The sequence below is a fragment of the Macaca nemestrina genome, chromosome 13, assembly GCF_043159975.1.
Source record: "Macaca nemestrina isolate mMacNem1 chromosome 13, mMacNem.hap1, whole genome shotgun sequence".
NCBI classification, from domain to species: domain Eukaryota; kingdom Metazoa; phylum Chordata; class Mammalia; order Primates; family Cercopithecidae; genus Macaca; species Macaca nemestrina.
In genome coordinates, this window is record NC_092137.1 from 69,160,799 (window position 1) to 69,232,887 (window position 72,089).

At 40.7% G+C, this 72,089-nt stretch overlaps 3 protein-coding genes across 3 annotated transcripts in view; 2 read left to right on the forward strand and 1 right to left on the reverse strand.

The window, feature by feature from the left end:
• Window positions 1-16,838: 16,838 nt before the first annotated feature.
• LOC105465438 (gastrokine-3-like) lies at window positions 16,839-40,848 on the forward strand. Its single transcript, XM_071076110.1, is given in 8 exon segments — window positions 16,839-16,850; window positions 18,107-18,160; window positions 18,342-18,476; window positions 20,137-20,244; window positions 21,255-21,396; window positions 32,188-32,454; window positions 39,321-39,342; window positions 40,710-40,848. Coding segments are annotated over 8 exon segments (879 nt in total).
• Window positions 40,849-42,026: 1,178 nt separating this feature from the next.
• Window positions 42,027-49,602, reverse strand: LOC105465198 (gastrokine 2). The gene is made up of 6 exons (XM_011713473.3): window positions 49,439-49,602; window positions 47,291-47,344; window positions 46,713-46,850; window positions 43,990-44,100; window positions 43,153-43,309; window positions 42,027-42,297 (listed from the first exon to the last, which is right to left on the reverse strand). The coding sequence occupies exons 1-6, from the start codon at window positions 49,493-49,495 to the stop codon at window positions 42,215-42,217; spliced, it is 600 nt and encodes a 199-aa protein (XP_011711775.1). The 5' UTR covers window positions 49,496-49,602; the 3' UTR covers window positions 42,027-42,214.
• A 21,622-nt stretch (window positions 49,603-71,224) lies between these two features.
• LOC105465197 (gastrokine-1) overlaps window positions 71,225-72,089 on the forward strand; it is a 6,468-nt gene continuing 5,603 nt past the window's right edge. The window contains exon 1 of the mRNA XM_011713472.2: window positions 71,225-71,278. Coding sequence (XP_011711774.1) covers window positions 71,225-71,278 — 54 coding nt within the window. The remainder of the gene's footprint in view (window positions 71,279-72,089) is intronic.

A 72,089-nucleotide genomic window follows, 5' to 3' on the forward strand; every position in this document is an offset into this window, starting at 1 on the left:
ATAATCTGATTAAAAACAGGCAAAATATCTGAATAGACATTTCTTAAAAGAGGACTTACAAATGGCCAACAGGTATATGAAAAAATGCTTAACATCACTAATCATCAGAAAAATACAAATCAAAACCACATGAGATATAATCTCACTCCAGTTAAAATGTCTTTTATAAAAAATAAATAAATAAAGATTCTGACAAGGATGCCAAGAAATGGTAATACTTATACACTGTTGGTGGGAATGTAAATTAATACAGTATAGAAACAGTATGGCTGTTCCTCAAGAAACTAAAATGAGAGCTCCCATATGATCCAACAGTCCCACTGTTGGGTACATATTGAAAAGAAATGAAATCAGTATACTGAAGAGATATCTGCACTCCCATGTTTATTGTAGCACTATTCACAATAGTCAAGGTATGGAGTTAATCTAAGGGTGCATCAGTGGATGAATGGATCAAGAAAATGTAGCACATATACCCAATGGAATATTATTCCACCATAAAAAGGAATGAAATCCTGTTATTTGTAACAAAATGAATGGAACAGGAGGACATCATGTTAGTAAAATAAGCCAGACATAGACAGAAATATCACATGTTCTCACTCATAGTTAGGATCTAAAAAAAAAAATTGATCTTGTGGAAGTAGGGAGTAGAATGATGGTTACCAGAGGCTGGGAAGGGTAGTGGACAGGTGAAGATAAAAAGGGGGCCAGTAATAGAACAAAAATGCAGTCAAATAGTAGAAATAAGATCTAGTGTTCAATAGCATATTAAGGTACAGTTAACAATAATTTATTGTATATTTTGAAATAACTAGAGGAATGGATTTGGAATGTTCCCAATATAGGGAAATAATAAATTCTTGAGGTAATGGATATCCCAGTTACCCTGATTCAAACATTACACATTGCATATATGTGTCAAAATATCACATCTTCCTCATAAATATATACAAATATTATATATTCATAAAAATTAAAAATATTCAGGAATAATGGATGTCAAGATGCCAATTTATACTCAAATGAGTAAGGAAAATAAAGCTCTTCTACTTGCAACTTTTGTATAACTTTGTAACTGTGTCAAAATAAAAATAAATGATACATAATTGTTATGGAACTGGTGCCCATTTGTTTACAAAATGTACAATATATTCTACTTTATGTATTATTTTTTCCAATACATTGTTCCTAGCAAATGAGACCATTAAAAAGGAATGTTATTATTATTATTTTTTAAGAGTGTCTTGCTCTGTCGCCCAGGCTGGAGTGCAGTGGTGTAATCTTGGCTCACTGCAACCTCTGCCTGCCACATTCAAGTGATTCTCACGCCTCAGCCTCCCGAGTGGCTGCACCACCACGTCCAGATAATTTTTGTATTTTTAGTAGAGACAGGGCTTCACCATGCTGGCCAGGCTGGTCTCAAATTCCTGGTCTCAAGCAATTAGACCACCTCAGCCTCCCAAAGTTCTGGGATTACAGGCGTGAGCCACTGCACCCAGCCGGAATGTTACTTTATTTGATCAAAATTGCATTTTTACTTTGAACAATAAAAGCCTCTACTTAGTGATTATTCCAGCACTTATCTTTCTTAACTAAGTAATGAGAAGTAATGACATTAATTTTACCAGCAGGCTGTTTAGTTTCTGAAATTAAATACCCTAACAGAAGCTAACTACCTCTGCTGCTCAGTTTTTGATTTAATTCAGTGAGCAAATTGGAGTAGACTTCTTGGTCAGGTGACATCATTGATATGAGAACAAGTTGGGACTGTTACTGGCCCCCCTGAGAATGTTTTTCTCTATGGCAGTTGACGTTGAAAACCTGCGGGGTGCGTGTGCGTGTGTGTGTGTGCAGGGTGGTTGTAGAGGAGAAAGGGGTGGTATGGGGGCCCAGCAAAGGCAGGCATTTACTAATGCATTCTAGCTTTCACCTTCTCAAAAAAAATTTTTTTTGAATGAGATCTGAATTCCCAAATGCAAGATACAGAGCAGCTGTCAAACTTAAGTTCTGAGTTTTCTAATGTAATATTTTAATTTCATAATACTAACTTTGATTTTAAATAAAATCTAATATTTTAATTTCATAATACTAACTTTAACTCTAATTCCATAATTCTAACAACTGTTAGAATGACTCCCTATTGAATCAGAATTTGAGTAAGCTGCAAAATTTATGAGTCTAAGTTTCCTCACACTTAAACTAATAACCATAATAATGAGAATTAAATGAGATGACAAAAGAAGCTAGCATGGGGTTAGATTCATAGGAAACAGTCAATAAATTGTGACTCATGATTATTTGGTTTGAAAGGAGGCACAGAAACAATAGCTATGTGGCCTTCAATAAACTACATAGCCTCTCTGATTCTCTTTTTTAATGCACAACTCATATTTAATATTCTATCCAAGGTCATTTTCCTCTCCTGATGGAGGAGGCTAACCTGATGGCCTTACTAGCTTGGGGTTGAGGGTGCGACGGAATGGTCTATCTCATCATCGCCTTCCCCTCTGTTGTCCTGGGATAGTTGCTCATAAGGAGGGCGGTGTTAGACATGAGGGAGGCAGGTGACTCAGATGTATGCCTTAAGTGAATAGACCTGGAAAACAGGGTATGGACCAGACACTGAATCAAGCCAGACAGAGGCAAAGGGAGTATTTGAGATGAAAGGTGTCAAGTACGTAGTGCGCAGGGCCTTGGAGTGATTCCTACACTAAGAAAGTAGCTGTGGAAACTTTACCCATCCCAATCCCAGCTCCTGCAGGTGGGGCTGGCAGGGGACTTAGAGAAGCAACCATGGTGCTTCTCAAGCAACCAGACATCATGGGTGGCTGCTGAGGGGAGGCCCAGAGCTTTCCCCAGCTGAAGTAGGCTTTGATAAACTCTAGAGTGCTTCTAAGGAGCAGGTAATTGTACCTCTGGAGGTCCAGGACCTCTTCAGTCATACAACTAAGTCCCTATTTTGGATCACTGAGGTGGTTTCCTGAGGGATGGTGTGGAGAATCAGATGAGGGGTGACCTCTGAGCTTCAGCGCATCACAAGCAGCGGCCTTCTAACCTCAGATCTGAGGTCTTCTTCCTCAAGGCACAATTTATGCAGAGCTGCTTACTGAAGGGGGGGAATAAACATCCCCCCAGCTACTCCACACCACCATACTGGTATAGGTGAATCCAGGCTCTGTGTGTTTAAAAGGAGAAGAATTCACAAAAGACAAAAGAGTGTGTACATGTATGTAGAATGGGTGAAGGAAGCTTGTCCCCTGCTCATGCGTGAGCACGTGTGTGTGTGTGTATGCAAACCTCTGATCTGTGAGCAGCCACTTCTCCCTCCCCTCTGAAGGCCTCCCTGAGTCACAGCCCTTCCTTCCCAAAGAATTGCCCCTATTTGCCTTATAAGGCAACACTGAGGCTTCTAATTTCTCTTCTTCAAGCTATCGGAAGTAAAATAGCAGGTGCCAAGAGGCGTGGCCCAGGGTCACATTGCCACAGTGACTCAGCAACAGTCATTTTGGAAAGCAAGCCCCAGTGTGGCTGCTCATTCTTCAGCAGGCTTTCCGAGATAGGCACCGGAGAGGCTGCCCTGTGCTGCCTGCCGCTGCCGGGAGCTGCCTGGTGATTGTCCCCAACTTGCTTGCCTGCTCTGACCGTGCCCTGGAGTCAACAGACAATAATTCCCAGCCCCTTGGAGAAATTTCAGGAGGCTCCTTGTGGGTGTCCCAGTAGGAGCCAGGAGTGGTGAGGTGGGCATGCCCTTGACATCTCTTCCATCGACCCACTAAAATGTTCCCAGAAGGCCCAGCCTGCTTCTGAAGGCCCATCAGCTAGCTCAACCCCAGGCATCTCATTCCGGAAACAATAACCTTGTTTGTCCCCATTTTCCCACCTCTGACTAATGAAAATTTTTACCCTAGCGAAGGGGATGGGCTGGAGGGGAAAACTGGGGTCCTGGATACCAGTCAGAGGTGAGATGGAGATGATATTGTGAGGAGAGGAAAGATAGATGTGAGATATACCATGAAGGACAATGGCCCGGCTTGGTGACTACCTACACAGAGCTGAGAGGCACGTGGAGGCTAAGGCTAGGATTCTGAACATGGGGATGATGGTCTTGCACCCATTTTCCAGCCATTGCTTTAGATTTCATTTCCACTTGTTTTTTATTCTTTTTGGATAGTGTAGAAAAGAGTAACCTTGATACAAGAGGACATGGGCTCTGTGTCCTCCTTGTAGACAGGTTCTCTCTCTTCTGAGGGCTTTACTTTGTCATCTATAAAAGAAAGAGGCTGGGCACAGTGGCTCATTCCTATAATCCCAACACTCTGGGAGGCTGAGACGGGTGGATCACTTGAGGTCAGGATTTCGAGACCAGCCTGGCCAATATGGTAAAACCCCATCTCTATCAAAAACTACAAAAATTAGCCAGGCATGGTAGTGCACCCCTGTAATCCCAGCTACTCGGGAGGCTGAGGTGGGAGAATTGCTTGAACCCAGAAGGCAGAGGTTGCAGTGAGCCAAGATTGCACCACTGCACTCCAGCCTGGGCGACAGAGCAAGACTTCATCTCATAAACAAACAAACAAACAAACAAATAAATAAATAAATAAATAATAAAATGGGGAACGATTGCGCTTCATTTATCCAAAGAAAATGAAAATGAAATGTCTGTAAGCTAGGCCAAATAAGTGTAGATAATTGCAGCCTCATTCTGTCTAGCAAACTCACCCTTGTATCTCGTGCCAGGTCTCAAGAAACACCAAAAAGGGCCTGAGGTTCACCTTCCTTGCTCCTACACCCACCTTGTGGCTGCTTTGGGAATGGCGTGCTACAGTTAAGGGACGGTAAGCAGAAACAAAGAGAAAGAAAAGGCTTGGCAAATTTACAAATAGAAAATGATTTGTTGGTTATCCCCCAATTTAGTTAATAAGTCTAATGCATTGCCAGTCAAAAGCCCTTGATAAGATGGTTCTAAAATTCATATGGAAAAATAAATGAGCAAGAATAAACAAGACAAATTTGAAAAATAAGAAAAAGGGAGAGAAAAATAATATTCAAAAGCTACAGTTATAGGCCTGGTGTGGTGGCTCACGCCTGTAATCTCAGCACTTTGGGAGGCCAAGGTGGGAGGATTGTTTGAGCTCAGGAATTTGAGACCAAGCTGAGCAACATAGTGAGACTGCGTGTCTATTTTTAAAAAGAAAAGAAAAAAGAAAATGATTAATGTGACAGGTGGCATTTTCCAAAGACAGCCACAGTGGTGTCTCCAATCCCACTTGCTCTTGGCAAAATGACGTTTCTATGTTTCATTAGCATTCAAATGTCAGAGTCAGCATTCAAAGCCAGGCAGTTAATGACATCAAACTCAAGCCCATGACTACTCACCAGCATTGTTCTGAGTAATCAATGCCTTCAATAATCCTACTAGGTAAAACTTCTGGTAGACCCATCGGAAAGAAGAGGAGGCTCATACAAGAATTGCAAATTGCACTAGACAGGAAAGGAAGAAATAAAGAACAGAAGACAGGGATTTTATGAAAAAATATTTGATCTCATCAGTAATCAAGGAAATAAAATTGAAACAAAGATGAGATGTGATGTCATAACTACTAAATTACAAAACTGAAAAATAAAAGAAATTGTTATTACAAAATTTACATACTCATATACTACAAGAAGTTAAATTTAATACTTTAGAAAGCAATGTGGCAGTGATGATATACATGTATTATATTGTGTTTAAAAAGTTGGACTTAGATTTACTTCTAAGAGTTAATCTTAAGGAAATAATTCAAAACAATAACATTGTTTTCACACAAAGATGTTCTTTGCAAAGTTATGTGTATAATTAGAAAAAGTAACCCTATTTTCTATCAGAATGTGAATGAGTAATAGAAATACATAATAAAAGAAATAAGGATATACTTTCACTTATAGAAACTATGTTAATAGATAAATTTGCATAGGAAAATAACAGGAGACATTATGCAAAAATAATCATAGCATGTGAGAGCACTAAAGTCAACTCAATTTTCAAGATGCTTAATAATTTTGCCATTCTGTTTAAAATTTATTTTTAGAAGAACAAAACTGTTTTGATGATGCTCCTGTGCAGGCCAGTCTCTTTCTAGATCACAATTTATATCTTAAAGAGTCAAAACCAGGAAATCCCACCCTGTCATCTGGCACAAAACAGGTTTCTTCCTGCCCTGTTGGGATATGGTAGCAGCCAGCAATCAACTACCCAGGGCCATCCAGAAGTTCACCAGCACTGCCCCTGTGCCTTCCACGGGGAGGAGTCAGGCCTGGAGCGTCCGCGGTGCCTGCCGTGGGTGTCTGACATTCTTCGTCATCGAGGCCTGTCTGCTGGCAGCTGAGGTCCTTGACAGTTGGTTAATCTGCAGTGGAATTTAAAGCCAAAGTCGGTAGTTGAATTATTCTGTTATCCAGATTGAGGATTAACACCTCTATTGAGTTGATGTGGAAAATGGCTCAGAAAGTCCCCTTGACAAGCTCTCTCTTTATCAAAAAACCACTCCAATCTCACCTACTTTGCAATTTGCAGTAAGTGCTGGTATTAAACAAAATTATAATAGGTAGATTCAGAGCCTGCCCACTCTTCCCAGCACCCAGAGATGAGGAAGCAATAACTCAACCTTGGCCCCCTCCGAATCCCCTAGGGTGAATCTGACTAGGTCTTCACAGAACCCAAACCACCTTTCACGACCTTCCTCCCCTGGAGAAAACAGGTCCCCACGCTTCTCTCTTACTGGGCTCCAACCCATCCTCCACATGAGAGCTAGAAAGGGTTCTACAAAAATCCTCTGGTGACCTCCCATTGCACAGGTGATAGAAAACACTGCTGCCGCACCCTACAGGGCTCTGCCTAGCCTGGCCCAAGGCTTTTCCAGCAGAGTACTTGAACTTGTCCCACCCTCCACCAGGGACATTCTCTTCCCCTTCTCCTAAAGTCACCAATTCATCCTGGTTTGCCTGGCACTTTCCTTTTAGCGTTGAAAGTCCTACATCCTGGGAAACCTCTCATTGCCCAGCAAACCAAAGCAGTGGATCAAGCTACTTTTTATTCCCCAACCCACACTCCTAAGGTCTTATCTTAAAATCCACTTGCCAGAGGGCCTGGCTCCTCCCATCTCCCCCACACCCACCATATCTAAAGTGGGTCCTGATTGCTATTCTCTCTCATGACACTCTTCTTTTGCTTGAGGCACCTTTTAATTATTTGCTCCTTCATTCACAATTATTGAATTTCTCTTAGGTGCTCTGCATGGTGTTATGGGCTAGGGCTAAAGCAGGAAGCTGAGTAGACAAAGCCCCTATCTTCATGAGCTTACATCCCAGTGAAAGGCAAGAGTATAAGCAAAGGAATCCGTAGGTAAAACACATAGTATGTTAGGTTACATTCGGTGTGCGAGAGAAAAACAAAGCAGGGAACAGGGATAGAGATGTCAGGGTTAAGGATGCCATTTGCAGTTTTCGATAGGGCCCCCCCCGGGAGGCCTAATTGAAGTTACATTTTTATAAAGACCTAAAAGAACAGTAGAGAAGAAGGAAAAGAATTCCTGAGGGGAACTATTCTGATGGGTTGAACAGAACATGCAAAAGCCCCAGGTAAAGAATAGCAAAGAAGCCAGGATAACAGGAGCTGAGGGTGCAGAGGAGAAGTAGCAGGTGGTGAAGGCAGAGGAAGTGGAGGCCTGACTCTGTGGGTGTGGGACCTGGTAGGCCATGTGGCTCATGTGGCTTTTCTGCTGAGTGAGATGGGAAGCTAAGCTGGGTTTGAATCAGGGGAGTGACATGATCTGCCTTACAGTTTAAAAAGGGCACTCTGGCAAACACCTGTTAAGAGACTTTCAAAATATTCTGGGTAAGAGATGGGGGTGGATTAAATAAGGGTAGAAGCAGTAGAGTTGATGAGAAGTTATTTAATCCTGTATATATTTTGAAGGTAGGGCTGGGGAGATCTCCTGATACCGTGGATATGGGTGGTGTGTTAGTCTGTTCTCACACTGCTAATAAAGACATACCCGAGACGGGTAATTTATAAAGGAAAGAGGTTTAACCGACTCACAGTTCCACATGGCTGGGGAGGCCTCACAATCATGGCAGAAGAAGAAAGAGCAAAGGCATGCCTTACATGGTGGCAGGCAAGAGGGCTTGTGCAGGGGAACTCCCATTTATAAAACCACCAGACCTCGTGAGACTTATTCATTATCACAAGAAAAGTATGGGGGAAACCGCCCCCAGGATTCAATAATCTCCACCTGGCCCCACCGTTATTACAGTTCAAGGTGAGATTTGGGTGGGGACACAGCCAAATCAGGTGGGAAACAGAGTGGAGATGGTTCCAACATCATAGTGCTTCCATTCCCTGAGATAAGAAAGACCTGCTGCCTGTGATGCAGCAGGTTTGTGGGGGGTGGAACAATTGGAGATCACTTTTGAACAGGCTGATTTATAGATCATTAGACATCAAGGAGAACGTTAGACATATGAGTCTAGAGCTCAAGAAAGAGACCTGGGCTGGAAATGTATATTGGAAGTTGTCAGCATAGAGATTATATTTAAAACCATGACACTGAATGCAATCACGAAATGAGCTAAATAGAGACAGAAGAGAGGAAAGGCCCAGGAGCTAAGGTTGAGGACACTTCTTAACTTGGGATTGGGAAGATGCAAAGCAGAAGGAGTGGTCAGAAGGATAGAGCAAAGCCACACACGTGTGGTGTTCTGGAGGCCCATTGAAGGGTTGGAGGGTACTCAGCTATGTCAAAGACTGCTGGTTGGTCAAGGAAGAGTGGGGCTAAGAATTGACCATTGCATTTAGTATTGTGGAGGTCATTAGATGTATTTAAGGCAGTTTCAGTGCACTGTTCGAGCTTAAGCCTGATTGGAGTAGGTTCAAGGGAAATCAGGAGGAGACAGTATGAACCACTCTTTCAAGGGATTCTGCTGCTAATGGAAGAATAGAAAGGAGGGTAGTACTTAGGGTGGGAAGTGCAGAAAGGAGAGGAATTTTTTTCTGTTTTATTTCTATCATTATTGTCATTTTATTTTGTTTGAATGTGGAAGGCAAAACGCATACATTTTTTGCTCACAGGAATGATCTGGAAAAGAAGCAAAAAAATAGGCAATGCAGGGAAGAGAAATTGATGATGATAGAAATGCGTGAGTGAGTCAGAAGCAATAAGGTCTAGGATCAATGCAGAGGTGGAAACTGGGCTAGGAACGCAGACAGCCAGTCCTAAGAAATAAGAGAGAAGCTAGAGTTTATACACACAGATGCTGGAAGGTGGGTAGACATAGTGGTAGGAGGATATGGAAGTTGTTTTCAGATAGCTTCCATATTCTCAATGAAATAAGGAACAAGTTTTATCAATCAGTGACCAATTTGGAAAACATGAAACATTCTCAAACAGAGAGAATTTTAATGGAAGGAATTGGGTGCAAAAGGCTGGAAGTACTGAAGAAGACAATGGGAGAGAGGGGACCTGTAAGGCGACCAGCGACTTGCAGGCTAAACTGCTGCCAATGCTGAGCAGGAGCTACCTCCTCTGTAGGTGCTGGAAATGCTGGTGTGGCTGGAAGCTGCAGTTGCCTGCAGGCAGCTGCCATTGTCAAATCCAGAATAAGAATGATTTCTCTCCTCCTCCTGCTTTCTAATCTGTGTCAGGGTCTCCTTGGCAGATGCTAACTGGAAAGCAGCTGACAACAGTTTGGAAAATAGAGTTTTGAGACTTCTGCCCCCTGCAATACAAGGAATATGTTGAAAAGTCAGGAATCAAGCTAAACACCACAAACCACACAAGACTGTCATCTGAGAATGAGGATGGGGGAGGGATATCGGAAGTTTGGGGAGAGACGAAAAACATGCAATAGTTGTCTGGTAGAATAACAGTGTGATTGGACTTGAAAAATACAGTATAATTTCCTATGAGTTTTAAGTTCACCCTAGAGGTAAGTGAATGTGAATTTAAAGCTAGACCACTCAGCATAGCCACCAAGTAGGCAACGATGTGGTTTAATTAAGAGAGTTCACTGAAGCAAGAATGGGACAAGGGAGTGGAGGGTATGTTCAAGAGAGTGATTATAACACAGGAAGGTAATTGGCCACAGAATTTAAGCTGCATATGGAAGGAAGTAAAGACATGGAGCAGGAGTAGATAACAGACATGTTTATGTACTAAGTTCTTACTTCCTCCACAAACTAAGAATTCCTTGACATGAAGGATCAAATCTATGTAGCTCACCATTGTGTTCCTAACACCTAGAATTCCACTTAGCTCACAGTAAGAACTCAATAAACATTTGTTGGGTAAATGATCAATTGAATAAATGGATGCCATACTCCTTAGTAGGCTGTCAGCAGCATCAGGTCAGGGACCAGGTCTAACGTGTTCATTTCTGTCTCCTCAATACTATTATAGTGTCTGGCACATTGTACATACTTTGATATATTTGTTAAAATGAAATGAATCCATTGGAAAGGCAAAAAAGCAAACCCAGCAAACAAAAGAAGATAATATCATAAAAGATACAGGGTAGGCTGTGTATGACTTGTAGACTCTAGCCAAAGAGAGAGAGAACAAATGAAGGCCTGGTGGTGATCAGTATAATCCAGTAAAATGCCAAGTTCAACTTGAGTCTGAGAAGATGTTACACTTCCCAATCTGTCTCAGCGAAGGAATGTAAAGAAATGTGGCAGCACCAGAACAGGCAGGGGTCATTCTTGGCACAGGCAAAGACTGTTATTGATGCCAGGGGCAAAATGAATGAAGCCTGACTCAAAGTCCAGGCTCGGGGTTTGAAATTGAGAGTTGAAAGGCCAAAAAAAAAAAGAAAAACAAAACAAAACAAAATCCAATCCTCTCTCCTACCAACTCCCCCAATCCTAAACTTAGGATACAAGCAAAGCAGTTGTATTGCCAACTGGGCTGTCCTCCAGGAGAGGGAAAGCCAGGCCGCCCTGGGGAGCCCAAACGTGCTGACAGGCAAAGGGGAGTGGGTGGGAGCCATGGCAAGTGCTCACTTACTCAGCCTGGGAGGGTTTAGCCCTGGACAAAATCATGAAGTTGGCAATGTTGGTTCACGAACTCTCAGAAGCTTGGCTTCTGGATCCCAGGCAAGTCTTAAATCTGCTTTCCTTAATGTGAGGTTAAGTCCTCTAATGCTTCCCCATGTCTGTTTCAAAACAGCTTACAGTTGGAATAGATGACAAGTCTCTGCTATGATAAACATCTCATCTCCCCTCGTTGACAGAAGTCTCTTTAGGGGAAAAGACTTTGTTTCATTCAACTTTGAGAACTCCACAACCCCCAGGACCTATTCTGTAGAAGATGCTCAAGGAATGTTTGTTCAAAAAGTGAGTTAATTAATGAGTTAATGACTGGGACACTTCAATGTATTATTTCTCCTATGGACCAAATTTATGCCTTCATAGCATAAATTTGGAATAAGTTTTAAATAACTTATTTCTTCATTAGGAAAATGCAAATCCAAACCACAATGGGGTACAATCTTACCCCCACTAGGATGGATATAATCAAAAAAATAAGTTTTGATGAGGATGGTTTGATGATTCCTCAAAAAGCTAAACATAAAATTACCATAGGACCCAGAAATCCCACTCTCCTGACTGTGTGCATACCCAAAAGAATTTGGGTATACACAAATTTGAAAGCAAGTACCCAAATACATACATATACACACATGTTCATAGCAGCACTATTCACAATAGCCAAAAAGTAGAAGCAATCCAAATGTTCATCGACAGATCGATGGGTAAACAAACTATGACATATGCATACAAAGCAATAGTGTTCAGTGATAAAGTGGAATGAAGCACTGATATTGCCATGTGAATGAACCTTGAAAACACACTATGTTAAGTAAAAAATCCAGACACAAAAGGATATATATTGTATGATTCCACTTGATAAAATACACAGAATAGGTAAATCCATGCAGACAGAAAGCAGATTGGTGTGTGCCAAAGTCTGAGGGAAGGAAGAATGAAAGTAACTGCTTAATGATTATCAAGTTTCCTTTCGGGGTGATGAAAATGTTCCAGAGCTAGATAGACATGATGGTTGCACAACTTTTTGACTGTGCTAAACGCCAATGAATTGTCACCTCAAAATAGTTAATTTATTTTATATGAATTTAACCTGTTTTTAAAAAATTAGCATAATAAATTATAAATAAATAAATTCTCTTATGGCATAATAAATTATCCAAAACATGAACACAATTAACATGTATTACATTTCCCAGTTTTTGAGAGTCAGGAATCCAGGAGGGCTTAGCTGGGTGGTTCCAGCTAGACTAGCTCATTGGGTTTTAGTCAAGATGGTGCCCTGGGCTGCAGTCCTCTGAAGGCTTGACAGGGGCTGGCAGATCTGCTTCCAAGATGGCTCCTCACATTGCTCTTAGCAGAAGGTTTCAGTTTCTTGCTACATAGACCTCTCCATGAGCCTACTCGAGCATCTTAAAACATGGCAGCTGGTTCCTCCAAAGCGAACGATCCATGAATGTACAAGGCAGAAGTCACAAATGTCTTTTATGAACTAACCTAGAAAGTTCCATACCATTATCTCCACAATATCCCATTGGTTGCACAGGTCAACTCTATTCAGAGTGAGTGGGACCTATACAAGGATATGAATTCCTGAAAGCAAGTATCCTTGGACACCATCCGGAAAGCTAGTGACCACACCCCATTCTCCCTTACATAAGAGATAATAATGAATTAATTCATCATCCACTCAGCCTAAATTTGACCACCAAAAGTGGAGTACAGGAGGCAGCCTTAGGAACACATGATAGAAAGCAAGGGAAACATTGCATGTGAATAGTATCTGTTGGGGGAATGAGTAGATCATGACTGAGTATGTGCAGAAGTTGCTTCATGCACATGTGTTATAATGAGAACATATATCTTGCAACAATTTCCTGGAAACCCAAAGTTTCTTTGAGGCAAGAATCTCCTAAGTAGTGGGAGTACTGATCTCTGATAACAAGACATCTAACTCATAATAGCATATTGGGGATGTTATAAGGGAACTAAGGAAGGGGATCTTGTCCCCTCTTCCTGTCTCCCAGTTTTCTTTCACGGGTTATTACATGCTAGCAGATAGCTTCCTCAACCCCTCCTAGGCATGTCCTACTGCCCAAGCTGAGGGCCACTTCCTTCCCTTCTCTGAAATGGCAGCTTTGCCAAGGTTACAACCCTTAGCTCCCAGAATGTACTCCAATAAGACAATAGGCACGGCTGTGTCATCTCATGAGTCAGAGCTTCCAAGATCCTGCCCCAATCAGATTGCTGATCAACACATTCCTGAAAGTTAGGCAGATCACTGAAATGTTACCAAAGTCTTGACTTGGGTGCGACACTATTCGGATGCCTTCATGGAAGCAAGGGAGCCAAAGGCTGGCTGCTTTTCATTTGGAGAGAAAAAAAAAAAGTGATCAGGCTGTTTGAAGTTTTCAACTGAATAAAAACATTAGAAATAAGAGAATTCAGCTTTGTAAAAGACTGTGTCAGCTGCCTAACAAGATGGGGTGGGCTGGGAACCCTGGCTGCCAATTTACCTGGAATGAACCTCAGAAAGAAGTGGGGTAAATCAAGCCGTTAAGATTGGGTGCACATAGAGAGAAAAATAAGTAGCTCAGGATAGATACAAGACGCCGCAAGATAATGGGTGCCAAAATACTGTGCCTACTCAGAGGTTCCTGCTTTAGAGAAAGTATTAAGGACAAAAGAAAAGGCACAGAAACATCCAGGGAAACTGAGCCAGAAGGAGAAGAGCTAACAGTGGGGTCAGGGCAGTTGGTGTCCTGGAAGGCAGGAGTCCTGGGTTCCTGGATGTATATTGAAATGCAGGAGGCAAAGAAGGTGAGAGAGGAAGAACCGCAGGGTAGAAGAGGGAGAGGGTTGAAAAGAGCCATAGAAAACAAATGAATATAATCATAATTGAATATAGAGATGGAAAATAAGTAGCACATGCATGAAGAAGGCCAGGCGTCCTCATGTGTATCAGACTGAATGGAAAGAGCTAATGAAAAACAATCAAACCAAACCAAACAAGAATATGAGAAGGAGAGTTTGTATGTGGGCCATGATGATGTGATTGGGTTACTGACTTACATTTTTCATTTGCTTAGAGATTAGGGAAGAAATACAAGTATATGGGCCAGGCACAGTGGCTCACGCCTGTAATCCCAGCACTTTGGGAGGCCGAGGTGGGTGGATCACCTGAGGTCAGGAGTTCGCGACCAGCCTGGCAAACATGGCGAAACCCTGTCTCTACTAAAAATACAAAATTAGCCAGGTGTGGTCCCGTCCCTGTAATCCCAGCTACTCAGGAGGCTGAGGCAGGAGAATCGCTTGAACCCGGGAGGTGGAGGTTGCAGTAAGCCGAGATTCTCTCTAGCCTAGACAACAGACCGAGACTCCATCTCAAAAACAAACAAACAAACAAACAAATACAAGTATATGAAAATACAAGTATATAGTTTTGCATGGGCAACGTTTACTAATTAAAAAAATAATTCCTTGGTTGTGATGCCCATGGAGTTCTGCAAAGGTGGAAAGACTAGGGAAATAGCAGTACTATTACAGGGATAAATATAGAAGCCTGCCTTTCAGGATGAAATTAGTAAGTCTGAAATAAGGATGAGGAAGTTTCTGGTTCACAGCAGGCAATAAGTACATTAAGGAGAAGATCAAAGCATGTTTAGCAAACACAGAACAGAACCAGGGATCCAGCAAGAGTCTTTTTCTTGTCAAAGGTTCCAGGATGCAAGATAAATGGCAAACAATTTTGTAGACACCTGACTTTCATTTTCCTTTTTCTTCACCTCCTACCCTCAAATCCAAGAACAAAAATATTAATGATGTCTCTCTGCCAGCCTTACAATTGACCCATACTGGAGTTTATAAAGAGGATCATTTTTCCCTGTACATGCTATGCTGTTCAGGTTTTAATTGTCTTCCTCATTCATATTGTCATACTTGATTCCATTATTTGCCATTAAATTCAACAGATATTTACTGTGCACTGACTATGTACCAGACACTGCCAAGTACTCCAGGAGATTCAGAGATGAATAGTATGCCATCAGTGCAATCTGTTCATTTATTCACTTAACATAGATATTTTTAAAAACCTACTCTGTGTGGTCAGGTGCAGTGGCTCACGCCTGTAATCCCAGCACTTTGGGAGGCTGCGGCGGGCAGATCATGAGGTCAGGAGTTTGAAACCAACCTGGCCAACATGGTGAAACCCTGTCTCTGCTAAAGATACAAAAAATTAGCTGGGTGTGGTGGCGCGTGCCTGTAATCCCAGCTACTCAAGAGGCTGAGGCAGGAGAATTGCTTGAGCCCGGGAGGCGAAGGTTGCAGTGAGCCAACATCAGGCCACTGCACTCCAGCCTGGGTGACAGAGTGAGACTCCACCTCAAAAAACAAAACAAAACCTACTCTGTGTCAGGTACTGTTTTAAATATTAGACACTAGAACTACAGCAGAGAACAAAACAAAGTCTCTAACCTCACAAAATTGATAATCAAGTGACATAAATGTCCAATTTAACATCCTGACCAGACCAACCGTACAAATAGATATAACACAATAAAACATATAAACAGCCAAAGTAAGGTACAGGCATGGAACTGTGATGATTCCAACTTCTTTAATAACTTCATTAATAATTCAATAACTATTGAGTTTGTGGTCTGTGCATGGTGTTTTTGAATTACTGAGAGCAATAGAGATATGAGTATGATATTATCTGAGCCCTGGGTGACGTATAGCCCCCAAAATGCAATTACTTGACGTTCCTGTGGCCAATTTTTATTAAGCACTGTAAGGACTGAGCTGTCTGTTTTTCCTCCCTGGGTCATTCCAGTGCCCAGACTTGCCCATACGGAGCATATGTTCTCAGAGGAAGTGTCTGTTTAGTTCTGGTCTTCTGGAATTTGATCCAGGTAGCTGGGCCACCACCAGTCAGAGCTTGAGCAAAAAAAAAAACCAAAAAACAGATAATGTATGAAAAGGCCTGAATTGATTCTTGACTTATTATATAAAGGCAATATTTTCCTATGTCTCAGGACTTCCAGGGCTGGTCAAAATGTTCTTTATGGAAAAACATGCCCTGAAATAAGAGGTCAGAGGAGAGAAACAAACCATGTAGCAGGAGCAAAATATCAGGACATCCGGAAAGTCCACCAGGGTGGATGTTTGAAGAAGTGAAATTAGGTCAGCTTGGTGGGTAGACAGAGGGCAGCGCAGGACCCACCACATGATTTTTGGTTTGGATGAAGAGCGAGACCAGATTGCTTTTCAATCAGTCTAATTGTGCAGTGCAGGCTGTCTATTTTGGTTTCATGAGGTTTGTCTCAATCACCCACACTGTTAGTAAAAACACTTTTAGGGAATTGAGAAGTAGAAACAGTGAGCTCATTGATTTTTTTATCAGAACCATTTTGTGAGATCAATGTTTGCAATGTTCACCTTAGTTGCTAAGGTCATGGGCATACCAGCCCACAAAGACTTGCTCATATGACATGTTTACCTTGGAACCAATGTTTACCTGGGTATCAGGGTAAAGAGAAATACTCAGATGTAGTTAAAGAAAAGCAATAACTGTGATTACATAAACTTGCCTTTTTTCCTCCCTAAATGGTATCCAGATCACAGGAAACTACCCAGAACCCCTTATCATGGCAATAGTTGAAAGGCATAGGACTATACAAACCAGATTTAGAAAATAAATGGGACATGGAAAATTCTCCTATGCATGCTGTTGCGTGGGGCATGAGACACCATGAAACACCTTGTAAGTATATTTTCTAATTTCAAATGTAGGTGATTATGTTCTCAGAACCAAAATAGCCATGGAAAAGTTCTTTTTTCCCCATGGACTCTTCAAATTAAACTCAAGTAGAATTTAGAATTTTCAAATATTAATTCGAAAAAACATAGCCTCTCTGTTTTGGAACGTCTGAACAAAGAGTCTCTCCCAAAGGAGGTAATAACTAAGATCTTAAAGGTCCAGAACCCTTGGGGGTTACGTAGATATTCATATTTTAGGGTCTTCTTTTCCTAGACTTGTCTTATTTACAAATTTCCAGTGAAGGAAAGTTTCAGACATATTTAATATATACCAACCCTAATAGTTTCATAACATAGTGTTGCTATTTGCAGCTCATATATTTCCTCTATTAGCCTTGCAGTATCATGATGATTATTCATAGAGTAGCTGTTTTCTTTTCTTTTGTATATGTATCTCGCCTTTGTTTGCTTTCGTTACATGTGGGATGTTGTGTGGGATATTGTGGGATGGGGGAGAAGGGGAGTTCCGGAGCCTTCAGTAGACCAGATGAGGCTGAGGATGGAATGTAGGGAAACATTCATTGTGCACTTTCTCACCTTGTCCTGTTTCTGCTCCCACCAATTCTCTCTGACTTACTCTCTGATGATTAAAATTCCCTCAACAAGCAAGGTAGGCCACACTGAGAAGAAATTATTAACTGCAAATATCCAATAATTAGTCACATTTAATTAGCATAATCTATTTCAAAATAAAGTGCAAATAAGTGGTTCATGGTCTTTTAATCTCAGGCAAAGTGGAGAATCTAGAGGAAAGGAAATCAGGAAGATATCAGTTTCCAGAGAGGGCAGAGAGGGAGTCTCAAATGCTTGGAAAGAGAGGGGAAGGTGCAGAAAAAGAAGACTGAGAAACTGAGGTCTCATCACTTATTTTACGATTTGGCCTGAGATGGTCCTTCCCCAGGTGCACATCAAGTGGCTGGGCAGGCTGCCTAATATTTAGCCCAGTGATTAGCAATGCATGTAGAGTGAAGCAAAAGGTATCCCTGACTGAACTATATAAAGCTTTGTCTCCTGAGTAGCCAGCATATCAACCATACTGAGTGACAGTCTCCTGATACACTGGGTCCCCCACGCCATGAAAGATGATGGGAGTTAGAGATCATTTAAAGAAGGCTCCAGCCCCAGCAGGGCTTGGGGCTCTGGACTCTGAGTTCACCCGAAGCTAAGGCAAAAATGCCTTGATATTTGTTTCCATTTCAGTTTGCATCTTCTATCCTTGTGGTCTTCTTCCTAGCCCCATCCCTGGCCATGATAGTGAGTAAGGATGGAGAGAGTTCAACCTGTCTAGTCCTCCTTTAGCAGAAGCATTTTAAAAAGTGATAATTAAGGGCAACCTTCTCAAATTTCCTGTGGGTACCTCTAAAACCTGCAAGGCATGGGCAAAGTAGGAACTCTGAACTTTCAACTTTTCTCATTGTTGCTTGGTTTTCTCCAGAACATCCATGACAACCATCCTCTTAATGGATCTGTTGGGAGTCAAATTATCCATGTCAGTACCTTTCAAGGTATGGTCAGCATCCGAGACAATAATGTTTTCAGTGAGTGGGATGGAATCCTAGACTACAAGAATGTAAGATGAGAAACTCATTCATTACAATGTGAAAGAAAGCCATGTCTGGTCCAAAATGTAGCCTTGTGCTTTTCCAGAGAAAAGAGGACATTTGCCTTCTCTAGGTTTAGGTCCTTGATGGACATGCACATTATTAGGTAAGGGAACAGCTTTTCTGCAGTTGCAGTGACTTCTTTTTGAGCCAGAAAATATAGGAGGAATTCCAGCTGGTCTATAGGGATCCTACATCCCCTATGTTCCTGTGAGGTGTTGACTGTAATCGGCCACTGAAGGTCTCTGATCTCAGAAACCTCCATGTCTTGTAACTGGTATGTGCTGTAGAAGTTATTTTGTCTTGACTCCTGATTTTAATGCTAATTTCCTAAGAAAAAGAATGATATATTTTCATTTTTAGAAATCTGACTGCAACTTGCCCATCACTTTCGATGGTAAGACCTAGCAGAAAGACCCAATATTGAGGAGGCTCCACCTGTGTGCTTGGCCTGGCTCTCTGAAAGAAAAGCACTATAACCCCAGGGACATCACTCAGCCTTTGTGTGTCTCAGTTTCCCCATCTGCAAATCAGCACCAATAGGTACCATTTCTACCTGGCAGGATTCTGAAGAGTTAACTGAAGTAGAAGCACACACTCCTTGTTCTGTCTGGCAAGGCCAGTCCCATCTGGCCCCGCCCTCTCCCATCTGGCCCCACCCCCAGTCACATCCATGACATCCCCTCCATCACTCTGGGCATCTCAGGAGGGGCACCTCAGGCACAGGCTTTCTCTCTGCTCCAGCCTGTATCTGCTCTGCTCCCTTCCCTGACCACTTTCCTCGCTAGTCACCTAACCCACTCCTGATTTCCTCAAGGTAATGTCCCCCGAATCCCGCTAGAGGGCACACAGTCTACACATGCAAGTGATTTTTAACTCTGCTCTATGCCATGGAGACTTTTCTTCAAACAAAAATATTCCATGGTAGTCTATGACATGGAACAGAAGAAGCCGGAACTACTCCGGCAGGCGAGCCTTAGGCTCAGTCAGATGCAGCTGGAGAACCACTGCTCTACTCCAGGCTGTGAGAGGCCATATGAAAGGCCCAGGGACTCATGGAGTCAGTGGCAGACCCAGGGCTAGAATCTGAGTCTAGAGGGCCTGGCCCAAGGTTCCTGACAACCTCGTACATTCAGAGAGCACTCCGTAATTTTCACAGTGCCCTCACCAGCTCTCACAAGCAGTTAGTTTCTCCTGTCATCTTCACAGCACCCCTGTAGGAGAGGAGCTATCATTATTTCTGTTTTCAGATGAAAAAACAGAGGATTGTGGAGCCCACTGAGGACCATGATGGTTGCTAAGTGGCAGAACAGGACCCGCAAGTCAGCCTTATTATTAGATCTCACTCCCTATCCCTCCCATCCCACCTGTCCATTCACTGTGTGCAGAATGCCCTGAGAGATTCCTTTCCTCACCCACATCACAGGACAGTGCCAAAAGCCCCGGGAGTAGCAGGGCTCTGCACATGTCAGCAGTCCTGATGCTGGCGTTTTTCTGGTGCCCAGAGTGGCACTCTGCTGGGTGCTGTACATCACAGTCAGAAGAGCAGTCGTGCCACACTGATAGAGAGTGGATGTCCATTGATATTGTGACTGCAGGAATGACGTGTTTCTCCTGTGCTGCTTTAAGGCCCTGTTGGCGGCTAACATATTTAACAAGATAGCCTGTGTTCTGGCCAAGATGGACCAAGTAGTCTTCCCAAGTTTGGATGACATTAGCAAGGCCCTGGACAAGCAGGTAAGTGAGGCCGGTTCACTGTGGTTCCCTTTTAGTTTGGTGTTTTCCAACTCTGCATCCAACGTCCTAGGACAAGGCTGTGCACACAGAGAGACTTGGGTCAAGCTTGTTCTTAAGGCCCATGAAATTCTACCGTCATACCAAGCACTCCAGGTGCAGTTGATGGCTCATTCAAGTCAAGTCATAATTTAATCAAATAACAGTTCTATGCGGTGATCTCATTTTGATGAATTCCAGAAGGGTTTGAGCTACATGTTAGTGAATATAAATTGTTGAATGCAAATACCAGAGTGAATTGATAGAATATTCACATTCTCCTACCTTCTTTCTCTTCTGCCAACCCCCTAAACATATCCACACATATTCTCTTCAGTCGAAAATAAGCCCAGGACTGCTGAAGCTCTCTTCCCCTCGGCTTCTTAAATGACAAAAGTAGTCCAGTAAGTTAAAAATCAGCAGGTGGTCCTGGGCAAGTCATTGAAATCTGCTGTCATTTGCTTAAGTAGCCTGCACAGCACACTTGGCCGACACTGATATCCATGGCAGGAGGTGCTGACTCTCCGGGGGGTAAAAAACAATACACTTCAGGTCACATAAAAATAAGGCAACTTACCAATTTTTTTTTAAGAGAAAAGCTGAAAGTATCCCATCTGTTTTAACAAGCAAAAACATAATATAATGCAACAAAAAAATTAAAGCATTCTATATTTTCATTAGAGATGAGAAAGCATTAAAGAGCGAATGAATTATTAAGTTTAAAGGGTGAAAGGAGTGGACAGGAAAAGTCACCTGAATGCACGGGCAGATTTTTCTGGAGGAATGTCATCACCTTGTGGCCAGAGAGGATATTGCTATTAGAGACTTCAAGGTTCAGAGCTATTCTGGTCAATTCTATCACCCCATGCACTGCCTCCACTTACTCATGGGCCAGGGTCTCAGATCCTTTTTGTCCTGTCTGCTGTGCCACCCGCAAATGTTGTCTCATCATTTTGATGTGTCACCCCTTCCAGGCTTTTAAGCATTACCCATCTACTCGCGGCCTGACCCACACTGTTTTACCCAGTCGGGTCTAGAACTTAGCACAATATGGAATGCCCATTAAGGACATGTGCAGAGATGACCCCACCTACTTTGCCCGGCAGCAAAAAGAAGGTATGTTAGCAACCAAGACCAAGACCATGGGTGAGTCAAAAGGCACAGTATGACTTTTAGGTTATTGACAAATTCTAATAACAGTTGTTGGGTTTGTTCTATTTATTGGCTACTGGATATAAAAACAATGGGGCCTAGGATGTATTCACCTCTGGTTGCAGAGATGATTTCCTGACAGTGACAGCGGGGCTTGTTGAGAATGGGGAGCTAACTTAGCTTTATCGGGAGGTTAAGTTCAGTCATCTCATCAGTGGGATTTGACAGTGGGTAGATATCCTCGCTTGACCCAAAGCCTCATCGCCCCCTGCCCAAGCAACACAGTGTCCAGCATCCCATCATTAGAGTCTCATTGCTTTAGGATCTCCAGTTTCCTCTTCTGCAAGCTGCCCAGAGGTTGGAAGGCAAAACTCTAATAGTTATAGATCACTCTGGAAAAGGAACATCTCAGTGGCTGGCACTCCTGCTAGGGATGTGGTAGGGGAGCAGTGGTAACCAGTTGGGAAAACTACTAGGCAAGACTTGAAGAGCCGCTTTCTAGCCCAGATAGTCAATAACCACTTCCCATTAGGCTGCTGCCAGTCACTTACATAATAATATAAGTTAACCCAATGAACAAGGTTTCTTCATAACAGGAAGATCCAGCAGGAAAACAGGAAGAACTTGAGGGGCTGGGGTTCAGAAGGATGATCAAGGATCATCCTCCTCTGCCTACCCCCTGAATGGTGTGCCTGAAAGTGATGGGGAGAATGGAACCAAGCTGGAAAACACTCTTCAGGATATTATCCAGGAGAACTTCCCCAACCTAGCAAGGCAGGCCAACATTCAAATTCAGGAAATACAGAGACCTCCACAAAGATACTCCTCAAGAAGAGCAACCCCAAGACATATAATTGTCAGATTTGCGAAGGTTGAAATGAAGGAAAAAATGCTAAGGGCAGCCAGAGAGAAAGGTCATGTTACCCACAAAGGGAAGCCCATCAGACTAACAGCAGATTTCTTGGCAGAAACTCTATAAGTCAGAAGAAAGTGGGGGCCAATATTCAACATTCTTAAAGAAAAGAATTTTCAACTCAGAATTTCATATCCAGCCAAACTAAGCTTCATAAGTGAAAGAGAAATAAAATCATTTACAGACAAGCAAATGCTGAGAGATTGTGTCACCACCAGGCCTACCTTACAAGAGATCCTGAAGGAAGCACTAAACATGGAAAGGAACAACCGGTATCAGTCATTGCAAAGATATGCCAAGCTGTAAAGACCACTGATGCTAGGAAGAAACTGCATCAACTAATGGGCAAAATAACCAGCTAACATCATAATGACAGGATCAAATTCATACATAACAATATTAACCTTAAATGTAAATGACCTAAATGCCCCCAATTAAAAGACACAGACTAGCAAATTGGATAAAGAGTCAAGACCCATCAGTGTGCTGTATTCAGGAGACCCATCTCATGTGCAGAGACACACATAGGCTCAAAAGAAAGGGAGGGAGGAAGATCTACCAAGCAAATGGAAAGCCAAAAAAAAAAAAAAAAAAAAAAAAAGCAGGGGTTGCAATCCTAGTCTCTGATAAAACAGACTTTAAACCAACAAACAAAGATCAAAAGGGACAAAGAAGACCATTACATAATGGTAAAGGGATCAATTCAACAAGAAGAGCTAACTATCCTAAATATATATGCACCCAATACAGGAGCACCCAGATTCATAAAGCAAGTCCTGAGAGACCTAAAAAGAGACTTAGACTCCCACACAATAATAATGGGAGACTTTAACACCCCACTGTCAATATTAGACAGATCAATGAGACAGAAGGTTAACAAGGATATCCAGAACTTGAACTCAGCTCTGCACCAAGCAGATCTAATAGACATCTACAGAACTCTCCACCACAAATCAACAGAATATACATTCTTCTCAGCATCACATCGCACTTATTCCAAAATTAGCCACATAGTTGGAAGTAAAGCACTCCTCAGCAAATGTAAAAGAACAGAAATTACAACAAACTGTCTCTCAGACCACAATGCAATCAAATTACAACTCAGTATTAAGAAACCCACTCAAAACAGCACAACTACATGGAAACTGAAAAACCTGCTCCTGAATGACTACTGGGTACATAACGAAATGAAGGCAGAAATAAAGATGTTCTTTGAAACCAATGAGAACAAAGACATAATGTCCCAGAATCTCTGGGACACACTTAAAGCAGTGTGTAGAAGGAAATTTATAGCACTAAATGCTCACAAGAGAAAGCCGGAAAGATCTAAAATCAACACCCTAACATCACAATTAAAAGAACTAGAGAAGCAAGAGCAAACACATTCAAAAGCTAGCAGAAGGCAAGAAATAACTGAGATCAGAGCAGAACTGAAGGAAATAGAGACACAAGAAACCCTTCAAAAAGTCAATGAATCCAGGAACCGGTTTTTTGAAAAGATCAACAAAATTGATAGACCACTAGCAAGACTAATAAAGAAGAAAAGAGAGAAGAATCAAATAAATGCAATAAAAAATGATAAAGGGGATATCACCACCAATCCCACAGAAATACACACTACCATCAGAGAATACTATAAACACCTCTACACAAATAAACTAGAAAATCTAGAAGAAATGGATAAATTCCTGGACACATACACCCTCCCAAGACTAAAGCAGGAAGAAGTTGAATCACTGAGTAGACCAGTAACAGGCTCTGAAATTGAGGCAATAATTAATAGCCTACCAACAAAAAAAAGTCCAGGACCAGATGGATTCACAGGCAAATTCTACCAGAGGTACAAAGAGGAGCTGATACCATTCCTTCTGAAACTATTCCAATCAATAGAAAAGGAGGGAATCCTCCCTAACTCATTTTATGAGGCCAACATCATCCTGATACCAAAGTCTGGCAGAGATACAACAAAAAAAGAGAATTTTAGACAATATCCCTGATGAACATCGATGGTGAAAATCCTCAATAAAAGACTGGCAAACCAAATCCAGCAGCACATCAGAAAGTTTATCCACCAAGATCAAATTGGCTTCATCCCTGGGATGCAAGGCTGGTTCAACATAAGCAAATCAATAAACAAAATCCATCACATAAACAGAACCAAAGACAAAAACCACATGATTATCTCAATAGAAGCAGAAAAGGCCTTGGACAAAATTCAACAGCCCTTCATGCTAAAAACTCTCAATAAACTAGGTATTGATGAAACACATCTCAAAATAATAAGAGCTATTTATGACAAACCCACAGCCAATATCATACTGAATGGGCAAAAACTGGAAGTGTTCCCTTTGAAAACTGGCACAAGACAGGGATGCCTTCTCTCACCACTCCTATTCAATGTAGTGTTCTGGCTAGGGCAATCAGGCAAGAGAAAGAAATAAAGGGTATTCAATTTGGAAAAGAGGAAGTCAAACCATCCCTGTTTGCAGATGACATGACTGTATATTTAGAAAACCCCATCATCTCAGCCCCAAATCTCCTTAAGCTGATAAGCAACTTCAGCAAAGTCTCAGGATACAAAATCAATGTGAAAAAATCACAAGCATTCTTATACACCAATAACATACAAACAGAGGGCCAAATCATGAGTGAACTCCCATTTACAATGGCTACAAAGAGAATAAAATACCTAGGAATCCAACTTACAAGGGATGTGAAGGATCTCTTCAAGGAGAACTACAAACTACTGCTCAATGAAATAAAAGAGGACACAAACAAATGGAAGAACATTCCATGCCCATGGATAGGAAGAATTAATATCATGAAAATGGCCACACTGCCTAAGTTAATTTATAGATTAAATGCCATCCCCATCAAGCTACCAATGACTTTCTTCACAGAATTAGAAAAAATTACCTTAAATTTCATATGAAACTAAAAAAGAGCCTGCATTGCCAAGACAATCCTAAGCAAAAAGAACAAAGCTGGAGGCATCATGCTACCTGACTTCAAACTATACTACAAAGTTCCAGTCACCAAAACAGCATGGTACTGGTACCAAAACAGATATATAGACCAATGAAACAGAACAGAGGCCAGAAATTACACCACACATCTACAACCATCTGATCTTTGATAAACCTGACAAAAACAAGAAATGGGGAAAGAATTCCCTATTTAATAAATGGTGCTGGGGAAACTGGCTGGCCATATGTAGAAAACTGAAACTGAATCCCTTCTTTACACCTTATATAAAAATTAATTCAAGATGGATTAAAGACTTAAATGTTAGACCTAAAACTATAAAAACCCTAGAAGAAAATGTAGGCAATACCATTCAGGACATAGGCATTGGCAAGGACCTCATGACTAAAACACAAAAAGCAATGGCAACAAAAGCCCAAATAGACAAATGGGATCTAATTAAACTAAAGAGCTTCTGCACAGCAAAAGAAACTACCATCAGAATTAACAGGCAACCTACCGAATGGGAGAAAATTTTTGCAATCTACCCATCTGACAAAGGGCTAATTTCCAGAATCTACAAAAAACTTAAACAAATTTACAAGAAAAAGACAACCCCATTGAAAAGTGGGCAAAGGATAGGAAGAGACACTTCTTAAAAGAAGACATTTATGCAGCCAACAGATACATGAAAAAATGCTCATCATCGCTGGTCATCAGAGGAATGCAAATCAAAACCACAAGGAGATACCATCTCACACCAGTTAGAATGGCGATCATTAAAAAATCAGGAAACAACAGGTGCTGAAGAGGACGTGGAGAAATAAGAACGTTTTTACACTGTTGGTGGGAGTGTAAATTAGTTCAACCATTGTGGAAGACAGTATGGCGATTCCTCAAGGATCTTGACATAGAAATACCATTCGACCCAGCCATCCCATTACTGGGGATATACCCAAAGGATTGTAAGTCATGCTGCTATAAAGACACATGCACATGTATGTTTATTGTGGCACTATTCACAATAGCAAAGACTTGGAATCAACCCAAATGTCCATCAGTGACAGACTGGATTAAGAAAATGTGGTATATACACAGCATGGAATACTATGCAGCCATGAAAAAGGATGAGTTCATGTCCTTTGTAGTGACATGGGTGAAGCTGGAAACCATCATTCTGAGCAAACTATCACAAGGACAGAAAGCCAATGAAATAAAAGAGGACACAAACAAATGAAAGAACATTCCATGCCCATGGATAGGAAGAATCAATATTGTGAAAATGGCCACACTGCCCAAGTTAATTTATAGCTCATCCCCATCAAGCTACCAATGACTTTCTTCACAGAATTAGAAAAAAGTACTTTAAATTTCATATGGAACCAAACAATGTGGGAACTAAACAATGAGAACAGTTGGACACAGGGTGGGGAACATCACGCACTGGGTCTTATTGTGGGGTGGGCGGATGGGGGAGGGATAGCATCAGGAGAAATACCTAATGTAAATGACGAGTTGATGGGTGCAGCAAACCAACACAGCACATGTATACCTATGTAACAAATCTGCATGTTGTGCACATGTACCCTAGAACTTAAAGTTTAATACAAATAAATAAATAAATAAACAAATAAGAACTTAAGCTTCTTGCTGAGTCCATTGAAATAATTTTTTAGTCTCTCTGGGAGTGCCTAAAAGTAGCTAAGAATGAGCCCAGTGATCTTCCAAGCAGGGAAATCGTCTCTCTTCTTTTCTTCCTCCCTTGGGGCAGCCCCTGTCATTGACATAGGCTGACATATTCAGTGCTGCCTCTTACAACTGGGAGAAGGGGCCAGGGAACCCACAGCCCCCAGAGTCCTCAGCTGAGCTGTCTCCACTTGCTGCCCCTCCATGGCGTCCTGCCTTTGGGCAGACACTGCCATCTCTGCCACTAATCTGGGGAGCCTCAGGGGGCTTAAGGAGCATGAGCCCTCTGGACCCAATGTAGAAATAAGAAAAATGAGTCTCTCCTCGCCCTTTGGCATCTCAATCATTCATGTATGCCCTGTGTATTAGTCTGTTTTCACATTGCTATAAAGAACTGCCCGAGACTGAGTAATTTATAAAGAAAAGAGGTTTAATTGACTCACAGTTCTGCATGGCTAGGGAGGCCTCAGGAAATTTACAATCATGGCAGAAGGGCAAGCAGGCATGTCTTACATGGTGGGAGGTGAAAGAGAGAAGGAGGAACTGTCAGACATGTATGAAACCACCAGATCTCATGAGAACTCACTCACTATCAGGAGAATAGCATGGGGTAAACTGCCCCTATGATCAATCACCTCCCAACAGTCCCTCCCTCAAAATGAAATTTGGGTGAGGACACACAGCCTAATCATATCACCCTGCAATGTATACCCTAGTTTCTTAGAGAAACTAGTGAAAAGAAAAGGGAGGACTTTTCTCATCTGTGGCTACTGTTGTTTTTATACTCAGTCCCCACCCACCACCCTGGGACCTGGAATATGAGTTCCCTGGGGACTGGACCAGGGACAAATTTGAGCCTGAAACATCACAATGTGATTGAACTGCTCCTCCCTCTCCAGAGTTTACTGGATTAGGACTGTGTCCCAGCCCCCTCTCTCCTGAGCAGGTCTGTCCTGACAGAGTCTTTAGTCCTGCAAATGGGCACTTGGAGGATTACCAAGAAATCTTTAAGTAATGTCTAAATCCCAGCTGGGACCCACTCAAAACTCTCTCGCAATAAATAAAACTATCCTGCAGGAATTCCATCCTTGCTTAAGAGTCCTTTCCCAGAGACAGCAGATCTAAAACAGAGGTCAAATTTCCTGGCCTCCTTGTTTCAAGAAAGGCACTCCATTGACAGACTTCCCTTTAGGGGGAATATCTTAATTTCCTTACTAGTCCTTTCCACTACTGATGGTGTCACTTCTAATTCTCCCTGTCACTCCTGCTTCTCTGCAGCCTAGGGAAGAGCCAGCTGTGTCCAAGCTCAGGACCGTGGGTATGGGCGAGCTGGCTTGCCAGCCCTGGAAGGCAGCTGCCCAGTGTTCATTTTCTGGCTACCTGCTCGCTCTGTGCTCTTAGTTTCCTTCCCAAGGGATCAGGAGCAGTGCACCTTATCCTTCCTGGAATGTGCTGCTTCTCCTTGTCCTTCTGTCTGCTTGGGGCAGAGAGACCCTCCCCACAACTTAACCCATATGTCAGTAGTTATTCCTGTGGAGGCCCTCCATTGAGCTGAGTTAGTTTGGGCAATGCTTTACACACAGGCAGTACCCCAGCCGTCCACAGCAGGCAGAGCTGTAGCTGTCCATTGACTCACATCCTCCCCATCCCTGAAGGGAGACCACAGCACTGGGTCCTCTGGCCTGGCTCCAGGCCACAGGCAGCTGGAACCCGGGCCTTTCAGCGCTGATAGGCTCTAGCCATGGCCAACTTCTGTGTATCTTGAGACTGCTGAAGACTGAGTGGGCCTCCTTTTTATTTTGCGTTTTAAATTTTAAAAATATATTAACATTTTTATCGAGCTATACAATAAAGTGCAGATTTTAAGTGCACAGCTCAATGAATGTTTACATATATACATTCAATGTAGTCATCAACCAGAGGAAGACATAGAACATTTCCAATGCCCCAGAAGGTTTTTTCATGCCACTCCCAGGTAATACCCAACCTCACCCTTGGCCCCCAGGGAGTGGAAAGGGAAAGTAATAGAATTATCCTTTAATTTATCCTCAGCATAATGGAATACGCTGAGGAGTTCTCAGCAAAAATCAAACACACGCTGGCAAGTCTCTTGAGGTGGGGGTCAACGGCAGATGGTAAGGGGTTGGCAAGTAGCCCCAGAATTCTCCCTATTGTGATTAGTTTGGGTCAAACAGGAGAAAAGAGAAGCTAACAAAGGTCATGAATAAGAGGACAGGATGATTGTCCATTGACCTGGTGTTGTGTACCTAAGGCCATGCCCTTACGGGTGTAGCAACAGTAACTTTTTAGAGGAAGACTGAAGGGTGAGCTGCATTATTAGAAGCAGTGAGGGGTGAATTCCTGGGCTGTCCCTTCTTGGGGTCATATACTGCTGCATGATCTGGAAGGGCCATGCTGCAGCCAGGGAATCCTTCCCTAGTGGTTAAAAGCATGCTGAGGAAATGGACTTACCACCTTAAAATAGGGTACACCTAGACCCTAAACCCCAAGAAGCACTTGATTCCATTCTTGAATGTGTGCTGAGCCCTTTGCTGCAACATCAGACATTTCCTCAAGAGCCAAGGGAGAATTAGGGACAGTGTCTGGACTGATAAGAAGGAATGGCAGGCCAAACAGAGCTGGGCAGTGAGCTTCAAGTGACAATTGCTTAAAGTTGTCCTAGGAATAGCCCTCGGTATTGGGTTTCCACAGCATGAGTACAGGAATGTGGTGAGCCTGGAATTTTCAAAGGGGCTTTAGGGGTGAAAGAAGTGGAGACCCCAGTGCTGGGGTGGGCCCAGATCTAGAGGCATGTGTACTGATTGGATTTATCCAGCCTCTTTCAGGTGTATCTGTAAGGAATGCTTTCAGCTATGAAAAAAGAGAACTCAGTCACAGTGGCCTAAACAGACAGAGACTGATTCAGACTGATTCAGATCATGTGAGTACAGGGAAACGTAGTCCCAGCTGGTGCAACTCGGGAATAATGCAGTCAGACATTCTAGCTCTTTCTTTCTTTCCTCAATCTTCCTTCCCTAGGATTGTTGCCTTATGGTCCTAAAATGGCCAATCATCTCCTGACTCCTCATATCCTCATTGAGGGGAGGATGACAGGAACGCACAAAGGGCAAAGTCACATGCCGGCTGAGTCTGTTCCTCCTTATCAGGAATGAGAAATCTTTCCCGAAAGCCCCACTTAGCAATTTCTACTTACAACTCATTGGCAGGAACTGAGATCATATGGCCACCCACAGGCCAATCACAGGCTGAAGAAAATGATATTGCTTTATTGTCTTAAAAGAAACCAAGATCCGGCCACTGCACTCCAGCCTGGGCGACAGAGCGAGACTCCGTCTCAAAAAAAAAAAAAAAAAAAAAAAAAAGAAACCAAGACTGATTTAGCCCAGGCTTTCTCAGTCTTGGCACTGTAAACATTTGAAGGCAGAACATTCTTTGTTGTAGGGCGGTGCCCTGGGCATTGTAGAATGTTTAGCAGCATCTCTGGTGTCTACCCATTAGCATACCCTCCAGCTGTAACAATCAAAAATGTCTCCAAACACCACTAGATGTCTTCAGAGGAGGGGAGAAAAATCACACCCCAGTTGAAAACTACTGATTCAGACCAATCATGATTAATTCCCTGGAACCAAAGGAATGTATTTTCTAAAATTAAGGTGGTGGTTGTTGTTGTTGTTGCTGCTACTTAAATTGGAGCCGTGTTAGAAGGAGAGAGGGAGGTGGGGAATAGGGATTGGGTAATCAATGGACTGGTTTTGCCACAGAATATTAGACAACTGTTACCAGCAACAGATGAATAAGCATTTCTTTTAAAGGTCATATCCTCTTTAGTTTCTGCCTGTTTGGGGTAACTTTATTGTCTTCAAATGGCTACTGTTTATATTTTTTTCCAGGTTTATAATTGTTATGGCAGGAAGGTTAGTCTGATATCAGCTACTTCATCATTATTAGAAGCTAGAAGTCTCAATATTTTATTAATTCACCAATTTATGTTTATTATATTTGAGTTAACAAATGCTTGAATTCATTCATTCAGTCAGTTATCCAAACAGATATTTGTATAATAAAGTATTTGTTTGGGTCCATGTGTTCTAATCCTGGGAGCTCTGAATGAACAAATCCTATTTAATTCTATCTCAGATGAGCAAAGGAGTTTGCATGACATGTGGCATGTCATTTACTGTGAGAAACACAATTGTATGGGAAATAAGAAAAATAAGAACCTCATCTACATGCCTCACCCAGCTTCCTGCAAAAGCTCCATTGGCACACTCATATCCTGGGCCAGGCTGCTCCTTCAGGCCAGCTTTTAAAACACACACACACACACACACGCACACACACACACACACACACACACACACAAAAACATCAGTATATTTTATGGGCACAAATAAGAAAAGGAAGACAGAGGGACCAGTGGAGACACAGAGCAGGCAATAGACACACACACTGGTCATGTGTCCTTTTCAAGAGCTGCCCATTTGGGAGACAGTCTCACCCACCTCAAAGGTCTTTTTGCAGAGCCAGGGCCTGCAGCTCCTCCAGGTCTGGGGTGGCCTCAAGGTGGAAGGCACTCTCCCTGCCATAGCTCCTCTCAGGGCTGGGCCTCTCACTTGTCTTCACCCCAGGATGATGCCTACACAGTCCAGAGCTTCATAAACGCAGTTTCTCATGAACCAACCCACTCAGCTGTTGCCTTCCCAGGAGATCCATATGGAGCGAGGGACCAGGACCAAAGGGCTTCGTAGGCACTCCCTAGGTATTATTGCTGTGAATAAGCACTGGCTATTGTGACTCACTGACCTCGAAGAAGGGACAGGCACATGGGACGGGATGCCTAGCAGATGTCAGAAGTGGTTCAAACATGCAGGGCAGCACATTGCCGTCTGTAACTTAGAGACGCTGCCATGTCCAGTGGAGAGAGACTCAGGACACCAGAGGTTCATGAACAGCCAGCAGACACTCCCCACCAGCACCCCTACTGTTTGACTGGGTTGGGATTACTCCAAACTTTAAATCCCTGGGCATTAAGGGATTAGGGATCTAATACTCTGAAAAGCAAGTTGAAGTCTGGGCTATCACTAGTGGGATCTGAACTGGTAGATTCCGTGGTCAGACAGGCAGCATTGTGTTTGCTGTCTCCGTTTTTTGAAGGCTTGGTGTCCTATGAGGGGAAACGGGAACAACAGAGCACCTAGATGAAGGAGCAAACACAATGCTGGATGTTGCCAAGCACACAGGTGTACCAGGACCTCCTGCACTTGGGAGCTTACATGACCCCTCCTGCACTTGGGAGAAAATAGTACCAGGGAATGCCCACAAGGCCACATCTGAAGCAGCGAGACCTGCTGGGCCATCCGAGGGCTACCTCTGGCTGAGAATTAAGGAAGTATCAACGAGCTGGCCACTGGGCTCATTTGTGGAATGGGAGCGTGAAGGTGGGTGGTGTGGTCTAGGGGCCCACATGGAAGGCCTGGAGGGGTATTGGGATCCAGGAGACTGAAACAACATGGAGCTGGGGAGAGAACCAAGGAAACAACTCAGAGAGAACAGTGAAGCCAGACAGTATTTTCCTTCTGGAATCTTCTCCAACTGTAGAAGAGAAGCAGTCTACCTCCCCCCGGCCGCACCCCACTGGAAGCCTGCTTCCCTGTAACCCTCGAGGTCCTAGAATTGGCACCATGATAAAATCATAAGGAGGGCTGGCCCTGCAGAAAGTATTAATAGTTCATCCCTGGATTTGAGGAGCCTGCGCAGGCAGGAAACAGGCTGGGAAATTCCCTTCATTCTGCCCAGGAGATGGCTAATTACAGAAAAATCCTGCCAAAGGCAGTCTGCAAGCCTTTCTCTGGAACTGGGACACAACTGCTTCCCTTCCCACCACACCCTGCCCCAGCCTGCACCCTGGGTGGTGCTATCTACAAGATGTGGGTAGGGGAGCAGCAGGGAAGAAATTAGCCTTCTCGTTTTTAAAACTCATTTAAAAAGTGGCAATATCTCCTGTGGAAAGTGGTAGTGCCACTTTTTAAGTGATTCATAAAAAGGGAAAGACTAATTTGTACTTGAGTCCTAGTGTGGGCAAGAAGAGACCATGTACCGTGGGATGGGTCACTTTCTAAAGGTCACTACCCTTTGGGGAATGAGGAACAGAGCCGAAGTAGGCTGGAGTAAGGATTTTACCTGTCCACTACCAGCAAAGGACCTGTCACAGGAGAAAGGGGGTTGGGGAAACCAAGATGACAATGCCTATGAGTGTGGCATGGTTAATACTGTGTAAGGAGTAAGCTCAAAGCATCAGCCCCACTGGGAGGGGTTTGGAGAGAGGCGAAGCCCTGAGGAGGTTTTGCTACAGGGCTGGGACTATGGCCCAACCAGAATTAATCCCCTTCCACAAAGGATGCTCCGAAGAGCCTTCCGCAACTGAAAGGTCCTCCTCTCTTTCCTTCTCCCTCATTCTCCATGGGTTTCCAACGCTGGATACCTGCTCTTCCATCCCATAGAAAGCTAGATTGCTCAGCTGGCTTGAAAATAAACTAGTCAGGGCACAGATGACCTAGACCTCTGCCTTTTCCCTACCGAACTAACATGCCTCTAGGTCCCCATTGTGGATCCACAGGGCCATTCCAGGCTGACTGTGCATTGGAGGGTACCATCAGTTCTCAGCTGGGCCACTAGGAGGAGAGAGCACTGCCAGAACCCGCTAGACTCTGGGCAGGGAGGCATAACTCAGCTCAAGCCAGCTTTTGTAGTGTGACCAACTCTTCCAACATCCTGGGTGCTTTGTGGTGTTCGGTCTAGGTTTGCTCCTTCTCCCTGATGGCCCAGAGAGGGTCTCTGGCTTGTGCATCCAGTAAGTTAACGAGTCGATATCTACTTTTTTCGGCCTTTAAGAGGGGGCTAATTATGGAAAAAATATAACCAAAGCCCCAGCTTCATTGTAGCTTCCATTTAGACACATTCCTTTTAGGGAGTGCCTGTTATGCTCCACTGACTGCTCCTAACATGTATTCAGCATGACAACAGCAAAGAGGAGAGTTAGGGAACAAATGCTAAAAATAGGAGCAATGCTACAAAAAATTAATGAGGATAACACATCTCTAAGCAGTAGATTCCAAAGGAAGTTACCAGTCATAACACCCCTTCCTATACCCCACCTTCCTACCCCTAATGCTGGCCACAGGATTGTGCCCCACATGAGCCAATCAAGATCATATACAAAGATTTTAAAATTAAAAGTAATTTGAAATTAGAACTAAAAGCAGTCCTTTTCTCTCTGATGATCAAGGTGGGAAGATGAGGACCAATAGCGGTTGACTATAGTGTAGTTGACAGTGGTATTGGCTCTATCCTCATGGAGAAACCCAGTGTAAGATACTGAGGTTGAATGTAGAGAGGAGAGTTGGGACACAGAAAGAGTGTGTGGTCACCTTCAGGCATCTAGTTCTGCTACTCAAGACCAGAATATCTCTTTTCTTCCATGGTTAGTTCTATGAGACAGTAAATTCCCCCTTGGCCTCAGCAAATTTGGTTTGGTTTGCATCACTTGCAAACACCAAAGCCCCAGCTCAGACACTCTTCCATTCATTTGGCACTTTATTATGCATTCTTTACTGTTGTTATCAAATGTTTTCATACAAATGCTTATTTCCCCAAAAAGAAAATAACTTTGGCAGCTATGGTAGCTTTGCCTTGGGCCTCATGCCCCAGCATACCTGTCCCAGTGCTGAGTACATGGAAAGTGCTCAAAATGTATTCATTGATGACCATTAAGAAGTAGATGTACAGTTTTAGAAATAAAAATAGTAAACGGCACATAGAAATTATTATTTTTTAATGTTATTAAACTCCTTTTACAAGACAATCAGAGGAACCCCAAAACTTTTGTGGCTAGTTTTCAACTGTATTTGAGTTTCCACAGTGACGATAAGGAGAATTGGAAAAACCTACTTCTTGTTGCATTTTTAAAAATAAGCATTTATGGCCAGGCGCGGTGGCTTAAACCTGTAATCCCAGCACTTTGGGAGGCCGAGATGGGCGGATCACGAGGTCAGGAGATCAAGACCACCCTGGCTAACACGGTGAAACCCCGTCTCTACTAAAAAATACAAAATATTAGCCGGACGTGGTGGCGGGCGCCTGTAGTCCCAGCTACTCGGGAGGCTGAGGGAGGAGAATGGCATGAACCCGGGAGTCGGAGCTTGCAGTGAGCTGAGATCCGGCCACTGCACTCCAGCCTGGGCGACAGAGCGAGACTCCGTCTCAAAAAAAAAAAAAAAAAAAAAATCAGCATTTATTTTATATGCAGGGAGTACATGTTCAGGTTTCTTTTTTTTCTTTTGTTTTTTGAGATGGAGTCTCGCTCTGTCGCCCAGGCTGGAGTGCAGTGGCCGGATCTCAGCTCACTGCAAACTCCGCCTTCCAGGTTCACGCCATTCTCCTGCCTCACCCTCCTGAGTAGCTGGGACTACAGGCGCCTGCCACCTCACCTGGCTAGTTTTTTGTATTTTTTAGTAAAGACGGGGTTTCACCGTGTTAGCCAGGATGGTCTCGATCTCCTGACCTCGTGATCCGCCCGTCTTGGCCTCCCAAAGTGCTGGGATTACAGGCTTGAGGCACCGCGTCTTACATGGGAATATTGTGTGATGTTGATGTTTAGTATACACATCCCATCACCCAGGTAGTGAGCATGGTACCAGATAGTTAATTTTACAACCTGAACCTTCTTCTCCCCCTCCTTCCTCTAATAGTCTGTAGGGTCTATTGTTCCCATGTTTGTGTCCACGTGTACTCAATGTTTAACTCCCCCTTATAAGTGAGAACACGTAGTATTTGGTTTTCTCTTCCTGCATAAATTTGCTTAGGATTATGGCCTCCAACTTCATCCACGCTGCTGCAAAGGACATTATTTCATTCTTTTTCATGTCTGTGTAGTATTCTGCGGTATATATGTACTATGTTTTCTTTATCTAATCTACCATTGATGGGCACCTGGGTTGATTTCATGTCTTTATTATTGTATACAGTGCAGCAATGAACATATGAGTGCATGTGTCTTTTTGGTAGAATGATTTATTTTCCACTGAGTATATACTCAGTAATGAAATTGCCGGGTCAAATGGTATCTGTTTTTTAAGTTCTTTGAGAAATCTCCAGACTGATTTCCAGTGGCTGAACTAAATTGCATTCCTGCCAACAGTGTATAAGTGTTCCTCTTTCTCCACAGCCTCACCAACATCTGTGGATTTTTTTACTTTTTGATAATAGCCATTCTGACTGGTGTGAGATAGTATCTCTTAGTGGTTTTATTGGTGTTTCTCTGATTATTAGTGATGCTAATTTTTCATATGTTTGTTGGTCACTTGAATGTCTTCTTTTAAGAAGTATCAGTTGATCTCCTTTGCCTGTTTTTAATGGTGTTATTTGTTTGTCACTTGTTGATTTGTTTAAGGTCCCTAAAGATTCTGGACAGATATTTTGCCTTCATCAGATCCATGGTTTGAGAATGTTTTCTCTTATTCTGTAGGTTGTCTGTTTACTGTGTTAATAGTTTTATTTGCTGTACAGGGGCTCTTTAATTAGATCCCACTTCTCTGCCAAGGCTAATGTTGCCAAGGTTAATGTTGTATTTCCTAGGTTGTCTTCTAGGATTTTTATAGTTTGAGGTCTTTGATCCATTTTGAGTTAATTTTTGTATATGGTGAGAGGTAGGGGTCCAGCTTCAGTCTTCTGCATATGCCTAGCCTGTTATCCCAGCACCATTTATTGAGTAGGGAATCCTTACCCCATTGCTTATTTTTGTCAACTTGTTGGAGATCAGATGGTTGTAGGTGTGTGACTTAATTTCTGGGTTCTGTAACCTGTTCCATTGGTCTATGTGTCTGTTTTTGTACCAGTACCATGCTGTTTTGGTTACTGTAGCTTTGTAGTGTAGCTTGAAGTCTGGTAGTGTGATGTCTTCAGCTTTGTTTTTTGTTTGTTTATTTGTTTTGTTTTGTTTTGTTTGCTTTAGGATTGCTTTGGATGTTTGGGCTCTTTTTTGTTCCATATGAATTTTAGAATAGTTTTTTTCTAATTCTATGAAGAATGACATTGGCAGTTTTATAAGAGTAGCAATGAATCTGTATATTGCTTTGGGCAGTATGGCCATTTTAACAATATTAATTTTTCTAATCCATGGTCATGGATTTTTTTCCATTTTTTTGTGTCACCTATGATTTCTTTAAGCCTTGTACAGATCTTTCTCCTCCTTAGTGAAAACTGTATTCCTAGATATATCATTTTGTTTGTGGCTATTTAAGAGAGTTTGTGTTCTTGATTTTACTCTCAGCCTGGACACTGATGGTGTATAGAAATGCTACTAATTTTTGTACATTTATTTTGTGTCCTGAAACTTTACTGAAATTATTCATCAGTTTTAGGAGTCTTTTGACAGAGTCTTTAGGATTTTCTTGGTATACAAATGTATCATCAGCAAAGAGAGAGAGTTTGACTTCTTTTCCTATTTGGATGCCTTTTATTTCTTTCTCTTGCCTAATTTCTCTGACTAGTACTTAGAGTACTATCTTGAATAGGAGTGGTGAGAGTAGGTATCCTTGCCTTGTTCCTGTTCTTAAGAGGAATGGCTCAAGCTTTTGCCCATTCAGTATGATGCTGGATATGGATTTGTCATAGATGGTTCTTATTATTTTGAGGTATGGTCCCTTTATAGATGTTGAATTTTTATCGATAGCTTTTTCTGCCTCTATTGAGATGACTATGTAGGTTTTGCTTTCAATTCTGTTTATGTGGTGAATCATATGTATCGATTTGCCTATGTTGAGCCAGGCTTGCATTCCTGGAATGAAGCCTACTTGATCATGATACATTAACTTTTTGAGGTGCTGCTGGATTTGGCTTGTTAATATTTTGTTAAGGATTTTCACATCTATTCAATCTTGGGAGATTTTGTGTTTTCAGGAATTTATCCATTTCCTCTATATTTTCTAATTTGTGTATGTTCATAGTAGTCTCTGAGGATAAGTATTTCTGTGGATCAATTGTAACACCACCTTTGTCATTTCTGATTGTGTTTATTTGGATCTTCTTTCTTTTTTATTCATCTAGCTAGGTGGGTCTATGAATTGTATTTATTCTTTCAAAGAAACAACTATTGGTTTCATTTGATCTTTTGTATGGATTTTGCATCTCAATTTCATTCCATTCTTCTCTAACTTTAGTGACTTCTTTTCTTCTACTAGCTTTGGGGTTGGTTTGTTCTTTTCTGTCTAGTTCTTTTAGGTGCAAGGTTAGATTGCTAATTTGAGATCTTCCTAACTTCTTTATTAAGGCATTTAGTGCTATAAACTTTCCTCTTAACAATGCTTTAGCTGTACCCCAGAGATTTTGGTAAGGTATATCTCCATTTTTAGTAATTTCAAAGAATTGTTTATTTCCTCCAGAATTTTGATGTTCACGCAAGAGTTATTCAGGAGCAAGTTGTTTAATTTTCACGTATTTATGTAGTTTTGAAAGATCTTCTTGATATCGATTTCTTTTTAATTGCACTGTGGTCTGATATTAAGGTTCGTATGATTTCAATTTTTTTGAATTTATTGAGACTTTCTTGCCTACCTAGCATGTGGTTGATCTTGGAATGTGTTCCATGTGCAAATAAGAAGAATGTATATTCTGTCTTTGTTGGGTAAAGTTTTCTGTGGATATCTATTAGGTCCAATTGGTCAAGTATCAAGTTTAAGTCCAAAGTTCCTTTGTTAGTTTTCTGTCTCAATGATCTGTAAGTAGGATGTGAAAGTCTCCCACTATTGTTGTGTGACTGTCTAAGTCTTCTTGTAGATCAAGAAGAACTTGTTTTATAAATTGGGTGCTCCAATGTTGGGTGTGTATATATTTAGAATAGTTAAAACTTTTTGTTGGATTGTACCCTTTGTCATTATGTAATACCCTTCCTTTTTTCCAATAAGCCTTCTGTGGTCCAGGCAATACCCTTCTTTGTCCTTCTTAATTATTAAGGGTTTAAAGTCTGTTTTATCTGATATAAAACTAGTGAATCCTGCTCTTTTTTGTTTTCTATTTGCATGATAAATCTTTCTCCAACTCTTTACTTTGAGTCTGTGGGTGTCATTACATGTAACATAGAGCTCTTGAAAATAGTGGATGGTTGGGTCTTGTCTTTTTATCAAGCTTGACACTCTGTGACTTTTAAGTGGGGCATTTAGCCCCTTTACACTTGGGGTTAGTATTGATGTGTGAGATTTTGAACCTGTCATTGTGTTGTTATGTAGACTTACTGTGTAATTGCCTATAGTGTTTGTGGGCTATGTGCTTAAGTGAGTATTTGTGGTGGCAGGTGTTATTCTTTTGAGTCCATATTCAGCACTCCCTTAGGACCTCTTGTTAGGCTGGTCTAGTTGAAACTAATTCCTTCAGCATTTGCTTGTCTGAGAAGGGTTTTATTTCTCCTTCACTTATGAAGCTTAGTTTGGCAGTGTATGAGATTCTTAGTTGGAATTTCTTTAAGGATGACAAAAATAGACAACCCCCCCACCCAACACCTGCATCTCTTCTGGCTTGTCAGGTTTCTGCTGAGACGTCCACTGCCAGCCTAATGAGAGTCCTTCTGCATGTGACTTGACTCTTCTCCCTAGCTGTCTTTAAGATTTTTTTCTTTTGCATTGACCATGGTGAATCTGATGACTATGTGCCTTGGGGATGGTCATCTTGTATATTATCTGACCAAGGTCTTCTGTATTTCTTGAATTTACATGTCAACCTCTCTAGAGAGATTAGGAAAATTTTTGTGGGCTATGTCCTCAAATATATTTTCCAAGTTCTTATTCTCTCTCCTTCTCTCTCAGGGATGATAATGAGTCATGAATTTGGTCTCTTTACATAATCGCTTATTTCTGGGAGATTGTGTTCATTTCTTAAAGCTCTTTTTTCTTTATTTTTGTCTAAGTTGATTCAAAGAACCAGGCTTCGAGCTCTGAGATTCTTTCCTCAGCTTGGTCTATTCTGCTGTTAATACTTCTGATTGTATTATGAAATTCTTTTTTCAACTCAACAAGCTCAGGTTGGGTCTTTTGTAAAATTGCTATTTCATTTTTCAGCTCTTAAACCATTTCACTAGATTGCTTGGTTTCCTTGGATTGGATTTCAGTTTTCTCCTGGATATTTATAAGCTTCATTGCTATTCAGATTCTGAATTCCATGCCCGTCATTTCAGATTGGTTAAGAACAACTGCTGCGGAGCTAGTGCGCTCATTTGGAAGTAAGGGGACACTCTGGTTTTAATTGCTACAGTTCTTGCACTGATTCTTTCTCATCTGGGAGGGTTGGTATTCCTTTAACTTTGGTGTAAACTGAATATAGTCAGTGGCTTCATTTCTGGAAGTTTTCAGAGGGCTAAGGCTCTAAACAGTCTGTTGAATTCTAGTCCTCAGCCTGGCAGGAAGGAAAATTAGCAGTTTTTCGTGTTGTAGTTTGGGCTGAAATCCAGTAGACGGCGCCTGAGAGCAATGGGCGGTAGCTGGGCTCTCATTCTGCCACCTGGCTCGTTTGTGTATCCGGGCCTCTGAGGCCGTGCTCTGTGGTGCAAGGATGAGAGGGGTAACCCCTCACCAGGTCCCCTCCTGGGTTTTGGGGGGAAGGACCCCTGATCACTGGCACTGTGGCCGCGACTTTTTGTTGTTGTTAGGTGTTCCAGGTCGTGGGGCTGCTTCGAGCAGAGGTCCAGCAGGGAGACAGGCCCCACCCTTACTGGACCAGCTCTGCAGAGGGAGGCACGCCTAGGTTCCACACCAGCCCACGAACCTGTGCGGCTCACCCCTCTCTGAGAGTTTTCTGAGAGTTTGGGCTCCTCTTCTGATGAAGCACCGGGCCCAGTTCCGCACTCCGCACATCGGAGCCATAGACCGTAGCCCTGGAAAGGACGGACCTGCTCACAGCTCCCTCCCTTGGACCCTGGGATCTGTGTGCACTGGGGGGATCCAAACAGCTCCCAGGCTGCCGGAATGCACTCAAGTGGAGCAAAGCACCCGGGATGAGCAGCTGAGGCTGCACTGTGTACACACTCCGGTGGAGTGGCCGGGCAGGAATCCTGGGAGGGACTGGCAGGCAGGTGGGCCTGCGGGACGGATATGCCCTAATCCCACGGGGAAGCCCTTCTTCTCCCATTCTGGTGGTTATATGGGGCCAGAGCCTCTCAGAGGGAGACAAGGAGCCCTGGGGGATGAGTGCTCCCGCAGAGCTGTCTCACAGACAGTCTCCAGCTCCGTGCCTGCTGAAGCCCTTTCTCCATCTAATCTCTAGTGAGAGTCCCATGTCAGCTCAAATGCAAAGGCCGGGGATCTCTGCAGCTAGAATCCCAGAGGTCTGCCGCAAGAGAATAAATTGTTGTTAAAGTAATTCCTCTTTGCTCTGAATTTGCATTCAGCCGACCGTTCATGTGTGACCCAGTTTCACGATCTGAAATTTGTACACAATGTGCAATTTATTTGAAACATCGGAAGTTGCTTTTCTGCCATATATTGACTTGGCTTTTCTAGTTACGTTTTCACTCCTGTTACGATCTTCAGTATGGTGCATCTTTTCCTGGGTGTTAGGTGCTCCTTCCTCTCTCCCTTTCTCCTTTCTCACTCCAGGACAACACATATTATAATAATGTTTATTCAGGTTGAGTCTACTGCTTTGGTGAGTTAAAAGACGTTTTAACTCATATGAATGGCCCTAAAAGCCTTCACCTGAGCATTCAAGTTGTTTGATAAGGGTATGCCATGTCCCTCCCCTGGCCAGGTCAATGCCACCACTATGTGAGCCTCTGCTCTACCCAGTTGCCCCCATATATTTGGATGGTTAGATGGGAAGCTGGTCCAGACGGCAGATGCAGAAATGGAAGTTCGACCCCAGCTGACTAGTCCGCATGTGACCCAGTGGTGTTATCTGGGAATTTTCACACATTATGCACCTTATTTAAAATTCTGGCAATTTTATTTCTTCTGTATAGTGACATAGACATTGCTTGTATTCCCTTTGCTGCTTTCAAAAAGCAACAAACACCAAAAAAATCTGTAAATACAGCATTTATGTTTTCTGACTGAATCTCAAAATTAGTTGGGGCATTGGGAAAGAATTTAATTTGACTTTTGAGTGTAAACCAAGTATGTATTTCTTTGAAAAGATAAAACAAGAGGGCTGATCATCCTAAACATGAGTGTCTGCGCAGATTGAAATTCCCAAGATGCCCAGGAACCCAGCCTTTGCACAGTCTCCAGCACCGACATTATCTGGAAAAGGGGAAATTTTTCAAAGAAAGAGCATTAAAAAATATATTATTGGAATTATTAGAATAATAACATATTTGCTTAAATAAAACCGACAACTTTTGGAAGTGCTGGTTGGCTCAATCCCAGTGATATTATGCCATTTTGTATCAATGGCATACCTGTGTGCCTTTATTTGCTTTATGAATGAGCACTTAAAATTTTTTTCTGGGCAGTAGATGTATAATAAACATGAACTCTTCTTTATCTACCTTCCACTACTCTGAGAAATTTCCTTTGTTGTGTTCATCATCAGCTGGCCCGACCTCTTTCACTCTGGCTGCTCTGCCATGTTTAGAAACTTTGTATAAAAATGACAGTAATATCTGCAGTGGCATATGTTACCCAGATGAATCAGGGTTTTTACTCCCTGTCTGTAAGTTCACTTTGCCTCCTCTTTCCTGCACCAATTCTATTCTAGATGCTGAGAGCATTTCTTAGTGACTTCCTTCTTATTATCTTCCAAAAGATGCTATTCTAAGGGCCCAGAAGACTTTTTACTACTTGAAATTCTTACATATGAAAGTAAACAAGAATCGAGTAGTTTTTCATTGGCACCCAGGTATCCTTTATTCCATCCTCTCTTTTCACTTGTCAGCTTCTTCACTAGATTATATGTTCCTTGGAGACAGTTTAATTCATTTCTGTATTCCTAACATTTAGCACAATTTACACACATGGCATGTAATGAATTCCCAAAACAAACTGAACTGAGTACTGTTTCCATTTATTTGCATTTCACATGGCACTCAGCAGAGCACCTGGCACATAGTAGCTTTCAGAAAATATTTGGTGAATGAATGATTTATTGGTACTCACGTGTGTTTTCAACCACTTCCCCTTTATACAAGGGGATATGTTTGCAGAGTTTCTCAATGGGTGACCCAAGCAGGAACCAATCGATGTCTTTGATCAGAGACTCCAGAGGGTTGTACTTGACCCAGGTATATTTGTTGGAGAATATGTTGTCCAGAGCCTAGATCGGTATAACAGAAAACAACATAAAATAAATTGACCAAAATTGGTGTACCTTATTCTAAATTGTGATGATTTTTCTGTTTCAGATTATTAAACAGAAAGAAGTTAGGGATCTCAAGGCGTCATCTCTTTTTGAGCACTCTGTCAGTGAAGTAGCCTCATTAGTAATTACCAGTGTTATTTTACCTCTGGTGGCAATGAAGCCCAAAGAAGGTAAGTCCCATGTCAAAGGTGGCACCTATAAGAAGTTGTGGAGGGAGACTTAAACCTTGGGTCTCTAGCTGAAGTGCAGTGTTTGTATATGTTCACTATACTGTATTATTTCTTTGCATCTTTGTGTCATTGAATATTAGAACTTCTCTTATTATTCTTCCAATCATCATTTCTCATAGCCCTGCTCTGAGAAGATAAGCTGATCAGTCCTTGCTATGTCACTGGAATTTATTATAAGTTCTTGTATTTAGGACTATGTAGTGGAAATCAAGCTGAGATTTGCTCCTGCTCTTAAAAAATAATAAAATAAAAGTTAAAACACCTTAATAACTTTAATAAGTTGAGTATCATATTCATGGTAAGGCATGATAGTATGATCTTCTCCCTCACTCTCTTCATTTCTCCATAAATACCAGTATTGCCTGGCTTAAGAATAGAGAATACTCAAGAGTGCCCCAGAGTTACCTGTTTCTCATAGCTGTATCGTTGAAGATTGTTCAGAGGAGGGGTGTTCTGAAGGTCCATCTTCAGGATAAAGCAGGCTCCTCGGGAGAGCACCCTGGATGCAATGTAGCCCTGAGGCAGCAAGAGTACAGTTACTGATCCTCCCCAGTTCCCTGAATCTGAACTTGGTGAAGATGATGTCTGAACCTTGGAAGAAAGACTTGAATATATGATGGGATTGCTTTCCAACCTGCAATCAACTTTATCCACTTGACTTATTTTACATAACATTTTCATTTTTCTTCTTGTCATTTCTACCCCTTTGAAATTTTTGCAAACCCATGACTGTATTCTGCTTTTCATGTTATGGAACCAGGGTCTGCAGTTTGAGGTTTGAAAGATTGAGAAGAAGCACTTCTCTGTCTCTTTCCATTATTTTATTATTATTATTATTATTATTATTATTATTATTATTATTTGAGACTGACTCTCACTCTGTTGCCCAGGCTGGAGTGCAGTGGTGCAATCTCAGTTCACTGAAGCCTCCACCTCCCTGGTTCAAGCGACTCTCCTGCCTCAGCCTCCAGAGTAGCTGGGACTACAGGTGTGCACCACCACACCCAGCTAATTTTGTGTGTTTAGTAGAGATGGAGTTTCACCATGTTAGCCAGGCTGGTCTCGAACTCCTGATCTCAAGTGATCCACCCACCTTGGGCTCCCAAAGTGCTGAGATTACAGGCGTAAGCTACTGCATCTGGCCTCTTTCCATTAATTTTATTCTGCCTCCTCCCCAATTTGGGATAAATAGAATATTCTTTAGAACTGTGCTGTCCAATATGATAGTTTTTAGCTCTATACCACTATCTAAATTTAAATTCAAATTAGATAAAATTTAAAATGAACTTCTTCCGTTACACATTTTGAGTAGTCAATAACCACAAGGGCTGGTGGCTTCCCTATTGGAAACACAAATCTAGAACACTTCCAGCACTGCAGAAAGTTCTATTAGACAGTGCCGCTTTAGAAACTCTCATAAGCATACCCACACCCACACTCATGCACCCCCCCACACATGTCTCATCTATCCTCTCCTCATTTACCATCTTTTCTTCCTGTCCAGTTTTCTTCATCCCTTCTCCACCTCAAACCCAAGCTGGCTGGATAGAGATGGGTTGGAATAAGGTGGGATTGAAAGAGCAATGGAGGGTGAAGACCCTGGGGCCAGAAGGGACCTAAGGCCACTGAGTCTTCACCTGGAGTGAAAATTGTCTCTAGAGAGTTCCAAATAATGATATACCCTAGAAAGCTATATCTAATAGAAATCGTTCTGGTTCCTATTTTTCAATTCTCGCAAATTGTCGGTTCCTAAAATTCAAAAATGATAGAGGCTGAGCCTGGTGATAATGGAAGAAGCTTAAAGCAAGTCCTCACTACTCTATTTTTTTTAAAGACAGCTTTGGGATTTCCATGACAGTTGCTTAAAAACAATTTCAGTGCCACTTCCTTTTAAACCACATCTTCTAATGACTCTGTACTTTCAAATGTGCCATTGAACTTCCAACACCAATGGAAAAGAGGAATGTGAAGACATTTCTAGAAGAAAAGGGACAGAGAGCGTGTTCAAAAGTCTAGTGAGATGAGCTGGAACCTACTTATATCCATAGTGAGTATCTCGGAACCTGGGTAGAAGCAGGTTCACAATTGGTTGGTGGAACAAATGGAAAACAAATGAATAAATAAATGACGAAGGGTAAGTTTTCAGAGCAGGTTTCTGTGACTTATTGTTAATGCCAGTATCTAACACTTGAAAATAGTTTAGTGCTTTTAGTTAGCAAACTTTCTTTCTTACAGAAAAAGTACAATTTATTGCCTAGCCTATGTATATAATTAAATGTGTACAGTTGCTCTGGATTTCTGCTATGTTGTGATTGCTTTTTGATTGTTCTTTTTACTATCTTTTTATTTATTTATTTATTTATTTATTTATTTATTTATTTATTTATTTTTGAGACAGGATCTCGTTCTGTCACCCAGGCTGGAGTGCAGTGGTGCAATCTCAGCTCACTGCAGTCTTAACTTCCTGGGCTCCAGCAATCTTCCCACCTCAGCCTCCCGAGTAGGTGGGACCACAGGCATGCACTATCACACCCAGCTAATTTTTGTATTTTTGGTAGAGATGAGATCTCGCCATATTGCCCAGGCCAGTCTCCAACTCCTGGGCTCAAGAGATTCTCCTGCCTCAGACTCCCAAAGTGCTGGGATTACAGGCATGAGCCACTGTGCCCGACCAAGTGTTCTTTTTCTGCATGATGTTCTGTGTTAGAAGCACTATTCATTCATTTATTCACTCAACAAATGTGTTTGAGTGTCTGCATGCCGGGCTTTGCTTTGAACTTTGGTTACTCTTCTCTGCACTTTCTGAGCCTGTAGTGGGATAATAGCATCACTCTTTCAATTTCTACCTGAAAAGGTCAAGCAAATGCCTATGTTTCCTGTCATATGTTTTTCTTCAAAATGGTTTTGTTTTTTAACCAATTGCTTGATTATTTAAAGAGAAAAGTGAAAGTGAGGAATTCTTAAAGAATTATAAGGTTAAATCTAAGAATTCAAGTATGTATGATGCCAGATAGATAGATGATTGATAGATAGATAGATAGATAGATAGATAGATAGATAGATAGATAGATCTCTCTGCTCTTTAGAAAACTCGTCCTGAAGAATATGAAAAATCATTTGCTGCTTACATGTTTATAGTCAAAAATTGTGGTAGAAGAGCATGATCCTGCATGGATGTTGACAATGGCGGTATTTTTTTCATTGTCAATTGTCACTGTCTCCTGAACATTGTCACCATTGCTGCTTGGGCTGATGATGTTAAAAACCTAGATTGAAAAGAAAGACAAAATGTTTTTCCATAAATCTTATACATTTGAAAGGCAACTCTTTTCAACAAAATTAAGCCTCTGCCTGCTATGAACAAGGGATTAAAAACTAAAACTCTCCACTGGGGTCCCAATCCAAAAGCTTGTGATGCCATAAGAATGCAAAGCTTTTCCTTGGAGTTTACTATATTATATATGGGAGTAGCAGTGATATCACAGGAGAAATGAGACTGACTAAATTTTAAAGCAATGGCTTACATTTGCGAAGGTATTGTGGTTGGAAAGGAATAGCCAAGCTCATTGTTTCCATTATTGGTTATTTCTGAGATTCCATCCCAAATAAGGTATATGGCCTCTCTGCCGTCTTTCAGGCTCTCTTGTACCTTCCTTTTCCTCTCTCAACATCTCTAAGAGATAAAGCCCATAGGGAACCAACTCACCTCATATCCATGAGATTGCATCCCAAAGATGGTCAGCACCACCAGAAATGCTACCTGAAAAACAGACCCACCACATCCATTCTCTATAGGGTAGTCATCGAGGGTGGGGACAGGAGAGAACACTGGACAGGAAAGGCACAGATATCTCAGAAAATGTACACCTAGAGACAGTGATAGCACTCCCTTTCCAAAGTGTGAAGCACACACATTCACTCATTTGACAGGCATTTATTGAGTTCATTCTATTTGCCAGGCACATGGTTCTACATTTGCCACCTAATTCCAAACTCTTTCTAGCATTATCACCATCTAGATAATAGGAGAAACTTGGGGCAGGTGAGCAGTGAAGGACTCATTTTACTATGGAAATACCCTGGTATGAGTCACACTGGCTTTGGATAACAGTGGTCAAATTGTGTCCTCTTGTAAAAAAACAAAACAAAACAAAACAAAACAAAAAACCAAAAACAAAACCTTTAATCCCTTAAGACTGAGAGGGTAATACAGATTTAAAATGAATCATGGGTGATAAAGACACAACAGGTTCCTAAGGTAAACTATGAAGATAGAATGCTTGAGAGCACAATTCACTTTTGAGGCTGACATCAAGGAAAACCCTCATATTCTCCTACAACCCACGCCTTAGTGATACTATCATACAAGTGCTGGGCCCACAGGTCGTGAGCCGACATTGAGGCAGTTCTGATATTTTGCTGTAGTTCTATAGGAGTCTGCTCCAACATGCTAACCCAGGTTTTGTGCCCTCTCTTCTGAACATCAGTGAACTGTACTATCACTGAAAACTACATCAGTACAGAGTTGACTGTGCTGTCATTGAAAACTACTGATGAAAGGAGTCTTGGGGAAGGGGGATATTTTTAAGAACTGTCAGTGGGACTTTCCTACTTCCCTTTCCATCCCACCCTTAATATTTCTCTTCTGGGGACTGGGAGTAGAGCATCTAACAGAGACCTGTGTGCAGATATTCAACCTTCCATAGGGATACATCTTCTCTTACCACAGACCAGCTCTAGCAACATATGATACTCCTGTATATTCTATTTAATGAGTCTAAAATAGTGATTTGAACAAGTAGTTGATGGGCTAAACCACTTTAATGGTATGATTAGAGAGAGCTTGGGGAGTGTCCTCTGCCCCCAAATGATCTCCCATCCAACACTGTGGTTAATACACCATGGTTATATAATAATTTTGTGCTTCAGGGTTAGGTCTCAGTTTGGAAAATCAAGACAGCCCTGAGAGAGGGAGCTCTTTAAGCTGACAATCTTCAACACTTTAGAAAGAAGTACTTAACATTTTGCTTTCCCCCTTAGCAGCTGAATGAGAATAAAGGACAGAGACTGGGGGAGCGAGATCCATTCTAGGTCGGAACATAGCCCACTGTCCATGGGGCACTGCAATGTGGAACTATGGAGGCTGGGATCAGGTGGAGGAGTGGAGTGGCCATAGAAGGAACGTTTTGTCCCAAGGGAGAATTTAGTCATAACAGGAGGCCATTGAAGACACTCTGGCTGCTTAAGTTTGCCATGATAGTGCCTGCAAGTGGGGATTAAGATGGATAAATTACATTCTAAATCCCACATTTATGGGCTTGGGAAAATCACAGTCCTCTGACTCTCAGTCTCCTTCTCTGTAAAATGGGGAGAATACTACTCAGCTCATAGGGTTGTTGCAACGAATAGATGAAATTATTCACATGAAATGCTTAGTCTAAGGCTTAGTATGCATTTGAGAAATAAGAGGTACTATTATTACTACTACTGATATTATTTTTAAATTACAACTTTTCTCTTAGATAGCAAATGTAGTTGTTTTAAATAGCCCAAATTCCCTATGAAGCTCATAATAAAGGATTATTATCAAACATCCTCCAAATCAAAATTATCTAGAGATTTCTTTGTATTTTTGTATTTTCTTTTAAGTAAGCATCTCAAAACAGGCAAAGGACAAAAAAAGTCAGACTTATTCAACACTATTTCTGCCAAAGGTATCATTAATTCAATCACAGAAGCTTAGAAGCATGCACAGTATCTGTCTAAGACTCCCAAAATCCCTGGCGTATTAGATACGAGCATTGTCTGCAAGCAGTCACTACAACAGTGTCAAGAAGCAGAAACAAATACTCACAAGGATTTTCATTTTGCCTGGGGGAGGAAGGTGCTGGAGTAAGTAAAGCTGTCCCATGCAGGTTCTATCCTTTATATGGGCTTGAAGATGTGGATATCTCTTTTTCAAATGATCACTTTGGAAAAGACCATGTCTATATCTCTGGCACACCCCAGCAAACTCCTTTATCAGAATTGAGATCCGATCACATACCTGATATCAATGAAGTTCATTAGTCAGTCATGAAACTTCACCACTTGGTCACTCTGTAAATATTCCCTGCTATCTGTACTATGCTGCACTTGAGATTTTAATTTCCACCCTTTAAAAATATTGCATGATGCTTGTTCTATGCATACATTTTGTAGGTCTATAAGGACAAATTCCTAACATCTCCTCCTAAAGGAAGGGTGCTTCCTTAAGGTCTGAGTTGGGCTCCAACTCGATGTCTTTTCACCACTGTTCTGCTGGCTGAATTCTTCCACAGAGGGAATGGATATGAGACTGGGTGCCAAGACAGTGGCTGGGGAGGTCTGCTTGGAGAACAAACAGTCTAGGATCTAGGACTTTCTTCATTCTTCCCTTTAGATTTGGTGTCAATTTCCAGAAATTCATGAGGAACAAGACCCAGAAGGCGTCCTCACCCATTATCAGGGTTAACCAAATTTTTACATTAAGCTTCGCCCAAAACTGTACGTTAGAGAGGTCTAGTTATTTTGCAGAATGTTGAGAAATTCTCAGATTGAAAAAAACAGGAGAAAATAAAGTTTAATTTGTGTAATTTTTTTAACATGACAACTAGAAATGGCTAGTTCATGTCAGGGTATAATCATGAACCCAGGAAGGGAAATTTAAAAACAAAACAAACAACAACAACAACAACAAAAAACAGTAAATTGTGACTGGGCGCAGTGGCTCATGCCTGTAATCCCCGCAATTTGGGAGACCAAGCTGGGCAGATCAACTGAGGTCAGAAGTTTGAGACCAGCCTGGACCACATGGTGAAACCCCGTCTCTACTAAAAATACAAAAAAATTAGCCAGGCGTGATGGTGTCCGCCTATAGTCCCAGCTACTCGGGAGGCGGAAGCAGGAGAATTGCTTGAACCCGGGAGGCAGAGGTTGCAGTGAGCCGAGATCATGCCACTGCACTCCAGCCTGGGTGACAGAGCAAGATTTCATCTCAAAACAAAAACAAAAAACCCAGTGAAATGCAAAATGTAAAATATTGAGAATCACCACCGTAAGCAAAGAGATAACATAAATAATGGCCTTGTTCTGCAGCTGAAACAACTTCCTAACTAGCAGCTTTAAACAAAAATGGGGCTCTCAAAAAGTAGACATCTGGGCAAGTTAAGGGCCACCTAGTTCACTGGAATCCCTCTACCCTGGCTGTTCAGTGGGGGTGGATGTAAAACACACAGTTTTATTAAATCTTTCTGAGATAGCAGTTGCAGAAAGGATTACAGTTTTGTAATGCACCTGCAAATTTTCTCTCATATCTGGCTTCAGAGACTCAGAAAAGCAAACCAGCAATGCCCGTAGACATTAGGCTAATGAAAGTATTACATGCTATCCTCTACCATGTCCCCTTCCTGTCCTCAGGAGTTCTGGGTCTATAGTCTAATAATGATCATTGCTAGCGTTTGTAGAGCACTCAATATGTTTCAACACTTTCCAAACACTTTGGATATATTGATTCATCTGATTCTCATATCAACCCTAGAAGTTACCTTCTATCCTGTTCCATTTTACAGATAGGAAAACCAAGGTGCAGGGAAGTTAAGTAACTCTCTGGGATCACACAACTTTGAAAGGCAGGGATTGGGATCTGAGCCCAGTTTAACTCCAGAGTCCACACTCTTAACTCTGAAAATGATACAGCTTCTCTGATTAGTTGCTGGGTCACTGTAACTCCTTGCCTTGCTGAGACAGGAGCATTAGCAAGGAGGCTTCTGCTTCCAGAATACTCCCTGAATGAAAGATAGACTTGGAAATTGTCAGGCCTACCCACAACTCAGAAGTGAAAACTAAAATGAGAAGTGGTGCTTGTAAACGTTGTTATGAATGCAATTCCTGTCTTCACTCCCAGCTCCCCGCTGAGGGAGTGAAATTGCTGACCTGGAAGGGCCTGGTGCTGACCGTGCCCACCTTTGGATACCCTGACGCAGTGGGTCTGAGAAGGGGTGTGGGCATGTGGACTTCTAAACTTCCGTGGGTTATTCAGATGGAACGCTGTTTCAAGTCCTATCTAAACCTCTCACAAGGAAACTAAGAGCCAAACAGGTTAAGGAATTTGCCTAGGATCATAGCTCATACTAGTTAGTATATAGTTTCTGGTAAAGATAACTCTCCCTCAGGCCTTCTGGCATTCAGTCCAATATTCTTTAGTTGGTAAAGCACCAAAAGGTTTAAAGTAATACTTCAATGAATGAAGGTATTCATGTTCATTTGTCCACTCTTTTGAAAAAATTATTATTATACTTTAAGTTCTGGGATACATGTGCAGAACATGCAGGTTTGTTACACAGGTATACACGTGCCATGATGGTTTGTTGCACCCATCAACCCATCATCTACATTAGGTATTTCTCCTAATGCTGTCCCTCCCCTTGTCCCCCAGTCCCCAACAGGCTCCGGTGTGTAATGTTCCCCTCCCTGTGTCCATGTGTTCTCATTGTTCAACTCCCACTTATGAGTGAGAACCTGCGGTGTTTGGTTTTCTGTTCTTGTGTTAGTTTGCTGAGAATGATGGTTTCCAGCTTCATCCATGTCCCTACAAAGGACATGAACTCATCCTTTTTAATGGCTGCATAGTATTCCATTGTATATACGTACCACGTTTTCTTTATCCAGTCTTTCACAATAACAAAGACTCGGAACCAACCCAAACGCCCATTTATTCACTCTTCTATATGGGCCATTGCTTTGCTAATACAAACGGTGCTGACACAGATGTTTTTGTACATGTTCAAAAGTGTCCTGTAGTGTATGGCTTGCTTGGGCCACAGGAGTATGCAGAGTCAACTATTTGCTAGTTCATATCCTTTCCCCTTTTTCTAATTCTTGTCCATTTTTTATTGCTATGTAGGAGTTCTTTTCATATTCTGAATAAGAATTCTCTAATAATCTCCTAGTCTATGTAGCTCATCATTTAGCTTTGTTTATGGTGTCCTTTGCTATACAGAAGTTTTATTTACATTTTGATGTTGTTGAAATGAGCAATATTTCCTTCTCTAATTTGTGCTTTTTAGTCTTGCTTAAGAAATGCTTCCAAGGTCTTTAATGTATTTTCCGACATTTTCTTAAAATCTTGCATCTTACATTTAATTTTACTGCTATGTTTTAATATAGTATTAGGTTGCAATCTAATTTTTTTCTTCATTTGGGTATCCAGTTGTCCCAGCATCCATTATTGAATAATTCAGGTTGTTTTCACTAATTTATAATGTCATATAGTTTCCACATATGTGTTAGTCTATTTATTGTCTATTCTATCATTCTATTTGTCCATCCAAATGACAAATGCCTCACAGTCTTAATTTCACTGTCTTTATAAGTAAGTTTTAATATCTGGCAGAGCAAACCTTCCAGCCTTGCTATTTTTAAACACTGTCTTGGCTATTTTTGTGAATTTTCTGTATTGCTTAGTTGTTTTTCATTTCATTGATTTCTACCTTTATTAGTTTTTTTTAAAATTTTCACTTCCTTCAGAATTATTCTGTTGTTATTTATGTAACTTCTTGAGGTGAAAGCCACCCATTTCTATTAAATCTCTTGCTATTTTTTAAAGCATAGCATTCAGCAATAAATATTTACCTCTAAGTACTTTTTATTTGCATCTCACAACTATTTTGATCAGTTCTTAATATTTCTTAATTTCCATTGTGATTTTCTCTTTAATCCACAAGTTGTCGAGAATATTTTTCAGTTCCTTGAGTAAAGATGGTTCTCCTTTCTGTCGCTCTTTCTTCACCTTTTCCTCTCTTTTCCCTCTCTTTCTCTTTCATCATCTATAAACATTCCAATGTTTGAAATAAATGTATATTTTATATCATCAGATTGCATTTAAAATGGATATTTCCCTTAGATCAAGCTTGTTAATTTTACTTTTCAAATATTCTATGTTATTCCTAATTTTTTATCTACCAGATCTAACTAATTCTACTAGAGGCATGTTAAAAACCTTTCTTAGGACTGTACTTTTGTCTGTCTCTATGTCTTGTTTTTGAGTTTTTGTTTGATGACATTCACAACAACGCCCTTTGGAATATGCAAATTCATCTTCAGTGTATCGTACTGGAGAACTGTCTTTCATTCTTATGTAATATGTCCCACTGTGCCTCTATTTATGTTCATTTCTTTTCACCTTTGGTTTGCCTTTTTAGGACTATCTGGGTAGTAGTCTTCTTTGTTCATTTTATTTTTAACTTTTCTGTGTGGCATTACCTTAGATGTTTCTCTAGCTTATAGTATTTTACTAAGTTTTATTTATTCTACAGTCTGAAAAACTCTTTTAATATGTGAATGTCATCGTTTCCTATATTGTGATTACTAATACAATTTAGACTTTTTTCTAGTCTTATTTTATTGTACACTTATTGCTCTCTTTCTTAGCATTCATTCCTATATTTTTTGCCTTCTTTGTACTGATAAAGATTGCATAGTCTCCTTTTTCCCTTATCTTTCTGAAATATGTATTTTTTTTTATTATTTAGGGCTTCCTTTGAAATTTTAACAAATATACTTAATTATCCATATTCCTTCAAATCCAAAAATCATCCTATGTTTTGTTCTTCCCCAAAGACATAGAAACTCAGTACTTTTATGAGCATGCTTTCTATCCCAAGAGTGCTATAATTATGTAGTTTTATTTTCACCTCTAAAAAAATCACACAGCCCAGGAGCAGTGGCTAATGCCTATAATCCCAGCACTTTGGAAGGCTGAAACCAGCAGATCACTTGAGGTCAGGAGTTCGAGACCAGCCTGGCCAACATGGTGAAACCACATCTCTACTAAAATACAAAAATTAGCTGAGCATGGTAGTGCATGCCTGTAATCCCAGCTACTTGGGAGGCTGAGGCTGGAGAATCGCTTGAACCAGGAAGGCGGAGTTTGCAGTGAGCTGAGATCGCGCCACTGCACTTCAGCCTGGGCAACAGAGTGAGACTGTCACAAAAACATACACACACACACACACACACACACACACAAACAAACAAACACCTCAAAATAGTTAAGTGTACCATCAATGGATAATTACATTTACTAAGACATTTTATCAATCTTATGCTAATTATTTCTTATAGCTCGAATACTCTATTTTCTTTTTGCTTAAATATATCTCTTAATAGTTCTTTTATTGGAAGCTTATTGTTGCTAAATTCTTTTGTTTTTCTATGTTCAAATAAGTATTTATTTTCCTCTCACTTTTGGATAGTAGTTACAGGTTGACAGTTATTTTCTTTGTAGCATTGTGAAGATATTACTAGACTGCCTTCTGGCACTTACTGTTGCTTCCGTGAAACCTGCTCCCAGTGTAATGGAATGTTTCTAGTTTGTTTTTTTCACAGTAATATGCTGTTTTATTTCAGCCTGTTTTATTTACTAATTTTACTCTTCCTTATATATGTAATACCTTTGTTTATGTCTTTAAGTATCCTAGACATCTTTACAGATGTCTTTTTCTCACTATTGTACTGTTCAAACCAAACAGTAACATCTACTCTCACTATTGATTTGGTTAGTTGCCTTTCTTGACAATTAGACCCATTTAGACCCATTATAACTATTAGTTTTTAAATTACAAAATAAATCCTCTGTTTTTACAATATTTATCTGAAGCACACTCATGCTCTCTGTCTCTCTCTCTCTCTCCCTCCTTCTGCAACTCTGTTCTTATTTTCCAGGCAGCATATACTATATCAAGCTCACCATGTCTAAAATAAAAATTGTTGCACTCCTTTCCCAAAGCTATTCTTTTTTCTGAACATTGTTATTTCTGTTGACAATTTATCAGGTCTTTGGGCTACCCTTGAGTCATCCTTGAGTCTTCTATCTGTTTTCCTCTGTAATGCCTCTCTCATTTATATCTTTTTTTCCAATCCATCAGCCCAAGCTCTATTGCACATTCTTATTACTGCACAGTGTCCCTATCACAATGACCTTCATTAGTCAGAATATTGGCACTAACTACTCCAACAAACAATGCCTAAATCTCAGTGCTTTCACAAAATAAACTTCTATTTCTCACTCACATAAAGTCCAAAGCAGATGATGCTTATGGTGGGTAACTCTCCTCCATGGAATGTTTTGTGGATTCTAGCTTCCTTCTTATGTGGCTGCCATCTTCCCACATGACTTCATGTTTTTCCTGGCATCACTCAGCTGGCAGATGGAGGTTCAGACTGACAACATGGAGAAGTCACACCTGCTTTTAAATTTTGCTTTAAAAAAAAGCAATTAATGATCTTTTGCATTTCATGCAGTTAGGCTTATATGTCTTTTTCATATGATTTATTTCAATATTTTTAGGCTTAGAAAATCCTTTTCATTGCCAAAATCAGATTAAAGTTTACCTATATTTTCTTCCAGTTTTTTATGGATTTCATATCATATATATTATTCACATTTATTTTTAAAATTAATTTGGAATTAATTTTTGTTTATGGTAGGATCTATTATGCATCAGCTTTTCCCACATAACTAAACCCTCATCCCAAGGCTATTTAAAGCAGAGTCTTTTTCCTCCCAATAGTAGTTTTTGAGCCCTTGCTTGGGGTATGGCAGAAAATGGCATGGTAATGAATTAAAATACTTCTAATGTATGAGGGAGACAGTGAGTAGTATCTTCAACTTACATAAAGTTTTAATAAATCCACAAGAAAATAGTTGACACATAGAATTTTTTTTTTTCTTTTTGAGACAGAGTCTTGCTCTGTTGCCAAGGTTGGAGTGCAGTGGCAAGATCTCGGCTCACCACAACCTCCACCTCCTGGGTTGAAGCAATTCTCCTGCCTAAGCCTCCCAAGTAGCTGGGACTGCAGGCACGCGCCACCACGCCTGGATAATTTTTGTATTTTTAGTAGAGATGGGGTTTTACCAGGTTGGCCTGGCTGGTCTCTAACTCCTGACCTCAGGTGATCCACCCACCTTGGCCTCCCAAAGTGCTAGGATTATAGGCCTGAGCCACCGCACCTGGCCAGGTGTTTTTTTTTGTTTTGTTTTGTTTTGTTTTAATGGGCGAATGACCTGATTAGAAGGAGAGGAGCAATCATAGGAGGTGGTAAAGAGTTGAGGCCTCAGAAACATCCTACCTGGATTTGAATTCCAAGTTCCCTAACTTCTCACTGTGTGCCTCAGCAACCTCATTGGGAAAGAAAGAACAACAAAATGCCTCCTCAAAGCATCAACGTGAACATTGAAAAGTTCACATACATAAAATATTTAGAATAATTGCTCACATAGAATAAGCTCTCAATAAACTTATCTAATAATATTATCAATATTTATTACAAGTAAAACATACCAAACCTCATAAATGATTAGGGAATTATACATTTAAACAGCAGTATTAAATTAAAATGGAACTAACACATCTAAAAAATCCCCAATTATTATTTTTTAATCACTTCTAAATAAGGCATGGCCTAAACAGGAAGTCACAGGGAAATTTAAAAAATATTTTTAATTCAGTGGAAGTGAAAATACAATATATGAATATTTATGAGATGCAGCTTAAGTAGTACTTACAGAGAAATTTATAGCATTAAATACTTAGAAAAAGGAAAGATCTCAAATAAATTATCGAGGCATCTACCTTAAATTTGAAAATAAATATCAAATTAAACCTAAATCAAGCACAAAGCAAGAAGTAATAAAGATAAGAGTAGGAATCAACGGAATTGAAAATAGAAAAACAAAAGTAAATCAATGAAAAACACCAATGTCTTATTTAAATAACCAATCAAATTGATAAATCTCTAACCAGACCGTTCAAGAAAAAAAAAAAAGAGGACATGCACTATTCATATCAGCATTAAAAAAGGGGACATCAATACTGATCTTACACCCATTAAAAGAATAACAAGGAAATATTACAAACAATTTTATATCCACAAATTCAACAACTTAGATGAAATGGAAAACTTCTTGCAAGACACAAACACCAGATCACTCAAGAAGAAATAAATAGCCTGAATGGCCCTATATCAATGAAAGAAATTGAATTTGTAGTTAGAAACCTTTCCCCAGAGGAAGCTCCAGGCCCAGGTGACTTTACAGGTGAACTCTACCAAACATTTAAGGAAGAAATAATCTGAATTCTATACAAATTATTCTAGAAAATACAAGAGGACAGCATACTTCCCAACTCATTCTATGAGGCCAATATTACTTTGACACCAAAAATAGACAAAAATAATATAAAAAAAAGAAATTACAGATTAGTATTCCTCTTGAAAAAAATAAAAAATATTAGTATATCGAATACAGCAGTGTATAAAAATAATAATACATAACGCAAGTGAAGTTTTTCCTGGGACTGTAAGGTTTGTCTAACATTTGAAAATCAATCAATACACAGCAGGTTATCAAATAACATTGTTTAGTTCAAAGTGTTTCATTATAATGCTGATGAGAAAAAAATCGATTTCCAGCCAAGGTCACTCACTGTCTGTGTGGAGTTTGCATGTCCTCCCCATGCCTGTGTGGGTTTTTTTCCAGGCACTCCAGTTTCCTCCCACATCCCAGACATGTGCCCATTCAGTGACTAGGCATGTCTACATGTTCCAACATGAGTGAGGGTGAGTGTGTGCGTGAGTGTGCCCTGCAATAGGATGATATCCTGTCTAGGGTGGGTTCCTACCTTATGCTCTGAGCTTCCGGGATAGGCTCCAGATGCCTACCACCCTGAACCAGAATAGCGGCTGGAAAATGAAGGAATGAATACAAACGTTTGTCAAATAAAAAGTCATAAAGTATATGCCAGTCATATAAATGCATATCAATAAGCAGTGCCCAGTGATCCCACTATATTTGTTTTTGTTTGTTTCATAACTGTATGGTGGCAAGAAGTACTCCATATAATTTTCTCTTAGCAAAATCTCTTCCTTGATTTAACCCACCACTACTACACCACCTTCACTCGCTGATTCACCAGAAACTGGAAAAACAATTATCTTACTTGTTTTTATGAATGTTTCTTAAATGTATGTATGTATAGCGTGTATTTATTTCAATGTTTAATATAAAACATGTTTTTGGTCTTTATTTAGAAGTTTGATGATGTTTTTGTGACCAGAAACAGGCCTCAGAAACTTAACTCTCATTTATATCATGTGGCAAAAGTCCTGTGGTAAAATTGACTTTTTTTTTTTTTTTTTGAGATGGAGTTACGCTCTTGTTGCCCAGGCTGGAGTGCAATGGCACGATCTTGGCTCACTGCAACCTCCACCTCCTGGGTTCAAGCGATTCTCCTGCCTCAGCCTCCTGAGTAGCTGGGTCTACAGGCATGTGCCACCACACCCGGCTAATTTTTTGTGTTTTTGTATTTAGTTTCACCATGTTGGCCAGGATGGTCTCAATCTCCTGACCTCGTGATCCACCTGCCTCAGCCTCTCAAAGTGCTGGGATTACAGGCATGAGACACCGTGCCTGGCCTGATTTTTTTATACATAATTTCACCTAAAGTTGCAGTTTCCATGAACCTATTCATGATAGTAAGTGAGGACTTAGTATAATCTAATATATTGTATACTAAAAATGAAAAACCATGTGTTCATCTTGATAGATGCAGCAAATCATTTGACAAAATTCAACATACACTCAAGATAATAACTCTCAGAAAACTAGAAGTAGAAAGGAATGTCCTCACTCTAAGAAAGAACACCTATGAAATACCTTGAGTTAACATCATCCTTAAAAATTCACAAACAGAAAATTCATAAATTGGAGCTCAGTAAAGTAAAAACTTTTGCTCTCCCAAAGACAGTCAAAAATATAAAAATAAGAGGCAGACTGGGAAAAAATACTTGTAAAATACATATCTGATATGTACATCTGATAAAGAATTCATATCTAGAATATATATGTAACTCCCATATTCAATAATAAGAAAGCATACATTCCAATTTTAAAAACAGTCAAAGATTTGAAAAGATGGTTTACCAAAGAAGATATACAGATGGCAAATAGGTGCATAAAAAGATGCTCAGCATCACTGGTAATTAGGGAAATGCAAATTAAAACCATGATGCGATGCCACTATACACCAATTAGAATGACTAAAACAACAAATAAGCAAACAAAACAAAACAAAATTGAAAAGTCCAAGCATTGTCAAAGAGCAGAGCAACTAGAATAATCATGCATTGCTGGCGGGAATGCAAGATGGTAAACCACTTTGGAAAACAATTTGATAATTCATCATAAAGTTAAATATAATCATCATATGACCCAGCGATCCCACTTCTAGAATCTGAACATGAATATTTGCAGTGGCTTTCCCTGTAATTACCCAAAACTGGAAACAATCCAAATGTCTTTCAAATGAACTGTTATATGAATCTCAGTGCGTTATGCTGAGTGACACTCTTGTCACCTATACACAACAGTAAGCACAATCCAACTCCTACCAAGACTAACATAAAACCTCACGCAAAATGCCTATTCACCTCAGTTTCTATCACCCAATAGGTTGTATCCAACTTTCAATAAAAAATAACAAGTCATGCTAAAAGCCAAAACAATTTAAAAACTGTCTGAAGAGACAAAGCAAACAACAGAACCAGACTCATATATGGCAGGATGTTGAAATTATCAAATAGGGAAATTAAAAATAACTATGACTACAATGCTAAGAGCGCTATTGGAAAAAGTAGACGACATGCAAGAGCAGATGGGTAATGTAAGCAGAGAGATGGCAACTCCAAGAAAGAATCAAAAGGAAAAAGCATAAATCAAAAACACTGCAACAGAAATGAACAATGCCTTTGATGAGTTCATTGATAGATTGGACATGCAAGATGAAAGAGTAAGTGAACTGGAAGGTATGCCAATAGAAACTTCTCAAATTGAAATACAAAGAGAAGAAAAAATTTAAAAAATGAACAGTTATTTAAGAATTATGGAACATTTTGTAAAGGTGTAAAATATATATAACTGAAACACCAGAAGGGAAATAAAGAGAAAAAGGAGCAGAAGAAACTATTGAACTAATAATGGCCAAGAACATTCCAAATACAATGACAGACACCAAACCACAGATCCAGGAAGTTTAATGAAACTAAGCAGAATAAATACCAAAGAAATCTGCACCTGGGCATATCATATTCAAACTGAAAACAAAAACAAAAACAAAAAAAAAAACTCAAAGACAAAAAAGGAATCTTGGAAGAAGCCTGGAGAAAAAAAACAAAAAACAAAAAACACCATACCCATAAAGGCAAAAGGATAAAATTACACTGGTTGTCTCTCAGAAATCATGCAAGCATAAAGACATTAGAGTGAGATACTTAAAGTGGTAAAAGAAAAAAAATCACTGATTGAGAATTATACATTCAGCAAAAATTATCCTTAAAAAAATGAAGGAGAAACAAAGACTTTCTTAGACAAGCAAAAAGTGAAGAAATGTATCATCAGCAAACCAGCCCTCTAAGGAAATATCAAAAGAAGTTTTTCAGGCAGAAGGAAAAGGATATAGGTCAGAAATTCAGATCTGCATAAAGAAAAAAAAAGCATCCAAGGAGAAATACATGAAGGTAAAATAAAATCTTTCATTTTTACTATTCTTAATTGATCAATATTTATTCAAAGTAATAATAGTAACTGTATTTTGAGATTATAGCATATGAATAAGTAAAATGAATGGCAGCATGTTATAAAGGATAGGAGGGAGGAACTGGAAGTACTCTGTTGAAAGGTACCTGTCCTTCCCATGAAGCAGTAGAGTGATTTTTGAAAGTAGATCTAGATTAGTTGTGAATGCACATTGTAAAATCAGCAATCACTAAGAAACTTCTTAAAAGGTATAACTGATATGCTAACAGAGGAGAGAAAATTGAATCATATAAAATCCTCAGCTAAAACCAGAGAAGACAAAAAAGAGAGGAAGAAAAACAGAAACAAAAAACAAATGGAATGAACAGAGAAATTATAGCCATGATAGATATTCATCCAACTATATCAAGAATCATTTTAGATGTGAATAATCTAAATACATCAAGTAAAAGACAGAAAGTGGCAGAGTTAATCTGGCTCATGCCTGTAATCCCAGCACTCTGGGAGACTGAGGCGGGTGGATCACCTGAGGTCAGGAGTTCAAGACCAGACTGACTAATATGGAGAAACCCTGTCTCTACTAAAAATACAAAATTAGCTGGGCATGGCGGCACATGCCTGTAATCCCAGCTACTCGGGAGGCTGAGGCAGGAGAATCGCTTGAACCCAGGAGGCAGAGGTTGCAGTGAACCAAGATCATGCCATTGCACTCCAGCCTGGGCAACAAGAGCAAAACTCCATCTCAAAAGTAATAATAATAAAACAAAAAATAACACCGAACTATATGTTGTCTATAAGAAATTCACTTTAAATATAAAGACACAGAGAGGTTAAAAGTAAATGAGTGAAGAAAATACACCATCTAACACTAATCAAAAGAAAACTGAAGCACCTATATTGATTTTAGACAAAGTGAACTTCAAAATAGAGATAATTATCAGGGATAAAGAGAGGCATCACATAATTATAAAGGATTTAGTTCTCCCAGAATATATAACAATCCTTAACGGGTATCTACCTAACACCAGAGTATCAAAATATGTGAGATGAAAACTAATAGAGCTGGGAAATCTTTGTACCTCCCAACCAATTTTGCTATGAACCTAAAATGCCTCTAAAATTAAAGTCTATGTTTTAAAAACTGATAAAACTGCAAAGAGAAATGGACAAAACACTGTTATAGCTGGAGACTTCAATACCCCTCTTCCAAGCACTAATAAGTCAAGTAGGCAGAAAAGCAGTAAGGGTATTGTTAAACGAAACAGTTTCACCAATAAATTGTATCTAATCAACATTTATAGAATACTTCATTGAATAACGGCAGAATAGACACTTTTCTCAAGCTTCCATGGAACATTCACCGAGATAGATCACATACTGGGCCACAGGACCCACATTAACAAATTTAAAAGAATATAAATCATACAAAGTGTGTTCTCAGATCATGATGAATTTACATTACAAATCAATAACAGGAAGATAATTGAAAAATCCCCCCAAATTTGAAGACTAAACAGCACGATTCTAAATAACACAGGAATCAAAGAAGTCACAAGATAAGTTTTGTTAAAATATGATAAAAAGTTAACAGTGATTATTTCTGCATAGTAGGATGATATGTGTCAATTATTCTTTGATTATTTTTATGTTTTCTACAATTTCTTTTGAGTTACTTTTATGCTCAGAAAAGAATTTTAGATGGTTTTTTAAAATAGATATTTAAAAGAATTTAAAGGCTATAGTTATCCTTTGTGAATCAATTTGACAATAACTGAGGTATCATTTTGATTGACTCAGATTAAAATAAATAGAAATAACAGAAAAACAGCATGTTTGAGAACTAACAAAAATAATTTGGTTTGGAGTTTATTTTATTTTGAAATACGATTATTAAATACATCTAATGTACACAACAAATAAAGCCTGAAGCTCAGTAGGGTTGGACCTGTTTTTCCATCTCATATGGGTGGCTCAAGTATTTATAATAAAGGAGGTCACACAGGAAGAATGCAAAGGATGAAAAAAAGAAGACCAAGGATGGACTCCAACGCCAACATTGAAGGGAAAGATGAAAGAGAAGAAAGCAAATGTTGAGATGGTAGAAGGAGCAGTTGAAGTACAAATGGCAGAAAGGGATGTCACAGAAGTAAAGAAATGAGAGAATTTTTTAAAATAAGGGAATTGCAGGATCAAAAAGTACAAAGAAGTTAGATGAGTACTGAAAAGACAGCAGCATGTCAGCAATTTTGAAGTTAGGCTCTTTGTCTTCCTCACTTTGGTCTCACCAATACTGGAGCCCAGTTGCAGTGGGTTGAGCCATGATGGTAGGTGGGGAAGTAGAATCAGAAAACGTATGTGATTTTTTTAAGGGATGTAAAGAGGAGGGGAAATATAAGGTCTCCATTTGTGAGGAAAGTAGACTTAAGGGAAAGTTTTTATGTTTTGCTTTATTTTGTTAGTATTGAGAAAATTTGGCCATACAAATCAAAAAGAAGCAGCAAATCATAAAGGAAGAGACTGAAGTTTTAGAAAAAAGACAGCTATTTGATTGAGGAAGATGAAAATCAGAGATAGAAATGTTGGTCTTAGAAATGATATATTAAGAACGTATTCCTCCAAGATGAGAGGGAATGAAGTTTGGGTGAAGACAAAATGGAAGATAGAGGGATGACAGTTCAAGAAGCCTGATACCTTTGAGTTTCTGCATGTAATAGGCTATTAGGTTGAAAATCGGAGTGACAGAGAGGACTTGGATAATCTGGCAAGGATTTGAACAGTCACTGGAGGGAAGAGGGAAGAAGCTGGCGACAGGTCATGAAAAGCTGAGTTCCACTGATGACAGGTCCAATAAGAATCAGTTTTAAGTTTAAATTATTTTCTATATTGGCTCCCACCCAAGAAGAGAGAAGGGGGTTTTCTGGGAAATTGGCCTCTTCTAGATTTGAGAAAAGTGGTAAACATTAGTACAACCTTTTTTGTATCAGAATTTCATTTGAGGGCAGGAAGTGTGCTGGACACAAGTAGTGTGAGTTCTGTCTCAAGAAACTCACAGCCCAGCACTTTGGGAGGCCAAGGTGGGTGAATCATCTGAGGTCAGGAGTTCGAGACCAGCCTGGCCAACTTGGGGAAACCCTGTCTCTACTAAAAATACAAAAAGAAAATAGCCAAGCATTGTGGCGGGCACCTGTTATCCCAGATACTCAGGAGGCTGAGGCAGGAGAATCGCTTAAACCTGGGAAGTGGAGGTTGCAGTGAGCCAATATTGCACCATTGCACTCCAGCCTGGGCAACAAAAGTGAAACTCTGTTGAAAGAAAGAAAGAGAGAAAGAGAGAGAGAGAGTGAGAGAGAGAGAGGAAGGAAGGAAGGAAGGAAGGAAGGAAGGAAGGAAGGAAGGAAGGAAGGAAGGAAGGAAGGAAGGAAGGAAGGAAGGAAATTAAGGAAAGAAGGAAATTAAGGAAGGAAGGAAGGAAATTAAGGAAGGAAGGAAGGAAGGAAGGAAGGAGACTCACAGCCTAATAGATATCCAGAGATTCCATCATATATCATCTCTATATACATTCTATTTCAAGGTGAGTCATGAAATTCTAAATAATAAAGTATATTTACATTTCTAAAAAGTATATACTTATTTATACACTTGCCTTTCTATGTGCCTGATGGTCCTTTATGAAAAAGCTAAATCAAATTGAAAGATGTGTCAATTATGAAAAAGTTAAGTGACTACGTTTTTAGGGAAACACCCATGGCCACTACCTAAAATATTAATTTACTGGGAGGAGCTCAAGGCTATTTAAACGTGTGGGTGTGGAAAAGAGAAAAGAACCTTCAGACATGCAGGGAAGTATTGGGCCAAAGAGAAAGGGAAGTTTCGAGTGGCAACTGGTGACGATTAAATTCCTGTAATATCTTGATCTCAGTATGTAGTAAATTGTAGGTTTTTGATAAGTTAGGTAATCCTGAGTCAATTTTTTCTCTATCTAACTGTGATTAAATGAGATATTTAGCAACCCCAAAAGCAAACCTGAGAGTGTTAAGAATGCCATAAGACAGTCTCCTCACAACTACTGAACCTCCTGTTCACACCACCTGACTCTGCTGCTCCTCTAGGCTGGAGTGGCCTGACCCCCTCTCTCTCTCTCTGTCTATGTCAGTCTATCCCACAGGACTCAGCCAAGGCCTGTCTGCTGCATGAAGCCTCTGTAACCACTCCAGCTAAGAGATGGCACATTCTTTTAAATGTCTGTCTGTACCGCTCATTTGGCATAAAGGAAAGAACACAGGCTCCAGGGTTATGTGAATTCATCACTCCATTCTTACCCGCCATGTAACCTTGGACAGGTCAAAGCCTCTCAAAACCTCACCCTCTTCCCATCTTGCTTTGGTGCGTCTATACTATGTGTGTGTCTTGCCTCCCATCAGGACTAGCTATGCAATTTGCAATGCCCAATGCAAAATGAAAATGTGGGCCCCCTTGTTCAGATAGCAGGGAAAAAAAGCTTTTTCCTTTCATCCATAGGTTCTCTCTTTCTCTCAACTTGTGACAGTGTTTTTGACGTGCTATTTATTGTCACACACTCCCTTGGGCATAGGGATTTTTGCAACATAAGTGACTCCTGCAACTCAGCATCTGGGTGTATGTGTCTGACCTTAACGCTTCCTGTACCTGTAGCCATGTACTACCAGTAGAGAGAAGTAGAAGAGTGGTGATCAAGAGCCCATCCAGAGAGGTGGGCATGCAGGACCACGTGTGAACCAAGGCTCCAAGCAGGAAGAATGCAAAGGATGAAAGAAATGCTCCGTTGTCCTATTCGCTCCACTTAGAAAACACAAATTCAAAAATAAAAGTATTAGGATTTTCAAGGTGGCAACTGCAAAGCACTAAACCCAAGTGTGGGGCTCTCTTCCAAGTGTGGGCCCTCTGCAACTGCACATCTACAAAGCCAGTCCTACCTCTCATATAGATTTCAGGATCTTGGAGTGTGAACATAGTTTGTTTTACATCTTTAAATCTTCTGTAGCACTTGTGCTTAATTGGGGCATGGCATTAGCTGCAGCATGCCTATTGCTATTAATGGGCTATTTTTCAATATGAGAAAATGAGTGGGGATATTAGGCCCAGTGACCCATTTCTGAGCAAGCAAATGATAGAACTTTCCTGGCCTGGATGAGAGGTTTTTATTGAAATCCAGTGGGACCTCTGAAGGAAAAGCACACTCCAGAATGAATCCTGATGGATGCATTTTATTAAGCATTTCCAGGAATTACAGACTAAGAATGTAGGTAGGGAGAAAGCATAATTGAATAAACATGGAAACTCAAAATTCCCTGAGGCACCCCTGAGGATCCAATGTCACCATCTGAAGATGTGTTCTTTCAGAAGTGAAAAGATTGCATATGTGTGTATTATGTTCTATGTAAGACGTAGAAAAGGAAACCAGCTCTGACCGGTCACCCTACAGAAAGCTCGAGGATTCACAAAACTGTGCTTCATTGTTCACTGGCCTTAGGGCAAGGCCTTTACTTTGGCCTCTTCTGCCAGGGAAGCCGCGGTGTGGCGGCCCAGGGTCCTCGCAAGGCCCTGGCACTAGGCACTGCTCTGCCAGCACTAGCACGTTGGTTCCAACCATTTGGGATCTTATTCTCATCTTTTAATGAGCAGTTTAGTCATTTCCCAGCCTCACTGCTGTTATTTAATGAACACACCACCAGTATGAGTGCTTTTACACCATTATTTCTAAACCGCTTCCATATGAACACTGAACAAAGTGTAGTGTTATTTATTTCTGGATTAGCCAGGAGGTAATTATAAAGCAACATGTTGCGATCACTTTGTGATTTCTATTCCTTATATGGGCATATTTTCTTTAAATCTTTTTCAGAACAGAAGTGTTTAACCAGGCTTGATTGTCCTTCACGATGATAAAAATGAAGTTATTGGTCAATATGGTCTTTACTTCTACTTTCATATATTTTATACACATGATGCAATTACTCAGGAGATCTTCTTTTAGCAAGATTTTTCCAAACCCCATTTATATCACTCTATCACTCAAGGTAACAACTAATCTTAGGCATAATATATCACTGCCTGCCTCTGAGGGGATCCAGAAGGTTTGGCAAATGCAATTGAACAGACATACAAGCAGCCCCAGAAAGCCAGAGTTATATGTATTTTGGAAGGCAATGGTCCCAGAGGAAACAACAAAAATATCTGTTCAGTAATGCAAAGTGCTCCCTCCACTCTGCTGTAATTCGAAAAGAATTTCTCCCCTATACAAAAATAATTATGTATTAAGTTTGGATTTTCTGGAACTTGAAGCTTCTCTAGCAATAACTATTAAAATGTTATTTTACATGTTTCTATCGCTATTTTTCAGATGTGTCATTCCTAGCCATAAGTACATATGGAGCCTTTACTAAGGGTGTGTCACTGCTGCAAGCACCAAGGCTGTAGTCACCGGAACCATCATAAGAGTCTTAGCTACGGGCTGGGAAATCAAGACCAGGGAGGGGCAGAAATTTCTCCACAGTGAAGTGTATTCAGACCTCTTAATGAACCACTTGACTTGGGACCATCAAAAGGACCATCAGACTGGTGTGCAGTTTGCTCAGAAAGACAAGAGTAAAGGCAAGGAGACTGAAATAGAGTCTCTGCATGAAGGCACTTCCACACTCAAACAAATAAATTATCATTTGCAGGCAAATGGACTAAGGCCAGTTGAGTCCTAACTATCAGAAAATGGAGCAAGAATGAAAAGGAAGCCAAGGTTACTAAAGGCTTCATAGGTATTAATGACCACTAGGTCAGCCCATTAACAGGTCTGTACAGAGACGGAATCTTGAATAAGAATCTTTAATGATTAAAATGTGCCGTACAGGCAAACATTCCCTTCCACTCAGAGAACAAGAAGGAATGTGAAAAGTCTGATTTCTGTGGGAAAGCACTTTGGTTCCACCCATTTGGGATCTGATTGACATCTTTTAATGAGCAGTTTAGTCCTTTGCAAGCCTCCCTCCAGTTGCACACAGGAGCATATTGCACATGGGATGTATCCCATCTGCTCCACACGGAGGGAGTTTCCACTGAGCACAACACAACAGGGTGTGGAGTGGAATGAAGCCTTGGGTGTGTGTGCATTGTGAGATAAAATGACGATAGGGGCTTGTTTCTTGGCATGGCCCGGCGTCAATCTCTGTAGGCAGGGCAGGCTCTATTTACCCATGGGCTGGTTTGTTCCACACTAACCCCAAGCCACAGAGGTCACACCATCAACTGGGACTCCCTCAATGTGTCACCACAGCCAGTGTAGGGCAGCCCTTCTCAGGCTGGCACCAAAATCAGAAATGACTAAATATAACACACTTTTTATCCTGTAGCTTAACATCTCCTTTACGCAAGTCAAATTTTTATAAGAAGCCTACTGAGCACCATATATTTGTCTGCATATTTTAGATTCTGTGGAGGTGACCACAACCATTGGTATGTTCTGTCTTCCTGGGAAGACATTCTTCTTCATGGGAAGAATGAAACACAAAACACAGTTCTCAGGTCTAAAGTCTTGCTCATGCTTCATTAGGACTTTCGGCCTTGGATGAGACCAGGATTGAGGTGAGGGTTGACCCCCACCTCGACTCCCACACTCCCTCTCCCTCAGCCTCCCACACCACACAAAGTACAGAAAAAGAGGTTCTTCTGGTTGTAGAGACATTGAAGTAACAATATTGTATAAAGGAGGAATTTCTTCTCTTTTACCCACAGGAAACCTAAGGTCTAAAGAAAAAAAGTAAATGACTCATTGAAAGATGGGAAAATAGAATCTAGGTCTCCTGGCTTCCAGCTTCATCCAGTAGCTCTCCAAATGGATTTTCAAATCCAGGGTGCATCCTCAGAGGAAGCACAATTATTTCAGTAAGGCAGGAGGTGCCCAGAGTTGTTATTAGATGTTAGGACAAATAAATAAGAGAAAAAGGGAAAGCAATCAGGTTCTGTAGACAACTAAGATGAGAAGAATCTGGATGAAACATAGATTTTTTTCCCCTATAAATTTCTTAGCCCATTTGATGTGTGAACATGAATTGTCAGTCTCTGAGGGGGGCATTATTGGACACTGAACTCTACCTATGTATCTATGTATGTGTATGTACCTATATGTATGTCTATATATGTATGCATGTATGTATGAATGTATCTATCTATCTATCTATCCATCTGTCTGTCTATCTGTCATGGAACATCTTCCAGGCCAGCATTTCACAGGTCCACTGCAGAACTTCAGGCCCTTGTCTTTGGTATGACATGCAAAATGTGTGCTGGGCACTGCACCTGTGTACCAAGATGACTACCAGTGGCTGAGTTTAAACGTAGAGACCATGCTGCCTACTCATTGACTTCTCAGTGACATGAAGTTTCCTAAAGCAGATGAAGGCCTCTTCACACATGTCTGCCCCTTACCCCGGGCTTATTACCTTATGTGGATAAAGAGTGAGTTTAAAAGAAATCAGTGGACACATTTAAAAATATCAGTAATATCTCACTGCAGCTGTTCTAATCCATTCCTACCAACATTTTTAAAGAGATGTTGATAGCAAATCAAGCTTTATAACCATGTGATCCCATCTTATGGTTTCAATCCATGCACAGGAGGAAAATTGTGGGCACGAAGTTTCCAAAGGGAAAATTTATAGATTGGTAGTTAATGAAATACAGTTTTCCTCTTTGGTAAATTTAATTTACTAGCTTCACTGTATAGGAAGAAGCAGGAAAAAAATTAAAACCAACTCACCTCCAAAACTGTTTTGAGCTTTTACTTGTCTGCCCAATTGACAGTTTCTACTCTCTGCTTTTGATGAAAATATTTTTTGTTATTTTAATGTAACTTCTGAAAACTAAATTATCTAGAAGCAAATAAAAAGATATTTCTTTTATAGTTCCCAGAAGAAAAAAACAAACACTAGGAAAGTTCTATCTAGCAGGTGGGGGAGATGTGATGGAGACAGTGATATTTGAGCTGAGCCTTGAACAATGAACAGGGGTCTACCGAGAGAGGCTAGGGGGTGGCCCTCCACGATAAAACAACAGCACGTACAAAGGCATGGAGGCATACACATCTTGACTTTTCCGGGAATGGTGGGAGTGCTGGTGAAGCTAGAATATAGGTACATAGCATAAAGTGGCAGACGGGAAGCCTTTGGAAATCTTATTACAAAGGACGCTGGATGCCATTCCAATGACTTTGAACTTTCTGTAGGCTGCCAGTGAAATTTCCAAGCATGATAGAGTCATGTCTATCTATGCACTTCAGAAAGACAACCTCAGGGTTAATGAAGAAAATGCATTGGAATATAAGAAACTGACGACCAGAGTGATCAATTGCATGACTGTTGTGAAAGTCCAGGTGAGGGGAGCTGTGGGCACGGTCAGAGTTGAGAGGCATTTCAGAGATAAAATGACAGTAACTAACTGGATGTGAGGCTGAGAAAAAGGGCTGTACCAGACACATGGTGCTATCATTAAGTGAGCTCAACATTGCAGAAAAGGGATAGGTTTGGTGGGAGTTGCTCACAGAACATGTTTAGCCTAAGCAAAACCATAGCCATGGGCTCAGATAAAAGTTAAGAAGAGGAAACCATTCCTATATTCCTATAGGAGCTGCTATCTGGAAGGCCTAGTATACCCACAGCTTTTCGACTGTGATTTTGTTTGATTTTAGGGACTATTCTTTTTCTGAATCTGAGCAATGTTAACGTGTAAAATACTCACACCCACAGCTTCAGTTGGGTGAGAAGTTATCATAAATTATATTGAGTTTGTTGTGATACCTTCAGCTTCAACAAGTGATGAGTCAGGTCAACTCCACGTGAAAGTTCCTTGCTAAGCATACAGATATTCTGAAAGGTTTCCTGGTACACTGGGTCATGGCACAGATAGGAGAAATTGAGGATGATAAGTCTTTGACCCCACCTGGTAACACCTAGTTTGAGTCAACCTGGTTGAGTACAAATATGAGAAGTCTTCTCACTCAGGTCCATGCTTGCCTGCTCCTCTGTCCACTGCTTTCGTGAAGACAAGATGAAGTTCACAGTGAGTAGATTTTTCCTTTTGAATTTACTACCATATAGTTGGGGACTGTCAATATTCTCAGATTTAGGAGGTCTGCTTCTTATGGCATCATCATGGAAAATTTGTTTTAAAAAAATTCTCTTTCAAACACATGGACACAGAGAAGGGAACAACACACACCAGGTCCTATTGTGGGGTGGAGAGTGAAGGGAGGGAACTTAGAGGATGGATCAACAGGGGCAGCAAACCACCATGGCACACATATACCTATCTAACAAACCTGCACGTTCTATACATATATCCCTTTTTTTAAAAGAAGAAGAAATAATGAAAAAAATCTTTTTTCTATTTATGTAATCATGGCATTTAAGAGCATCTCTATAGAGAAGGATAATTGTGCTGATATTAGACAGCTGTCTGAGCACCTTACACTGACTTATTTTTAACAAAATGACTTTCTGCATCACCTGATTCTGGTCTCCATGCAGGGTAAGCAGTCCCTAAGCCCTAGAAAGTCCCTGATCATCCCTCATTCTTGAATTTCTCCTTTTACCAAAATTCTTGAGCATGTTCAGGCAAGATGAAAAGCGTATTATCAAAATAAGTGGGTGAGATAGACTTCTTGTCACATTTGTTACAGTAAAATGGGTCTGCAAGAAAGAAAGATTTGCCTTGTTCTCTAGCATGGCCATTTATTTAAGAAAGCATCTGAAACATGAAGCTACCACAGCATCTCTCCTGTGGTTCCAGGCAGAAGTCTGAGGGTCTAGGAGGAGGTGGACTGAGAAATCCAGCCAAAGTAACTAGTAGTGCTGGGTTTCTCACAACAGGA

Excerpts from the sequence above, each read along its gene's own strand:
- LOC105465198 (XM_011713473.3), bottom strand. The coding sequence starts at position 49,495 with ATGGGACAGCTTTACTTACTCCAGCACCTTCCTCCCCCAGGCAAAATG. Across the intron at positions 44,101-46,712 it reads CAATTTTTGACTATAAACAT|GGCTACATTGCATCCAGGGT; the intron begins GTAAGCAGCAAA and ends TTGCTGCCTCAG. Across the intron at positions 43,310-43,989 it reads GATACAGCTATGAGAAACAG|GCTCTGGACAACATATTCTC; the intron begins GTAACTCTGGGG and ends ATACCGATCTAG.